Below are 72,089 nucleotides of genomic sequence, written 5' to 3'. Positions count from 1 at the left end.
GCTGTTAGGATTCATCGTCAGTCGACGGGGGATTGAGTTAGACCCATCCAAAATCGAATCCATCCGAGATTTGCCACCGCCAAAGAACAAAACAGAGGTAATGAGTTTGCTGGGTAGACTCAATTACATCAGCAGGTTCATCGCTCAACTCACAGCAACTTGTGAGCCCATATTTCGGCTGCTGAGAAAGGATGTTGCGGTAAGTTGGACGGCAGAGTGTCAAGAGGCTTTCGACCAAATCAAAGGGTATCTGTCTAATCCACCCGTATTGGTCCCGCCTAAGCCAGGGAAGCCCTTGATTCTTTATCTGACGGTCCTGGAAAATTCATTTGGTTGTGTACTAGGGCAACATGATGACACAAGGAAGGAAGGAGCAGGCCATCTACTATCTTAGCAAGAAATTCACAGTATATGAAGTCAAGTACACTCAACTCGAGAAAACATGTTGCGCCCTAACTTGGGTAGCTCAGAAGTTGAAACACTACCTGTCGTCATATACTACTTATCTCATATCCCGTTTGGACCCATTGAAGTATATCTTTCAGAAACCTATGCCCACAGGAAGGTTGGCCAAATGGCAAATTCTGCTCACAGAGTTTGATATTGTCTATGTGACCAGGACAGCCATGAAAGCCCAGGCGCTGGCCGACCATTTGGCAGAGAATCCAGTTGATGAAAAATACGAGCCTTTAAGAACATATTTTCCCGACGAAGAGGTAATGCATACAAATGAGCAGGAGTTACCCGAGGAACCAGGTTGGAAGCTTTTCTTCGATGGAGCTGCAAACGCGAAATGGGTTGGAATAGGATCAGTACTCATTTCTGAAACAGGACGCCATTACCCTGTTACGGCTCAACTACGCTTCTATTGCACCAACAATATGGCTGAGTATGAAGCTTGCATTTTGGGTCTGCGATTGGCTGCGGACATGGATGTCCAAGACGTTTTGGTCTTGGGAGACTCGGACCTCTTGGTACATCAGATTCAGGGTGAATGGGAAACACGGGATCTGAAACTCATACCCTATCGACAATGCTTGCACGATTTGAGCAAGCGATTTCGATCGGTGAAATTCAAACATATCCCGAGAATTCATAACGAGGTAGCGGATGCATTGGCCACCTTAGCATCAATGTTGCACCACCCTGACAAAATGTATGTTGATCCTTTGCACATCCAGGTCCGTGATCAGCACGCTTATTGCAACGCCGTAGAAAAGGAGGCAGATGGCGAGCCCTGGTTTCATGATATCAAGGAATACCTCAGAATGGGGATATATCCGGAACAGGCCACTGGAGACCAAAAAAGAGCCCTTCGGCGTTTGTCGAATGGTTTCTTCCTCAGCGGAGGAGTTTTGTACAAAAGAACCCCGGATTTGGGATTGTTGAGATGTATAGATGCCGGTCAAGCCACGACGGTTATGGCAGAGGTACATGCTGGAGTTTGCGGGCCACATATGAGCGGATATGTATTGGCAAGGAAGATCCTCAGGGCAGGGTATCATTGGCTCACCATGGAACACGACTGTATCACTTTCGTAAGGAAATGCCATCAGTGTCAGATACATGGAGATCTGATTCATTCTCCGCCAACAGAGTTACATACGATGTCAGCACCCTGGCCGTTTGTGGCATGGGGCATGGATGTCATTGGACCTATCGAGCCAGCAGCGTCCAACGGTCATAGGTTCATTTTAGTAACCATTGACTACTTCACCAAATGGGTTGAGGCTAAAACCTTCAAGTCGGTAACTAAAAAGGCGGTGGTGGATTTTGTGCACTCCCATATCATCTGCAGATTTGGGATCCCAAAAGTAATCATCACGGATAACGGTGTGAATCTTAACAGCAGCCTGATGAGAGAGGTATGCCAACAATTCAAGATTACACACCGCAATTCCACCCCATATCGTCCCAAGGCGAATGGAGCGGTCGAAGCAGCCAATAAAAACATCAAGAAGATACTGCGAAAGATGGTGGAAGGATCTAGACAATGGCACGAGAGATTACCCTTTGCTCTGTTGGGTTATCGCACTACCGTCCGGACCTCCATAGGTGCAACTCCTTATTTGTTGGTGTACGGAACTGAGGCCGTAATACCGGCGGAGGTCGAAATTCCGTCCCTCCGGATTGTCGTTGAAGCCGAGATTGATGATGATGAATGGGTCAGAGCTCGATTGGAACAGTTGAGCTTGATAGATGAGAAAAGATTGGCAGCAGTGTGCCATGGTCAGCTGTATCAGAAGAGAATGGCGAGAACATACAATAAGAAGGTACGCCCCAGGAAGTTTGAAGTAGGGCAGCAGGTGTTAAAGAAGATCCTCCCGCATCAGGTCGAGGCAAAAGGCAAGTTCGCCCCAAATTGGCAAGGGCCTTATATTGTGACCAGAGTGTTGTCCAACGGTGCTGTGTGTTTGACAGATATCGAGGGGAGATGTGTCGACATGGCTATCAATTCTGATGCAGTCAAGAGATATTATGCGTAATTTCTTTAATTATGGCAATTATCGGTTCGTTTGTTTGTACTTGGTGCTTATTGGATAATGAAATGACAGAGGCAGTTCTTTCTTCTATCCAAACACTTTTAACCCTTGTTTCCCCCTTTTGAGCCTTAAGTTATTCTTTCATACCCCTCTTTTGGAATCACTAATGGAAAAGATATGAAAGAAAAAGAAAAAAAGAGAAAAAATCATTAAAGGAAAATGAAAAAAAAGGAGAAAGAAAAGAAAAAGAAGATAAAAATCATAAGAAATACAAAACCGTGGGAACTACGTTTGACCTGATTCCTCGAAGAGGATACGTAGGCGCCTCACGGCTCGGTCATAGTGTGCATAATGTCCATAAGTATGCATAATAGGCACAGTGTGCATAACGCACGTAGCTCAACCTAGAGTAAAAATAAAATCCCCCAAGCAAGAAAACTGGGGCAGAGGTTATGTTTTAAAAATTCCAACAAAGGTTAGATTCCAAAAGTTGTAGCAGATCACCCATCAAATTATTTCATTTTGATAGCCTTGCTTTAGCCCCACACCAAAACCAACATCGACGTCCAAAAGACCTCCCGATCAATATCCAAGAGGTGCCAAGTCATGCAAATAAAGCCGAGAATAATACGCCGATCCCCAGCAAAGAAGAGGATCATGAAATTGGAAATGAATTGATAGTCCAAAGGGATCTCCAGAAGAGAGAGTCACATCGACAACACCCCGATTCCTCGATGAAGAAATAAAATGAGAGAGTCTTATCGGTGAAAACCTTCATAGGCACCGAAAGGCGACATAAGATGAGAGATATAAAATGAGAGAGTCTTATCGGTGAAAACCTTCACAGGCACCATAAGGCGCCGGGAGTTGAGAGAAAAGAGAGAGTCTCATTAGTGAAAACCCCTCGAAGGGCACTATGAGGCGACAAGACAGATCAACAAAAGGGTCCACATTCGCAAAGAAATGGACACTCATTTATCCCCAGCAAGTAAGACCATCGGGCAAGTTGATTAATACAAATAGACTGGGTCGGGAATCTATGGTGCACGTCATGATCACGGGGACCAGTCATGTCATCCAGATAAGTTCTTCTGAATTTCTTTTCCCGCCAAGTATTGGTTCAGAAAGATTTTCTCCTTTTCTATCTTTTTATTTCTCTTTCTAAAAATTTGTCTTGAAAAGGATTTTTTAAAGCTTACTACCAGAGACCGAAGAGGGATTCATCCGATGCAGGGTAACCCCAACAGTCCTAAAGGCTAGCCCCAGGCAATGCAATGTTGTGCCCTGCAGTTTTGGAGGAAGTAAACTCCTAAAGGGAGTGTTTCCGGGAGTAAAAGCAGACTCCCACGGCATGTACTGTAAAGAGAAAGCAGAAAAGGGGATAAATTGAAAACCAATCCCCAGCAGGCCGGAAACCCCCAGCAAGCAACTTTGTCCACCAACCAGTTATGGGGGCACAGAGCAAGAAAAGGGAAAGAGAGGAAAAATCATCCACCGGAAAGGCACCTCCTCCCACCATGATTAAAACTAACTAAATCCTTTTGTCTGCTGCAGGAAAGCGAAGGATTGATGATGGCAGCAGGACGCGATGCCAGGGAAATCACCAAAACCGGGGCAGAAAATTTTCTGCCGATTGTCAAAAATTTTCTCGGAAGAACGAGGAAACAATTTTAATACTTTTCAGTTCTAGGTCGCCCACCAGTAAAATGCGGGAATACTTTCAGTTCTAGGTCGCCCACCAGTAAAATGCGGGAATACTTTTCAGCTCTAGGTCGCCCACCAGTAAAATGCGGGAATACTTTTCAGCTCTAGGTCGCCCACCAGTAAAATGCGGGAATATTTTTCAGCTCTAGGTCGCCCACCAGTAAAATGCGGGAATACTTTTCAGTTCTAGGTCGCCCACCAGTAAAATGCGGGAATACTTTCAGTTCTAGGTCGCCCACCAGTAAAATGCGGGAATACTTTTCAGTTCTAGGTCGCCCACCAGTAAAATGCGGGAATACTTTCAGTTCTAGGTCGCCCACCAGTAAAATGCAGGAATACTTTTCAGCTCTAGGTCGCCCACCAGTAAAATGCGGGAATACTTTTCAGCTCTAGGTCGCCCACCAGTAAAATGCGGGAATACTTTTCAGCTCTAGGTCGCCCACCAGTAAAATGCGGGAATACTTTTCAGCTCTAGGTCACCCACCAGTAAAATGCGGGAATACTTTTCAACTCTAGGTCGCCCACCAGTAAAATGCGGGAATACTTTTCAGCTCTAGGTCGCCCACCAGTAAAATGCGGGAATACTTTTCAGCTCTAGGTCGCCCACCAGTAAAATGCGAGAATACTTTTCAGCTCTAGGTCGCCCACCAGTAAAATGCGAGAATACTTTTCAGCTCTAGGTCGCCCACCAGTAAAATACGGGAATACTTTCAGTTCTAGGTCGCCCACCAGTAAAATGCGGGAATACTTTTCAGTTCTAGGTCGCCCACCAGTAAAATGCGGGAATACTTTCAGTTCTAGGTCGCCCACCAGTAAAATGCGGGAATACTTTTCAGCTCTAGGTCGCCCACCAGTAAAATGCGGGAATACTTTCAGTTCTAGGTCGCCCACCAGTAAAATGCGGGAATACTTTCAGTTCTAGGTCGCCCACCAGTAAAATGCGGGAATATTTTTCAGTTCTAGGTCGCCCACCAGTAAAATGCGGGAATACTTTTCAGTTCTAGGTCGCCCACCAGTAAAATGCGGGAATACTTTTCAGTTCTAGGTCGCCCACCAGTAAAATGCGGGAATACTTTTCAGTTCTAGGTCGCCCACCAGTAAAATGCGGGAATACTTTTCAGCTCTAGGTCGCCCACCAGTAAAATGCGGGAATACTTTCAGTTCTAGGTCGCCCACCAGTAAAATGCGGGAATACTTTTCAGCTCTAGGTCGCCCACCAGTAAAATGCGGGAATACTTTCAGTTCTAGGTCGCCCACCAGTATAATGCGGGAATACATTTTCTGTCTCTTCATTTCTATTCTAGGTCGCCCACCAGTATAATGCGGGAATACATTTCTGTCTTTTCATTTCTGTTCTAGGTCGCCCACCAGTATAATGCGGGCATACATTTCATATTTTTGCATTCAGGCACCCACCTGTATAACAAGAGGAATACTTTTGAGTCTTATACTGCAAATCTTGAAATCAGTAACCCACCGGAAGGTAGAAGGTTACAACAGGAATCCCTAGCAGGAAACAATAAAAATCCCCAGCACCGGAAAGCAGAAAGTTGCAACAAGAGGTCCCAACACAAGTTCAAGCGCATGAGTCAAAAGGAAGAAAAGACGCGTCTTGAAAGAAGCGGCCTGTGAACATTAAATTATGCCCAGCATAACAGATCTGATGAAGAGAGCCGTATCCCCAGAGGAACCGCCAAAAAGCTTAATGAAGGAAGTCATGTCCCCAGCGGACCGAACAAAATGATGAAAACTGGTATTCAGAAAAGCAAAGGGCCAGTGTCATCCCCAAATTCACGGAAGAAAAGCACCGGAGGAAACACAAGCCGACAAGAAAGGAAGGCAACAAGAACAAGTTGCAGTCTAGCCTAGCTTCTTGTTTTCTTTTAAGCACGGTGTAACAAAGAGATCGGTAAGCAGTGGTAATAGCATGCAACAACAGTAACATTGCAGTCCCACGGTAGTCCCAGCTACCAAAACTTCCCGAACTACATTGACCTGATTCCTGTTTAGCCCAGGATATGTAGGAAACCTTTGAAGCAAAGGTTCGGTCAAATCTTTTTCAAAATAAAAAAATAAAAAAAAATGCTTCACACGGAGTACTCGGATGGGCAAAAATCGCTCGCTTTATCTTTGCACGAAAACCATTCGTGTCTTCGGGCAAAGAGGGGCAGCTGTAAGCACGTGATTTTTGCCCTATATGAGAATTACTCCCAAAAAATTCAAAAATAAAATAATTTTTCTTGGTGTGCAATTTTTGTGATATTTTGTGTAACTATTTGTATGTTTGTCTATGCATGTTTATTTGTTAAATTAATAAAAAATACAAAAATAGGCATCTTTTGCATTTTTAGCATTTAATGTCCAAATGAATAATTTTATGCTTAATTATTACTTAATTGTGCGTTAATTGTTATTGGAAGTTAATTTGCGCTTTTATAACTTAATTTAGTTCTTAATAATAATTTAAGTACTTTTATAATTTAGTTTTAGAAAAATAAAAGAAGAAAAGAGAACAAAAATACAAAGAAAAATCGGATTGGGCCACTTCTTCAATTTCAAACCACATGCCCAAATAATTGCCCAACTTTCCCCATGACCCGGTCCGTTTCAAACCGGGTCGATCCGGTCCGCTCCATTAACCCAACACCCCTTCTTCATTTTTGTCCAACACAAAACAAAACCGAAAAAATAAAAAATAAAAAGTGAATTATCACTATTAATAGTTTTATTTTTTGTTTTTTTCATATATAAAAAAAATCCGAAAATATTTTATTTTATTTATTATTTTTATTTTAAAAAAAATATATATATAGTAATTTCGGAAATGATTTTAAAAAAATAAAAAATAAAAAAATAAAAAAAAGTAAAAGAATGTAGAAAATTTAAAAAAAGTAAAAAGTTTTAAAAAATTTAAAAGTAAAATAAGGTTGGAATTAAAAAATAAATATAAAGGTATCTGAAAATTTAAAAAATTTAAAGTAATTGAAAGTAGCATTTTTAAAAGAAAAAGAAAAGATAGTGGTTTGTTTTTTAAAGAAAAGTTAAATAAAGTGAGATTCTCTTTTAAAAAAATAAAAAGTGGAATTTTAAATAAGATAAAGTAATTAAAGTTGGAATTTTAAAAATAAAAGTAAATAAAGGTGGGATTTCTTTTTCTAAAAAAATAAAAGCAATTTGTAAGTGGGATTTCTTTTAATTAAAAAAAATAATAAAATAATAAAAAAACAAATCTGAAAATTTCGAAAATTTTGCTATAAATAGAAGAGAAAATTTAGGAAGAAGGGGTGGAAAAAAAAGAGGAAAAACTAGATAGAGAGAAGAAAAAAAGAGGGGGCGGAGTGAGAAGTATACACCCGATATACATTCTGGATACACTGAATATACAGGGGCAGAATTCATTTTGGAGAGTTTTGAAGTTGAAAAAGAATAGTTACTGTTTCATTGCCTCGCTTAAGATCTGAAATAGTCAGAACCTTCCTGCCTTTTACTTCTTCTCTATACTTGGAGTCGTTTATAGTCTCCTGGGTTTTCTACTATTCCTACTGTTACTGGTCTATTCCTGTGTTGCTGGACTGTCGTTGTTGTGCTACATTGTTACTACTGTTGCTGCTTCTCAGCTTCATCTTCTCTTGTTTTCCAATACCAGGTACACGAATGTAATACTAGTTATTGCAAGCTAAAAATGTGGAAGCATGAATACATATGAAGAATCGAATTTTGAAGTTTTAATTTCGCTTTTTCTCTGTTCCTTTTATTGATTGTATTTAGGCTATTTTATGTATTATTGAATAATAATTGGAATAAGAGAAAATAACATAAGTTAGTCTTTAATGAATCGGCTTGGCAAAACGGGTTAATTCACTAGCTATGAAGGTTCTAAGATTATCAACAGTAGGTTAATTGTGAACAAGTACTTAAATTTAGCTAAGGCATGAATTTGAACTAAATTTCGTGAATTAGGTATTAAGGCATGATTTGAGTTCAAACAAAATTAGAAGAACGTTTAAGTCTAATAAACTTTCTATTAAGCTTTAGTAATTATGGTTAAATCCAGTTTCAAATGGTTGTGAATAATTAATTCCAATAGTTTTTTTTTATATATAACAATGCGAGCTTCAATCTAACTATATTTGATTCTTTTGAATATTAGTTGTCAAATTTTTATTTTATTTATAATTTCGAATTTTTTTAGTAAAATTCTTGTTCATCAATATTTGTATTAATATAGCAATTAGTATGCCATGCTTTCTTAAATAAAAAAAAAGGTCGTAATTAATTAGGATTTTCTTTATTTATTTTAGAGACTAATTTTAATAGAAAAGATGTAGTCGCTTTAGGATTTGTCCATTTAAAATAAATGAGATGAGCCTCGCCTAGTAAAATATATAGATTGCGGGGCCCTCACAAATGTATGTGTTAATTACTTAGAACTCGGGATCGGCCGCTTAGCGAACTTCACGGCCTTTTCTCAAAATAACCCTGCGCTAGTCGCTTTAGGCGCGTATTTAATAATGTTATCTCCTTAAACTCGGGTGCACATTTATGTGACCCAAATCCAAATCTCAACGAAATCGAAATGTGTCTCTAATCACGGGTACATTGATTGTGACGTGGTCTGAGATGTATTTCCATGACATTGCAAATTCTTTTTAATAATGAATGAGACGAGCCTCGACAAACAAAAAATGCACAAGCTGCGGGGCCCTCTAAATGTATATATTAAAATACTTAGAATTCGAGGACAGGCCGTTTAGCGAATTTTACGGCCTTCCCCAAAATAACAAGACGCTAGTTGCTTTAGGCGCGCCTTTAATAATTTATTTTCCTTAACTCGGGTGCACATTTATGTGACCCAAATCCAAATCTCAACCGAGTCGAGATATGCCAAACAACTACGGGTGCATTGATGTAACGTGGTTCGAGATATGTTTCCACGACGTTGCAATTCTCGTAAAATAATAACAATAAGTAAGAAAGCGGTAAAAAGATAAAATTTTGCACATAAGTTCATATTTGTATAAAATCAGATAATCAAGCCGAATATAACAGTTGAGCGACCGTGCTAGAACCACGGAACTCGGGAATGCCTAACACCTTCTCCCGGGTTAACAGAATTCCTTATCCGGATTTCTGGTGCGCAGACTGTAATATGGAGTCATTCTTTTCCTCGATTCGGGATTAAAATTGGTGACTTGGGACACCCTAAATCTCCCAAGTGGCGACTCTGAAATAAATAAACGAATCCCGTTTCGATTGTCCTTTAATTGGAAAAAACTCCCTTGTACCCTCGCGGGTATGTAAAAAGGAGGTGTGACAATGTCGATGACTTCACCCGGAACCAGTAGGGGTTCACCATCTTGATCATCCTTGTTGATTTTCTCACAAGAGGGATAGGACTCATCAAAGATTACGTGAATACTTTACTCAACACCCGAGTCCACTTGTTGTATATCTTGTAAGTTTTGCTTTGAGAAAATACCCCAAAAAAGATTCCTTCATTACTCTTGGCATCAAATTTATCAAGCCGATTCTTTTCATTGTTGAGAACATAACATTTGCACCCAAATGTTCTTAGGTGAGTCATCTTGGGTTTCCTTCCATTCAGTAACTCATATGGAGTTTTGTTCAGGAGAGATCTAATCATGCACTTGTTCACCAAGTAGCAGGCAGTGTTGACAGCTTCAACCCAGAAGTTCTTTGCAATCCCACTGTCAATAAGCGTTGTTCTTGCCATTTCCTCAAGAGTTCTATTTTTCCTTTCCACAACTCCATTTTGCCGGGGAGTTCTTGGGGCTGAGAAATTGTGGATAATGCCATTTTCATTATAGAACTTATCAAATCTGGCATTGTCAAATTCTGTTCAATGATCTAATCTAATACATGCTACTCTAGACTCCATCTTCACCTAGATTTTCTTCACAAAGGCCACGAATACCTCAAAGGTTTCATATTTTGTTCTAAGAAACAAAGTCCATGTGAATCTGGAGTAGTCATCCACTATCATAAAGATGTATCTTTTTCCTCCTCTATTTTGCACTCTCATAGGGCCACACAGATCCATATGAAGAAGATCAAGTGGCTTTGAGGTGCTGACATCATTTTTAGACTTAAATGAGGACCTCACATGCTTCCCTCTAGTACAGACATCACACACTTTCTGTTCTTTGAACTTTGACATGGGCAGACCACAGACCAAGTCCTTCTGAATTAGTTTATTCAAAAGAGAGAAGCTTGCGTGCCAGTCTTCTGTGCCAGAGTTCAGCATCATCATCAACAACTTTCAGGCAACTCAGATCATCACTTTGTATAGACTCAAAATCAGCATCATAAATATTCTTGTATCTCTTGGCCACAAGCACCACTTCATCAGTTACCAGATTAGTAACTGTGCATATCTTAGACAAGTGAGTGTAACTCATTTATGATGGAAGTAAATCTTGAATAGATTCATTGTCCTTCATCCTAAAGAGTTCATACTCGATAGTGAGCATATCAATCTTAGATTGCTTTACTTGAGTGGTTCCCTCATGTGTTGTTTGCAAAGCTTCCCATATCTCCTTGGCAGTTTCTCAAGCAGAGATCTTATTGTATTCATCATGTCCTTTTCCACACACCAAAATTTTCTTGGTACGAAAAGTTTTCTCCACAGCTTTCCTATCTATGACAGTATATTCTTTTCTAGTCTTTAGCATCGTTAATGGAAGATCTCCGATGTTCTTCGTTAGGATATAAGGACCATCACATATGACACCCCACAACTCAGAATCTTCATTCATGATAAAATCATGCATTCTTGTCTTCCACCACCCATAGTATTGCCCATTGAAACTGGGTGGTCTATACGTAGATTGATCTTCTTCAAAATTTGGTGGAGCAGCCATAAGGATTCGTCCTAGGTGTTAGCCTGATAGGAGGAACCCGCTCTGATACCAATTGATAGTTTATATGAGTCCATCAAACTATAGAGTACCATGTCCTTTATGAGTTCCCACTGAAAATACTAATAAAACAGTAAGTAAATAAGACAGTGAGTTTTACGTGGAAAAATCCCTGCTCAAGGGGGATAAAAAATCACGACCTACACTGGTAGGATTTCAACTTCACTATGAGCAACTTTTAGATTACAACTTATGCAATCTAGGAATTAAACTCTTAATTCCTCACTAACTCGTAATACACCTATTACAGACCACTTTGCAATACACTTATTACAAAGATTTCAACTCATGACTAACTCTAGTCACGACACAAACACAAAGGGGTTTATGGTTTTACAAAGGGGTTCCTAAGCAACGCTTCTAGCTAAGCAATTTAGGAATTACAATGAAGAACAATTACAAAGTTACAACTCAACTAATGACAACAAAATACTAGATTTAGGAACTGGTCCGCAGTAGCATTAAACTTTGTTCTTAAGGCACTTGAGAATTGAATTCGCTGTCTTAGAAGGCTTGAATGCTTGAAGTGAATTCTCAAGTGTTCAAGTAATATTTTGTTGTAATACTCTTCTTGATACACCTTGAATGACACCACTTGAATGATGTAAGCACTTGGTTGGTCAAAGGACAAGTGACCGCAGAACTGTGCTGCACCGTATGCACTGTTTCTGTGGCAGTCACTTTCCAGCTGTACACAATTGACTTGCGTACTGCTGTCAGGGAAACATAAGGGATCAGGTCCCTGTGTTGGTTCTCTATCTTCTAAGGTTGCAGCAGTTCTCATTAGTTGGAGTCTGTTGATTAACAATGTATACCAAGTGTGTCAGGTTCCCTATCTGGTTCTTAACAGTAAGTTTGTTAGATCATCAAAACATAAGGCTAAGACATTTGAAAACCCATCAAATATAATCCAAAATTAAGCATAGAAACTCAAAGGGTATTTTTGTCAATTCACTTGGACCCTAAGCTCCTCTCTTAGCCGCTACTGTAATAGTAGTAGTAATAATTCAACGGAGAAAACGGAACATAGTTAATTTGATTAACACTTTGATGGAAACTAAACAAACCGAACTACGAATGCCCTTGTTTGAGATATTCAATTTTACAACTTTTGGAACATAAACATATTTCTCTAGGAAGACTCAAATCTCAATAGTGAACAAAAAAGAAAATGATAGAAAATCGGCAGTTATTTTTTGATATTTTATTCTTTTTTTTTTTGTTCAATTGATATTCTATTCTATACTAGTGATGGTTAGCCCGTGCTGCGCACTGACCCAATTTCAGATGGTTGACTCTGTCTTTGCAAATTTAGATATGATTAATAATTTTAAATTTTTGATTATGATCATTAGAAAACTCAAGATAATGTCTATTTTGCTATATTTTTAGTTTCTTTTTGAGAAAGGTATCTTTATGACATTTGTATATAAGTTCAAAAGTTATTCTCTCGTTACCAAACTTAATTATTACCTTTCTAAATGTTAGCTTGTTATTTTAAATTTTAAATTTTAATTTGATTTCTATGTATTCATAAGTTAACATAGTGTAATACATGATATAACAAACATTAATTTTGGGTAATAATAATAATTTCATGATTTTTTCAATATCAAAACTTAAAAACCTATCCGCCCTTTAAAAAAAAAATTACAAACCTTTTCAATATCATTAGAAAGAAAGTGGGAAAACGTTAGAAATCTGTTTTTCAACACTCCGCAAAATCATGAAAAAAGTGGTTCAACATTTATAGTACCAAAAACTTCTTTCTACATTAAATGTTATTTGTATCTTGAACAAAGATAAAAGCAAAGTTTTACTTTGCTCTTCAAAGTCAAAGATGTAAAGTTTGTAGTTCATATGCTTTATGAGTTTATTAACCTGTATTTGTTTTCCAAATTAACCACAGGCAAGACCGGCAATACTGACTTTAAGAATGTAGTTAAGACATAGGTCTAACTTTGAAATCTTTTTACAGATGAGTAAGACAACTTTTAAGCAACCAGCTTAAGTAGAGATGTTGACTCTAAAGTAAAGTTTTACCTATTTAAATATTTTTTAGATGTACTCATTACGTATTAATTTTTCTTATGTAAAAAAATATAATTCTGCAATTATTTTACTCCTTTCACAATTTTATGAGTATATCTTGTCCCATTATATGCACAACTAAAAATCATGACTACAAAAGGTGAATCATTTTCCTGATTTGTAAAAGGGAGTCAACTTCAATGAGGAGTAAATGCTATTCAATGATGGGGTAGCAGTTGGAGTTGGCACTGTGGGTCCCATGTGTCACAATTTTATTTAATATGTTGTACAATAATAATAATAATAATAATAATGTTATAAATATATATTATATTATGGATGTTCATTTAGTACTCCGTTGTAAATAAGCTTCCTGAAAAAGTTTATTCATATGGCACTCCGCCGTAAATATGGTTATCTGTTTAGTACTCTATTGGAAATAGGCTGAAGAAGCTTATCATTTCGGTACTCCGTTATGGATAAATATTACCCCCGGTAAAAGATTATCTATATCGGGTACAATAACAACTTACACAGCAGCTTGCAGTAGCAGCTTACAAGCAACTTACACAACAACTTGCAGTAGCAGCTTACACGGCAGCTTACACAACATCTTGCAGTAGCAGCTTCACAGCAGCTTCCTTTCTTCTATAAATAAAGGAGGTTTCAATTCATTATGTACATGAATTTGAAGTTGAATAATAAATCTCTCTCCATACTTATCTTTGATTTCTTTACTTTAAAGTCTTTATATTATAACAAATAATAATATAAGAAACAAGAACTTCTTTCTTAAACATAGTCATACTATCAGACCCTACACGATTTACGAAAAGATATCACGGAGAAAATCTTGATATTTCTATTAACTCAGTAAAGAGTACAACATTATTATGCACCATACACCACCCTTAAGCATATTGCTTAACTAAAAGCTCAGCTGAGCATCATTTTTACCAAAATACCCTGAATTACCGAAGCTCTCTCTTAGCCACTTCTATAATAGTAGTAATGTAATGGATATATTTATTTGTACAAAGAATATAAAATTCACATTCTTGTAACAAACGAGTGTCACCGATACTCAAAGGTAAGCTTTATAAAGCGGTAGTTAGACTGACCATGATGTACAGGGCTGAGTGTTGGTCTGAAACTCACATATCTAGAAGATGAAAGTAGCTGAAATGAGGATGTTGAGGTGGATGTGCGGGCACACTAGGATGGACAAGATTAGGAATGATGATATTCGGGAGAAGGTGCGCGTGACTCCCATGATGACAAGATGCAGGAAGCGTGGCTCAGATGGTTCGGGCATATACAGAGGAGAAACCAAGATGCTCCGGTAAGAAGGTGTGAGCGGCTAGTTGTGGAGGGCATGAGAAGAGGTAGAGGACGGCCTAAGAAGTATTAGGGAGAGGTGATCAGGCAGGACATAGCGAGGCTTCAGATTTTCGAGGACATAACACTTGATAGGAAGATGTGAAGGTCGAGTATTAGGGTTGTAGGTTAGGAGGTAGTTGGGTCTTGCATTAGTTTGTTCCGTTGCTAGAGTAATCTTGTAGGGTTTTGTCTAGGTAACGGGTGGCAATGCCGTGTCTTTCTATTTTTTTTTAGTGCTGGACCTATTTACTAGTTATCGTTTTTGTTTTGCAGCTTTCTTCTGGATTTTATGTTATTCCTGTTTTTCTTATATTTTCTTATGATTTCTGTGATAATATTAATACTGTTTCCTTTTGTCTTTTATTCTTCTTGAGCCGAGGGTCTTTCGGAAAAAGCTTCTCTATCCCTTCGGATAGGGGTAAGGTCTACGTATATATTACCCCAGACCCCACCGGTAAGATTTTAGCGGGGTGTTGTTGTTGTAGTACTCAACTACCACGTAGGCTCCACTTCCAGCTCAGTTTCAATACACATTTTCAAATTTCCTCTTCATTTTCTTCTTGTACCATAGCTGGTAAGTATAATCGCTTAAGCAATAGGGTACTTACAATAAGCTAGTATGATTTCATACGCTAGATTATATAGAAACCCGAATCTTCCCTCCCTAAGATATTTCCCGGCAACATTTTAAACCCTAATTTTCTAGTTGTATAACATTATTCTCCCCGCAGAGACCTAGGGTTTTTCACCGGAGCAATTTCTACTATAATAATGCCATCCCAACCGTCGCCGGGGAAAATCCACCGGCTAGAACTAGAAAACTTCAAATCCTACAAAGGCTTTCAAACAATCGGTCCATTTTACGACTTCACAGCAATTATAGGCCCAAATGGAGCCGGAAAATCCAACCTAATGGACGCTATCAGTTTCGTCCTCGGCGTTCGCACTGGTCAGCTCCGTGGTGCACAGTTGAAGGACCTTATTTATGCCTTCGATGACCGTGAAAAAGAGCAGAGAGGTCGAAGAGCTTTCGTGAGGCTAGTTTATCAGCTTGCTACTGGTACTGAAATTCAGTTTACTCGAACTATTACTGGTGCTGGTGGTAGTGAGTATCGGATTGATGGTAAAGTTGTCAACTGGGACGAGTATAATGCCAAATTGAAGTCCCTTGATATTCTCGTCAAAGCACGGAATTTTCTCGTCTTTCAGGTTCCCCTTGCATTTTCGTTTCATTTTTCTTGTGCGGGTTATTTATATTACATGTAATTAGTGTTAAAAGTCAAATTTATTACCTATTGGAATGGAACGAGCACAATTAGAGCGGAATATTCATATAGATGACGCCAAGTAGTTTAAGGCATAGTAGTTGAAATGGTTTTATGAATTAATGCTGCAGATATGATATTGAAATATCAGCAAGTAGCCGTTTGTATGGTTTATGAAAAGTTCTGTCAGTCCTGCTTGCAGTTTAGAACAAACTGGGGAAAGAGAAAGATAAGAAATATTATTCCCGCCGTCCAATTTTATATGATGGTATTTGAGTGGGCACATAATTTAAGAAAGAAAGACTTTGAAATTTGTGGTCTAAACAAACAATATGTATTTGTGTGGCTATAAATCATCTCATTAAGAGTAAAATAGTAAGTTTAAAGTTGAATTGTTTATAAATATAGGAAGATGTCATTCTTTTTGGGACAAACTAAAAGGAAAGAGTGTCATATACAATGGGACCGAATGAGTGGTTAATAGTGCAATTGCACCCAAGGGTGTGAGTTAGTTGTCAATTAAGTGATTGAAAACCGTGGATGAGCATAGTTATCCACTACCCGTGGTTGTGGGAGGTTGTGGGAGGTAGTTATTCAGTAGAATATTCAGGTGCCCGCAAGCTGGCGGGGGCGGGCACCACTGTTATTAACAATTGAAATATTACGGGAATTTTGTGTATATTTTATGGACTGGAATTCAATATGACCCTGATGGGGTTACTTCTTTGTGTTCTGTGTTTCTTAAGGGGTGTTGAATATTTAATTGTGTGTTGCTTACGTCCTCTTTGGGGTTTGGATGCTTTTTTAGTAAATTAATTTCCGTAATAAAAGGAATTTTTCAGAAACCATCCATTTCCGAGTATAAACTGCAATGGTTATCGAGAGGATACTCAGAATGACATGGATTAGCACATAGAAGAACAAGCAACATTATACCTCTAAAGTATTTATATAATTTAAGAAGCATGTTTTATGGCTCGTCTAAGTTTCCCAGCAACTATTTTTAGGCTTACTAGTTGCTAAAGGAATATTATTTTGAAAATAAAAGATTAGGATCTTTCAATTTAAAATGCTTATTTTTTTCTGGATTTAGTTAAAGAAAAAGTCAGTTTCTACCTTGTATGTAAATAGACGTCTCTTCTCATGATGACTTTTGATGCAGGGCGATGTCGAGTCAGTTGCCTCTAAAAATCCAAGAGAACTTACTAATCTTCTTGAGCAAATATCTGGATCTGAAGAGTTTAAGAGACGGTATGAAGAATTGGAAGAAGAAAAGGCAAGAGCTGAGGAGAAGAAGGCATTGGCTTACCAGAAAAAGAAGACTGTAAATATGGAGCGGAAGCAGAAAAAGGAACAGAAAGAGGAAGCTGAGAAGCATCTTCGGTTACAAGAACAACTGGTATCAGTTTTAATATATATGTTTTGGCTGCAGCATCTTTTGTTTTTATCCAACTGTAAGACTACGCTTCTGGTTTTCTTGATAGATTCCTATATGCTTTTAAGTCATGCCCCTGATGATTTTGCTTTTCCTGAATATTTGTTCTTCAATAATGCTTTTTCATATGTTTTTGGTTGGTTCATGAATTGTCTTTGAATTTACCCTTTTTCCTATGAGATTAAGCATAGCCTCTTTTTCTCAAAACTAGTTAGTCTATTATTTTTCTGCATAAAAGTTGGGGTAATATTTAAAATGAGAACTCGATATGTCTTTTTCCCCTATGAGCTGCCATTATACATACTTCCGTTGGTATAATTTTCCTGTTATAATAAGGTGAGAGTTTTATCTTCTTACACATCCTTGTCTGTTTTACTTTCTATTAGTAAAAGGGAAATCGGGCCTCAAAATTTTGAATTTTTGGGGATATACATACATGCGTAAATACATATATGTATTTGTGTGTGTGTGTATATACGTATGTATACACGTGTGTATATGTATATGATAAATTAGGGAGGTACCATATCTGGTGGAATAGTCAAGGTGCGCAAAGCTGGTTCGGACCCCACTATCATTAAAAAATGAAAAAAGGCCAAATATACCCCTCTACTTCCAAATATTGTTTAAACCTACCCTCCGTTTCACTATCTCGTTGTCTGAGCCCCTAGTGTTATAGGATATACTATGGATCAAATTTGCTCTTATTTTTGACGGAGGGGCACATGGCAGCGTAAAAGATCCACCCCCAATTTAATCTACCTGGATCCATACTAACCCGTCCGGAACCCGACCAACCCCCAACAAGAGAACTATTCATCTAGAAATGAATCTAAGCTGGCACTTGTGCTATAAGCCCTTCTAATTGTTCTGGTTCTTGGCATGAGTTGCGCACAAGATTGAGACCTATGTAAATTCAAGAATTGGGGACCAAAAGGAGCAGTGATTTAGTTCAATCTTCCGATGCAATATTGAATCAATGTTTTTGATAAAGTGGTAAGCTCCAATATAGTAATCCAAAGCTAATCTTAGCAGCAAAGTTCTGTGAACCCAAAACTTTCGAACCAAGCACCAGCAACATTTTCTACTATGAAGTTAAGCTTGAATCCACTTAATACAATGATACCCAGCTGAATTTCTTTAACAAACATTCAGTGCTTTGAAAATTTTAGGTCCAACATTCAGTAACCAACAGACCCGAAAATCCTCAAACCCAAAAATTCTCAACAATGTCCTTCGTGGTTCTTCATGAACCATCTTTGAAAATTCAGACAGATCCATCCTAAAACTCCTCCAAACTTCCTCAAATATGATATTTGAGCTCCGTAGAATATACCCAATATTTTAGAATACCCAATCCAAACAAAACAACTATTTCGAAAACCCGAAATTCAAGTTCGAAGCTCCAACTTCTTTAATGGAGTTTTTGTTTTTCAAACCTGCCACCTTCAAGCAATGGGTAACCACGATTTTGGAGCATAAAGATTTTTTTTCATTTTGAAACTTCTTCTTTCTTCAATTAGTAATTTTCGAGCTTCGTTACACACCCAAGCTCAGATTTCACGAACACCATGTTTTAATTTCAAACCTAAACCAGTCACAACAGTAAACTGAAGCAACTGGATGCGGTGGTGCCAGAATGGGACGAGCGGCAGCGGCGTTCACTTCAAAAGGGCGGCGAAAACAAGGGAAAGGAGAAGAGTCCATAAGGGGTGGGTTTCTTAATAAGGATTTGGGTCAGGTTACGGGCGGGTTAGTATGAATCTGGGTAGATTAAATTGAGGATGTCTTATAGTAAGGAGCTGCCACGTGGCCCTCCTTAAAAAATAAGGTTAAATCTGATCCATAGTATAACGATAGGGGATCAGACAGCCAGATAATGAAACAAAGGGTAAATTTAAACAATATTTAAAAGTAGAGGGTATATTTGGCCTTGTTTCGTTAAAAAAAAGAATGCATATGATAAATTAGGAATATTTTTATGAAAAGTATTTATAGGGACGTATTCTGTCTTCCCTTTTCCAGTAGCTATTCAGGAGAAAATGTACTTGTTTGATAGAAGTTGGTGGACAAAGTTTAATTGATGTTTTGGTGTTTCTGATTTCCTTCCACATTACCAAGTTCTCAAGATTTATCTAATTTGCCGATCCTTAAATCACTGTTCCACATAGGTATTCCATGCCTTGCACTTCTTTTGATTATTCAAACATGTCATTTTATTGAAAGAACCAAGTTGGTGCCAAAAGTTGCATTGCTTCCAGTACTTGCCTTGAGCTTCTAAAAAGTCTATCCAGCTATCTACACAGAAAAGTGTACTATTATCTTAACACCAACACCACCAACAACAACAACCCAATATAATCCCACTAGTGGGGTCTGGGGAGAGTAATAGGTATGCAGACCTTACCCCTACCCCGAGGGGCAAAGAGGCTGTTTCCAGGAGACCCTCGGCTCAAGAAAGCGACAAGAGACGATATATTAGTACTATCCATAGATTCATAATAAAATAACATAAAACAAAATAAAATAACATACCATAACATAAAATAAAAATAACAACAGTATAAAAAATATAGGAAGTACGAAAAAATGGAAGATATAATAATATTCAGCAGATAAAGCCCTACATCACTAATTGACCAGTAGCATCCTAAGACTAACTCCTAACTGGTTAGTCTCACTTTAGTGCGCTGTAGAAATACTCACACCTTCCCCCTAGCCTACAACCTTAATGCTCGACCTCCACAATTCCCTGTCAAGGGCCATGTCCTCAGTAATCCTAAGTCGCGTCATATCCTGCCTGATCACCTCTCCCCAATATTTCTTAGGTCTACCTCTAACTCTCCTCGTGCCGACCACAGCCAGTCGTTCACACCTCCTCACCGGTGCCTCAGTGCTCCTCCTCTGAATGTGCCCAAACCATCTGAGTCTTGCTTCCCGCATCTTGTCCTCCATGGGGCCACACCCACCTTCTCTCGAATATCTTCATTCCTAATCTTATCCATCCTTGTATGCCCGCACATCCACCTCAACCTCCTCATCTCTGCTACTTTCATCTTCTGGATGTGTGAGTTCTTAACCGACCAACACTCGGTTCCATACAACATGGCAGGCCTAACCACTGCTTTATAAAACTTACCTTTTAGTAACGTTGGCACTTTCTTGTCGCACAGGACTCCCGATGCTAACCTCCACTTCATCCACCCCACCCCTATACGGTGTGTGACATCCTCGTCGATCTCCCCGATCCCCTGAATAACTGACCCAAGGTACTTGAAACTATTCCTCTTAGGGATGACTCGAGAGTCAAGCCTCACTTCCACTCCCGCTTCCGTCGGTTCAGCCCCAAATTTGCACTCGAGGTATTCCGTCTTCGTCCTGCTCAACCTGAAGCCTTTAGACTCAAAGGCCTGTCTCCAAACCTCTAGCCTCTCGTTGACACCGCCTCGTGTCTCATCGATTAGAACTATGTCATCAGCAAATAGCATGCACCATGGCACATCTCCTTGAATATGATGAGTTAGTGCATCCATCACCAGGGCAAATAGGAAAGGGCTGAACGCAGACCCTTGGTGTAACCCCGTAACAACCGGAAAATGCTCGGAGTCGCCTCCTACTGTCCTAACCTGAGTCTTAGCTCCATCATACATGTCTTTAATCACCCTAATGTAGGCTGCCGAGACCCCTTTAACCTCTAAGCAGCTACATAAGACCTCCCTAGGAACCCTGTCGTACGCTTTCTCTAGATCAATAAACACCACGTGGAGATCCTTCTTCTTATCCCTGTATTGTTCCACCATCCTCCTCATAAGGTGGATAGCTTCTGTGGTAGATCGCCCCGGCATGAACCCAAACTGGTTGTCTGAAATAGACACCATCTTTCGCACTCTCATTTCTTCCACTCTCTCCCAGACTTTCATGGTATGACTCAGTAATTTGATACCCCTGTAGCAACTACAGCTTTGGATATCGCCTTTGTTTTTATACAACGGAACCATTGTACTCCACCTCCACTCTTCAGGCATCCTATTAGTTTTGAATATAACATTAAACAACCCAGTAAGCCATTCCAAGCCTGCTCTACCCAAACACCTTCAAAGTTCAACCGGAATTTCGTCTGGCCCGGTCGCTCTGCCCCTTCTCATCTTATGCATTGCCTCCATGACCTCATCGACCTCAATGTCCCTACAATAACTTAATTCATGGGGACTGTCGGCATTCCTCAATTCACCTAGTACAATATCTTGATCCCCTTCTTCATTTAGAAGTTTATGAAAGTAGTTCTGCCATCTCCTCTTAATCTGGTCATCCCCCATCAAAACTTTGCCGTCATCATCTCTTATGCACCTCACTTGGTCCAGATCCCGAGCCGTCCTCTCTCTCACCTTAGCGATTCGGAATAACTTCTTCTCCCCGCCTTTGTTCCCTAGTTCCAAAAATAACTTCTTAACACCAAAAATACATAAAAAACACAAGGGAGCTCTTGATCTTCCATGTCTTGTACCTTTTCAGTTAGCATGCTGCTACCTGTACTGATAAAAGGCAATCTACTCTGTATGTTAACCTGCAGAGCTGTATTTGCTGATGTCTCTGATTTCCTTCTTTTGTTTTATGCACCACATGTAGTAAATGATCTGTGTATTTACCTTCTTACTTTTCTGGTCAGCTTGCTACCCGGTGATCGGAATGCCATCATCTATCTTGCTACTTATGCCCCCCCCCCCACACACACACACAAAAAAAAAAAAAGCAAAGTTAAAAAAAAATGATCTACTTTGCGCTATCTGTTATTCTGTGCTGGCTTTTCCAAACGGTAAGTCACAGTCCTGCTTCTGTTGTCTTTATTGCAGAAATCTTTGAAGCAAGAATACTTTCTATGGCAATTATTTAACATAGAAAAGGATGTCACAAAGGCCAATGAGGAACTTGACGCTGAAGAAGCAGTTGTCAAAGAAATTGTGGAGAAGCTGGGGGAATATGAAAGTGCATCTAGCAGCCAGAAGAAAGAACTAAGTGGATATATGAAAGAGATTGCAATGTACGAAAGGAAGATTACTGATAGAAAGAACAAACTTGACAAGAATGTAATTTCTTCAACCTTATTAATCTTGCTTTTATAATTGTTATTATGCCTGATGTTAATGCCTTGTCATGTGTGCCTGGGAGTTGAAGCTTCAAGTTACATTTCAAGTTTTTGTGCATGATACCCTGCATAACTTAATGTCACATGGACCAGATTTACTGCTATTAAATCTTCGAAATTATGATATTCATCACTTGTGTTTTGGGGGTAGAGTTATTGAAAAAGGGAAAGGATGCAAGCTGATCACCAATCTTGGACTGGGTTTTGAAGTATAGGTTCCCATATAGCACTCATTTTCAAATTTGACCATGGGATGGACTCTGTAGGATTTTGGCGGGGGGGGGGGGGGGTTCACTTCACCTCTAATCTTCCAAGAATATAATCTTGATGCCATCACACACCTTAGAGCTGGTAATTCTTCAAGAGATGTTCTATCTTGTTTTACCCACATTTAGATAGCCAAGATAGCCAAAACTGGAGAGTGCAAAATAAGCCACAGCCTATTGGGCTTTAATTGCTAAGCGAGATTAAATTATGAGTTTTAGTGAAGAAAGGAACTAATGAAGAAAAAAAAATGTAATGCAAGGAAAAATAGCTATTAACACAAACAAGACTATATGGACCAAAGAATTGGAATAACTATAATTAAACAAAATATGAAGTAAAAATCATATCAATCAAGTTTATAACCCTTTACATTTTTGACTTAGATGATAGGATGTAGCTTTATGTTCTTTTGAGCTAGTCTGTTTATGCTAAATTTTTCTGTTTCTTATACCTAATCATTAAAGATTCAGTCATAACGTTTTTTAGCAGTTAATGTAGATCATTATACTGACTATTTATTGTCTAATACTATCTTCTTAAAGATAGAGCCAAGGCCAAAGCTCACAACTTGGATTTAACTGAGCTTAAGGGCTCAAGGGTGCCTAAAATGAGCCTTTAACAACATTTCCCACATCATGTATTTCCCTTTCTTTGACTCAGTCTATGCATGCACTGACTTCATAAAGTATTACCATATTGTGTTAAGATTAATGAATTGCCTAAACTCCAAATAGATTAACCGATACACAGACTCTAGATTCTAGGGTTGATGCTTATTTGTTGCATAATTTAGTGCTAACATGAAGGATGATGACAAATCCAATTAATTTTCTAGTTATCAGAATGTATAAACTTAAAGGATAATGAGAACAGTGGAAACCGTCTATGTTGGTGATGGCTAAAATGATTGTATATTTGTATGTCAATTTGGTGTTTCCATTGATTTCCAGGTGAACTGTGGTCCTGTATCCATTATGGAGCATCATAAGCAGTTTGTATGTGGTATTCTTGTGAGAAATAAGGACATGAGAGAAAATATTATTAGAATCTGTCAAGATAGCTCATATGCCGAGTCCTTTTTATATGTTTTCCTGATGTAGGACGCTAATATTAGGTATAATATTATCCACCTTAAGTGTGTATGTAAAATATATAACACTCCCTTTCAAGCCGGTGCATACAAGTCGGTTGTACCGAGCTTGTTACAAATGTAACTTATTCGAGGATCACTAAGGAGCTTGGTGAAAACATCTGCAAGTTGATTGGTTTTACAAATTCAACCGACTCTCGATATGTTTAGTCCTCTCATGAAAAACCCATTTTGATGCAATATGAAGAGCAACTTGACTATCACATACGAGTTCCATCCAAGCCAGTTCAGAAGTTGCCACAAATATTGTTTGATATTTTGCTTCTGCACTAAATTGAGCAACCGTGTGTTGTTTCATGCTCTTTCAAGACATCAAATTCCCTCCAACCAGGTCAAATTATCTAGATGTGAAACATCTATTAGAAGGTAGTCTTTCCCAATCTGCGTTTGTGTATTAACAATCTGCTTATGACCTCAATCCTCAAAGAATAATCCTTTCCCTAAGGTTGTTTTAATATATTGAAAATAAGGTCAACCACATCCCAATGACTGTCACATAGAGAGCCCGTAAATTGACTTACATTATTCACCAGAGAGGCAATGCCAGGTCGAGTTACTATGCAGTAATTCAACTTAACAACCAATCTACTATACCTTGCAGGATCAGTAAGGGGCTCCCTTGATTTTACAAAAGCTTAGCATTTGGAGTATGAATGGGTCTACAACCTGTCATTCTTGACTCCTCAAGAATGTATAAAGTCTACTTCCATTGTGAGATGACGATACCTTTTGAATTGAATGACCTTAATGCTAAAAAAACTACTTCAATTTGCCCAGATTTTTAGTCCAGAAGTGTTGAAAAAAGGGGCGCTTCAATTTAATGATACCATCCTGGTCATTATCACTGTAACTATATCATCAACATAGACCACCAAGTAAATGAACAAATATGGAGCAGAATGTCGTTAGAAAATAAAATGACGAGTTTCACTAAAAGTTATGCCAAACTCTAGAATAATCATGCTGAACTGACCAAACCATGCTCAAGGAAACTGTTTCAGATCACATGATCAGTGCAACCAACATACAAGACCACTAGTATCTCCCTGAGCAACAAAACCAAGTGTTATATTCTTCATCCTCAAGATTTTCTTGGAGATAATTATTCTTAATGTCTAAAGAGGCAATGGTGAATATTTGCCATGGATTGATAAGTATTTGCCTAAATATTTTTGTTTTCCTTATAAACAAAGGAGGCCAATGGCGAACATTTGCCATGGATTGAAAAATATAGCGTATGCAATATTAGCCACAAAAAGAGAAAGTATAACTGTAATCAAGTCCAAATAATTGAGTATATCTGGCAACAAGATGCACCTTTAGTCGAACAATTTTACCATCTGGACCAATTTTGACTGCATAAATGCTCTGAGAATCTATAATATATATACGTGGAGGTAGAGTGACACGCTCCAAGGTACCACCAACATGCAGAACAATTATCTCCTCAATGATATCTTGTTGCCATCCCGAATGAGAGATGGCTTCCTTTTTATATCCACACTGTACAATGTACGTAATCATGTTTTCTGGATGTACAACACTAACACCAAGTATAACTATATACAAGTTAACTATGTACATTAACTATCTAACAATTCTATTCAGTTGCATCACTAACATTAACAGATGTTGCTCTAGATAAGCATTTAGAAGATTATACGGGTTTCAACATTTTGAAGGAGTTCTATTCATTGGCTTCCTGAGTGACTTGTTTTGGTCTCACAACTACATCGCTTTATCAAACATGTATGCTTATGTATTTGATTATTATTCTATTTTAGTTTTGTGTGGCTACTATAAAGCTTGAAAAAAGGACAGTGTGATGTACCCTACTGAGTGAGCTCGTTAGAAGTAGCCAAGGTATCTGATCTTTTCTCTATGATAGAAAGAAATGGATCCAAATTATCATTTAGTAGATGTACACTTGTTTCACAATTACTCTGTCTTCCCTATCATTGTGAACTATACATATTTCTAGGTAGTTGATGATATGGTTACCTAATGGTTTATGTTTTCCGTCCATAGCAACCTGAAGTTGTAAAGTTGAAGGAAGAGATGAATCGGATTGCTTCAAAAATAAAAAATACGACTAAAGACCTTGATAAGAAGAGAGAAGAAAAAAGAAGGCATGCGGATGAGGTGAAGAAACTTCAGAGTGACTTGAGGGACATTACTAAGCAGCTTGATGAAGTGCGTCAGAAAAGTCAAGAAGCAGGCGGAAAACTTCAGTTAGCTGACAGTCAGTTAGAGACATATCACCAAATGTAAGTCCTTTGATCATTGAAAAATTCTTATTTACGTGTACAAGTGCGAGTAACTGTAGTTGTTCAAAGTTGATCTGGTGCTTTTTTCTGGTTTTGAAAAAAATCTTTGGGTAAAATAGTTTGAGCATCTAGGCAGGAATTATCTTTCCAGTTCTCTTATTATCATCCTTTATTTTCCCACTCTATTTCTTATTATAGTTGGAAATTACAGCATCCCACGTTCTGTCAAATATGGAAAAAATCTGCTCTTGTAGTTGTCTGAAGTTGGTCACACCTACAACACTCTACCATGTTTGTATCACCTTTATTTTAAATATTCTTGGATTGTGCATCACCTTTATTTTGAATGACTAACTAAAGTTAACAAATGTAGTAACTGAAACTCAGATGACAAGTAGATGATGGTTGCTTTTGTATCAGTTGAATACAATTTCTCCAAGAACCACTTTTACATGCATATGCTCTTTATGGCCTTTGTGAGCATGTTTGCACCCAAAGTTCCAGTCCGTTGCATCTCTATTCCTCGGTGCCTATTGAGGGTTGGACAAGATATTATAACATGTATGCAGAGGTCATTTCCTATTTGCTTTGGTTGTTTATTAGATGGGCTATCATGGGTTCAGTTTTTTTTTTGCTTTCTCTGTCTGTCTCTCTCTCCCCGTTTCTCTTTCCCTCTCCCTGTTTCTCTTTCCCTCTCTTTGTGGCTGCCCTGGTAGAGGATAAGAGGAGGATGGCATCAAATGCTATGCTTTATCAATTATTATTTCATTAGAAACACAAATGTTTTTTTCCTTTACACATGCTTGCTATGTTGCTATCATTGTTGATCTTTTAGTTTGTCGTTTCTGAATAGATTTGTACATCCATAAAATGAGTAAAGGACAATGGTTTCATTTGATGAAGCGATATGAATTTGATTTTACAGTAAAGAGGAGGCTGGCATGAAAACTGCGAAATTAAGGGATGAGAAGGAGGTTTTAGATAGGCAGCAGCGTGCTGACATTGATGCTGAGAAGAATTTGGAAGAAAATCTTCAGCAATTGGAAAATCGGAAGCATGAGCTGGAGTCTCAGGAGAAACAGATGCAAACTAGGCTGAAGAAAATTCTTGATGCAGTTAAGAAGCATGATGAAGAACTGAAACGGGTGAATGAAGAACAGCGTGAGATGAAAAATAATCTTAGACGGTCCAAGTTAGTCAGATGGAGATTTAACATATACTGCTGAATGACATGATTTCTTCTTAATTTATATGCTTGTACACGTTACATATGCAAGTGCATATAATGGCCATTTGCATTTACTTATATTTATGTACATAATGTGGAATCTCTTCTTTCCACAGAGACAAATATGACAATTTGAGGAAGCGAATGGATGAAGTAGAAGATCAACTTCGTGAACTGAAGGCTGAGAGACATGAAACTGAGAGGGATGCCAAATTTTCTCAAGCAGTTGAAACTCTGAAGCGTTTATTTCCTGGTGTTCATGGTCGGATGACTGATCTCTGCAGGCCAACACAAAAGAAGTATAACCTTGCTGTAACTGTTGCAATGGGCAGATTTATGGATGCAGTAGTAGTTGAGAACGAACAAACAGGAAAAGAATGCATCAAGGTTCGTATAATAACTCTATCTAGCATGGCAGCGACGTGTCTAATGCATAGTAGCTCAGAGTGCTAAGTCTGTTTTCTTTTTCCACAATTTAATATGGATCTTGCTTGTGTTCCCCCCTATGTGTTTGTTTTTTAGAATATGCGGATTTCCTAGTTTGGCTCTGTCAACTTGGATGATGGATTGGTTATATTGAATCTGCTGTTTTGGGTATTGTTGACCTATAAATTAAGACTTTCGGAGATGTAGAAATGCTAATAGTATAGATGGTTAAATTTTTGATTATGAATAAACTCTATAGAAGGGGATCCAATGTCTATCAGGCCTTTTTCACGATTCTCTACTTAATTGTTTTCTTCTTTTCAGTAATTGGTTGAAACATATAGACGTTTCCCATAGTTGTTCCTGGTCTTTTGGAGGGGAATAGGTCTTTTCTTTTCTTTTGGTTGATAACTAGAAACTTTCACCAATAGCACCCAGGCGTAAGATATTCCCTATCGTGAATGTCACTCAGGCATAGTCATCTGTCAAGTTGGAAATGACATCCTAGCTTGTTCCAGTGACTCAGTTTTGCAATTTCAAAGTAGCTTCTATCTTCATTCATTGTATGATGTGTGATTACAGGATTGTCGAGAACGTGGTCATCAATAGGTGCTGATTAGTTTGCAGTTTCTGTTTTGAAGAATTTTTTGAAATAATAACTTAATGCAGGGACCACTAGTATCGTGCATAAGCTATAGTTGAAATTTTATGTGTTACTGCAAAAACTATTTTGATCAGAAATCGTTATTGTTAGGGTTTTGAGCTTGAGTTTGTGATAGTACTAGATTTCTTGTTTTATTCGACTGTGTCTATAGGTTTAAATTTAGGCTACAATTTACTTGGAAATAGGGCTAATTGTGTCATCAAGGGAACAGTACAGAGGAGATTAGCATAACCCATGCTAAAGGATGATAAACACAAATCAAGAAATGGTTGTTATCAAGAGAGAATGTGGGTTTAACAGGTCTTGTTTTCTTGATTTTATTAATGGGATCTTGATGTGATGTGACATTATTTCCTGCCTCAGCCTTTGGAATGCTTGTGCAGTTTTGAATACGTTTTTGAGAAATCCATAATTCATCAAAGAAAGTTGTGTGATCTGATGGAAACATATTGCTACATTGTGGTTCTGCATCAAAATAAGGACAGAGGTGCAATAGTTATGTGTGCTTCTTTAGTGTCCTCTGGATGAAATGGTTCATAAGTTGGTTTGAATCCTGAGATGCTTCCGTGTGCTAGGGAATTCTATTAGTGCTTGCATGATGGGTTGCCATGCATTTGGTCCAAGGTGAGAAACAAGTTTATGCATTTGCTGGAATGCTGATCTGCAGTTCTCCTCTCAATCCTCTGCATCTCTTGTCGATGGACTTGTCTCTATTTTCAATACTTTCCTCTTCTCTTCATAGGGACTGCCATGTATATGGTTTCTTTTATTAGAGAAAAAGGTTAGAATTTTTTTTTCCGTAGTAGAGTCGTGTAATTCTCTGCAATGTTATTTTATGAGGTAGAAAGGCTAAGTTTGCTATGTAATGCTCAGTGATCATGCTTTTTCACTTCCAAGTAGATGAAGCTTCACTGACTCTTGTTTTAATTTAGTTTGGATAACTTCTAATTTTGCAAAATAACAAATTGGTCATTGCAATAACTATTCTCTGCGGGCTTCATTTGTGTAGTATTTGAAAGAACAAAGGCTTCCTCCTCAGACATTTATACCTCTTCAGTCAGTCCGTGTAAAGCCAATAATAGAGAGGCTGCGTACCTTGGGTGGAACTGCAAAGCTCGCTTTTGATGTCATACAGTATCCTGTCTTGCCATGCTAATCAATGTATCTAATATTTTGATTATCTATGACTCTTCACCTATGAACAACTAATTGCAAAACCCTAGCAGATGCTATTAGTTTTGTTCTTAACAGTAAACAGATTTGATCCCTCATTGGAGAAAGCTATTTTGTTTGCTGTTGGTAATACCCTTGTCTGTGATGACCTAACTGAAGCTAAGCATCTTAGCTGGAGCGGGGAAAGATTTAAAGGTAAGTTCTACGCTGTTAACAAACACAAAAGGCACTTCCCTCGTTTCCATCTACTGGTTACTTTGGATTAAAGTAGAAAAGGTATGCTCTTCTTGTACTTACAAAGAATGTATGAGTTTCTTGTAGTTGTGACTGTTGATGGGATTCTGTTGACAAAGTCTGGTACAATGACTGGTGGTACTAGTGGTGGCATGGAAGCGCGTTCGCATAAATGGGATGATAAAAAAATTGAAGGTTTGTGGAATTCATTATCTATGTTACTTTGGTTGGTTGCATGGTTCTGAACTTTTCGTTTTGTAGGGCTTAAGAAGAAAAAGGAAGGTCTTGAATCGGAATTTGAGAAGCTTGGATCGATAAGGGAGATGCAGCTAAAGGAGTCTGAAGCATCCGGAAAAATCAGTGGACTTGAGAAAAAGATTCACTATGCGGAAATCGAGAAGGTCATTGCTTATCTATTCATACAAATTTGTGAACAGAATCTCCATCCTTTTAGTTCTTAAAGAAACTTAAGGCAACCGCAATTTAATTGGATCAATCTTCCAATTAAGACACTTGGATCTTCTTATCTGACAACCTAAAAATAAAGCTCATCTCTAAATGCTAGGATTTTAAGAGAATTCCTGAAAGTTACTGGTGATGTCATGTCGATATTTTTGGGGGTGAATCGAAGGTGATTTCATACCTTAACATATATACTCCCTCCGTTTCAATTTATATAAACCTATTTCCTTTTTAGTCCGCACCAAAAAGAATGACCCTTTCTATATTTGGAAACAATTTGCCTTTATGCAATGATTTATAGCCACACAAAATATATATGCCTTATTTTATACCATAAGTTCAAAAATCTTCTTTTTTTTCTTAAGCCCTGAGCCCAGTCAAATAGGTTCACGTAAATTGAAATGGAGGGAGTTTAAAAACTTGAGATTTGTTTTTTAAAAATATATTTTTGATTGCTAATGTATTATGTCATTAAGTTGGTAAATCAGATGTTCCAAGAACCGAAGGGATTTAGTTGACTGCAGATAATTTTGGAAAAATTGGTTTATTTAATTGTTCAGAGTTGAAGGACAAATTGTTCTTTGGCTCATTACCTAGTTTGCTAGTGTCTTACTCTCTTTTTGCATTGCTTTGATTCACGTATCCTTTAGTTTAATGACCGAGGAAAACCTTCACTTCAGGTGAAATAAGAAATTTAATCATTTTGATATAGAGTCAACTTCTGTTTGATGTGGAGTCCACTGCATAATTTAAGTCCTAGATTTTCCTACCTTTCACTCCTTTCTCTTGGAACCAACTTCTGTACTGTAGGGGGTGGGACAAAATGTTGAGAGTGAGCTAGAGATTACCGGAGGAGGCAAAAACCTCAGTAGCTCCTAGGATTGTAAGTTTTCCATCCATGATTCCCAGGGTTTTTCCATAATGTGTTTTGTCTCTGACTCTCTGTTGTGCTGTGATTTTAACCTTGACTTCCAAGGTGTGCACCCATTTCATTGACCACTAGGCCTAGGGGTGTGCATAGTGTGGTAAATACTGAATTACCATACCGAAATTTTTGACTTTGGCATTATGGTATTTTGTTTCAATTTTTTTGGTATTTATTACTCCCTCCGTTCCAATTTATGTGAACCTGTTTGACTGGATATGGAGTTCAAGAAAAAATGAAGACTTTTGGAATTTGTGGTCCTAAACAAGTCAAAAAGGTGCCCCGAGTATTTGTGTGGTTATAAAAGCTTCTCATTAAGGGTAGAATTGTAAGTTTAAGCTAAATTGTTTCCAAATTTAGAAATGGGTCATTCTTTTTGGAACGGACCAAAAAGGAAATAGGTTCACATAAACTGGAACAGAGGGAGTATAACATACTGAAATACTGAACCCCTTACCAAAATGTTTAATTAGATATACAATCCATTATATTATATTATTATATAGCTAGTATTAATTTAACCAGTTCAAATATAAACTACTAAAAGGCCCAAAATCCTAAAATCCATTGGGCTCAAAGCTTCTTGTCATTACTATTATGTATAAACTAAATACTTAATTACATGTAGTCATATACAATACCGATTACTCAAACTTGAGTGTCATTTCTGGCCACGTCTAGATAATTTTAGTTCATTTCAAGCATGAGAGCCCACCACTATCGAAGTCATAATTCTCCACTGTATGTAAGTCGAGTCGAATAAACCGTAGTTACTGACTTACCGTACCGCACAAACCGAAACTGAAGTTAAAAAATACCGAACTTACGAACTAATTCGCTATGGTTATGGTAGAACATTTTTGAAAACCAAAAACCAAAATTACGGAACCGAAGTTTTAAAAGCCATACCATACCATACTAGGCCTAGGCCACACCCTTGGGTGCTACTTTGCCTCGTACGTAATGGTTTTATTCTTTTGTGTAGTTACCAAATTCTCCTATTTTGCTGGAAGGTGAATATAGTCCTACTTTCTTCCATTCAACTTCTTCAAATACTCTTTGTATACTTAATCAGAAAATTAAAATGAATATAAATAAAACTAAGAAAGATTAAAATAAATAATTAGAAATAAAGCTTGAAGGGACAACAAAAACCTTTTCATCTATTTTCTAATTTTATTTATATCTTTTCGTTTTTATTCTCCATCATTGTTACGTAGGGATATAGTTTAAAGTAGCGGAGTGACGTGAGAGAATTGAATAGTGCATTTAATAAGGTAGTCTTTTATGATAATTAAAAGAATTTTACCGAGCCATCTGCTCTACCCCCGGTGGGCAGGATTATCTTAGCACCCTGTGCTTGTGGGTTGGACTCGCCAGGTGAATTAATCGAGATACGTGTAAGTTGGCCTCTACACCATTATAAAGAAAGGTATTGTGATGAAGAACAATAAGAAATAGGTGCAGATTATGAGAGGATAGGAGCTCAGTCCTAATAAATGCAATAAAGCTGAGAAAGTCTAACAGATTGTCTGTGTCATATACATTTATAGCAATTTACCTCAGAAGAGAAAAGATACAAGCATATACATGAAGCTTTTTGACACGTTCTGCTCCTCGAAAATCAGAAGAAAGATTGTATAGGCAAACTTTGACTGAAATACCCCATTTCTCGGATGCTTCCACTTTAAGGAATCAAAGACTCCTTAGTTTCCTCCCTTTCTTGTCCGTTTAATATCTAGGTCATCCTTTGAACCTCCGAATTTTCACAATTTGTTTTGAAAGTTAATGGCCATAGTTTTGTGATATATAGAAGTCTAGGCTATAGTTTCATCAATTCAATGCAAGAGCTAAATTTATTTGGGAATAGGGCTGTAAGTGGATGGGTTGTGCTAAATTTTGCTGGGTCAGAAGGGTTGAATCAACAAAGCACAAATGATTTGGGTCATAATCCCTCGAAAGTTTGCTTGTGTCAAGATGAGCTGGTCAATTTGGGCTAAATAATGGGGTCATAGCCCAAAGTCCAAACTACCCAACTCAAACCAACTTTTATCTTTGTGTTTGTTTTCTTATAATTTGTTTAAGTTTCAAATAAAACTAATACTCCCTCTATCCCAATTTACGAGGCACTTTTCGCTTCTCTAGATTTAAACTATGTGAACTTTGACCAACATTGAAATGTAATTATTCATCATACTGACATGAGAAGATTTGCAATTTATAGTACTTTTCGCATAATTTTTGAATATCTAACTTTTAATTTTAAAATATTGAGTTGATCAAATTGACTCTAAAGAAGTGAAAAGTGCCATATATATGGGACGGAGGGAGTAAAACTTTTTCTCTTTATTTGTGATAGGTTATTTTGAAAGTCTTTTTATGGGTCAAAAAGCTTCGTTGATTAAATAATATTCGCCTTTGATAACATTGGCCCCTACTGGTAATCCTAGATAAGCTGTGGAGAAAGAGCCCACACTGCACCCTAGAAGATTAGCAGGAGTTTGACTATTCTCAACTCCATTTACAGGGAAAACAGCCTCGTTGATTAAGTAATATTCAGCCCTGTTATTGCTTCAAAGAACCAAAACGACCCTTAAGAAGATCAGTTGCATCTCATTAGCTTCATAGAAATTAATCATTTTATCTACTTGCCTTGTTGGGTTTTTCTCTTTCTCTATATATGCATCTTGTAATACTGTTTGAGTTGTTGCTTGCAGAAAAGTATTGAAGACAAGCTTCTAAATTTGGAGCGTGAAAAGGGTGCTATTGCTAATGAGATTGGACAAATCCAGCCTGAACTTGAGGAGGTATTACGCTTCTTGTGTTTATGATCTGATTCTGGTGTTCATTTATAACTTGGTGCACAATTTGGGTTTCTGCAGTTGAAAAGAAACATTGATACGAGGGCACGCGAGATCTTATTACGAGAGAAAAGGATCAATGACATTGTTGACAGAATATATAAGAAATTTAGCGAATCTGTTGGGGTGAAGAACATACGGGAGTATGAAGAAAACCAGCTCAAAGCTGTTCAACAAATGGCTGAAGAAAGACTTAACTTGCATAACCAACAGTCAAAGCTAAAATCTCAGTACGTGTGCCTGCTGATTTAAGCATTCATTGTGCCATCATAAAAGCTAAAATAAGTTGATGATGTACTGAAACTGTTAGCTATCTGAGACTCAGATAATCTAGTCTTTCATTTTTTTGAGAATGGTAAATCAATTTTCATATTTCTGTACGCCCTCCTTGACAAAATGAATTTCCAACATTATTTCTTGGATCATCACAAAGTATTTTCCACCTTTTCTTGAATTTGAAAATTATGCTGCTTATTGTGCTTGCCTCTATCAATGTCGTTTAACATCCAGAATGTCACATCTTCCTTAATTTCAAAGTTCAAAATTTGCACTGGCTTTTTTCTTCTTCTTCTCTATTTAGAAAGTAAGTTGTGGTTCTCTCCTATTTCCACATTTTGCATTAAGAATACAGATTTGAACTTCCATATTACTTTAGGAAGTGCTACGAGTAAAACCAGGATGTCTAGATTCTGGCGAAGAAAATTATTAGCCATCTTTTTACAGTAAGTGTTTTGGGAGCCATTGGTTGACTAGCAATTACATCCTATCTTTCTTCTTCAACATGGTCTGCTGAATGTTAGCTGGACAAACAGATCTGGTAATCTTAATTTCCATTTGGAATGGTGATCTAGATAACAGTGGACATGATTTCAAGTCCAGACAAGTGGACATGATTTGAAGTCCAGACATCTCGCTCTCGCTGTTGATGATTTTGTTGTTTTATATCTTTTAATTGGTAATTAATACCCTTAAGCATTTCTAAAGGGTGTGGTTCCTTGATGCTTGTAGCATTTTCTGTTGTGCTTAAGCTTAACATAATGCTTGTAGCAATGGAATCTCAAGTTGTGTGCAATTCTCTTATTCCTCGAGACACTTTCACTTGGAGTATTATGCTTAGAGCTGCATTCTGAGCAAAGTTTTGGGATCTGATGAGTAGTCGTGGGTCTTTGTGAAAAGAAACCGTTAAGCTAGATTGTCAAAGTCTAGAAAAGATCAACAAGAACTGATAACCTAGAATTCATTGTGATTTTTGTTGGATATGCAGTCTGTTCCTTTGTAGGCAGTAGGATGAGATGGTAGGCGTCAATGTATAGAGGAATACGATCATATATCAATGTTATGCAGGGGGGTGGCATTAAAAATGATATCCACTGAAAAGGTCTCCTTTTTGCATAGAGGGACTTAGATGGCAATCTAAAGTCTAAATAACCCTTTTCCTGTTTAACGAATGGTGTTTGCTGCTTTCCTGTTTTATTTCTGAGCCTCGCCTCACTGAGGTGCTGCGATTTTAAGAGATCGAGGATAAGAAGTATGAGTTGTCCTTGCATCTCTCGAGTTGCCAACTCCGAAACACATAGAAATGTTTTTTCTTTGTTGTTTAGAAGTTAGAAGTTAATAATTAGAGTTTGTTTAGATTTTGAAAGTTATATACTCTTTATTTCAATGACTTAACTAACTTCTTCTGTGCTAGAGATGTTTACATAATTCTGCTACTCTAACCTTATATTACCTTCTTCTAATACACTGGTTTTGCCATCACATGCAGAGTTATTTTCTAGACTCTTTTGATTTAAAAAATTTTCAAGTTTGATTTCTGCTGTGTCAATTCAACTGACCTTTTTCTTGTAAAACATTATGTTCTCTAGTTTTTGCATAGTTTGAGTCCCTAGCACTCCCTGACTTTCATTATGTGACAGGTTGGAATATGAGCAGAAGCGGGATATGAATTCACGTATTGTGAAACTGGAATCAACTCTTGGTAACTTTAGGAAGCAATTGGAAGAGATTGAGGGCAAGCAGGTGGCGCAGAAGTCAGCCATGGAGAAAGCAACTGAAGAGATTGAGGGTTACAATGAAGAAGTGTCCGGTAAGTTTTTTCAGTATTATTTTTGAGTTTAAGTTGTGCCAACTTTTCAGGTTGGTCGGACCAGATGTCAGCTTTCATTTCATGAATAGAAATTCAATGTAAAAAATGTCTTCCCTACTCAGAGAGCTAGATCAGGGATAACATGCATTCTTGACTTGGAGAATTGTTCGTGTTAATGAGATGTTAATTTTTTATATGGATAAGTGTAGGCTTTTGGTGATAGGAAGTTAGCAATAACATAAGTGAGATGTTAATTTTCTGATTCAGTGTAACATTATTTTTATACAGGACTAATTAAGTAATTTTTAAACCATTTTTCAAATTGAATAGTGAATCATTTTTGAGTTACTGAATATGGGGTGTTAGCATGCTGTCTCTAACAAAAGCTATTAGTTTACAGTGTCAAACATTTTCCAGGATGTTGTACCGCTTTCAGTCCTTCACCTTCTGGTACAGCTTTGGATAAGGCCTTTGGGGGCCTTTGTTTTTTTTTTTTCCTTTTTTATTTGGGGGGTGGGGGTGCATTTCCTGGCAGAGAGGTTCCCTCTTCATTTATCGTCTCTCTCCCTTCATTTCTTTGCCGTATTTTGTTCTGTTTAGTGCTTTTTCTAGTAATATCATTCAACTGAAAGCACTCCACTTGTTTTGTTTTCTCGGACTATAGAATCAATTGAAAAAGACAAGAAATCTTCTCTTCTTTTCTACAGATTTGAGGTCTAAAGCTGAAGTGTGCGAAAAGCATCTGCAGGATTGGCAGAAAAAGATTTCTGCTGAGACAACAAGCATCAGCAAACATAACCGTCAAATTAGGTCAAAGGTTTGTTGCTTAATGATGATTTTTTCAAATAGTTCTTTATCAAAGGAGCATGGGGAAATCCTGAGCCGCCATTCACAACTTGATTTTATAGAAATAGAGATAGTATTAGTAAAGAATTGGAGGATATGATTTGCTTTCCGTCTTATTTTGCAGGAGGCACAGATTGAGCAGCTGAATTCAAGAAAACAAGAGATACTGGACACATGTGAATTGGAGCAGATACCCCTTCCCACTATCTCTGATCCAATGGATACTGGAGAGTCGATGCCGGGCCCTGTTTTTGATTTCAGTAATCTGAGTAAAACTTATCAGCAGAAAAGGAAACCGGCTGAACGGGAGAAGCTTGAGGTGGAATTTACACAAAAAATGGCTGCGTTGACGTCAGAGATTGAAAGGACAGCTCCAAATCTGAAGGCCCTTGATCAATATAAAGATCTATTGAAAAAGGAAGAAGATGTCACGAAGGAGTTTGAAGTGGCCAAAAATGAAGAAAAGAAAGTAGCTGATGAGTATAATAGAGTGAAAGAGGCCAGGTATCTAACTATTATCATGATACTTTTAGGTGAAGCAGGTAATAATCAAGTTCTAAGTGGTCAACTTGGTCAGACGATGACAGGATAGCGTTATGTTAAACTGGAAAACGGTACCCTTGAAAGTTGTTTTTAATCTGTGGAGGCTTATTTATCATTGTTCGCCTTTGATTGAATGCAAGCTTTATAACGGAGAAAAGTGTTAACGAGATGTTTCAGGATTTCTGTTTTATTGTACCCCTTGTCCACTCAACAGATCTCTATTTATTAGCTCAATAATGGCATGAATGCAGCTACTTTGAATGGTCATTTAAGGGAACTGTGGAAACAGGCATGCGTGAGGCAGTAAAGAAAACCTCAAAGAAGGATATGATGACCCCTTTATTGTTTATAAACATTTTGAAACTCTTGAAACATGTTCTTGATTGCACCTTTCTGGTTATATTCTTGATCATTATGATAGGCACATTATATATTGTGCTGCTGTTCGAGGTTCCCTTTTCGTTTTCCCTTATTCAGCTCTTGGCTTATGCATTGCTTTAATGAGATGTAGGATAATTCCGTTATATGCTCACCCTGCTAGGATAATTAGCAGAAGTATCTGTTAGCCTTCTTTGTACAGCGTTATAATTTCTTGATCTGAACTCTGAAGTCTGCATATTCTGCCTGCAGGTATGAATTGTTTATGAAAGCTTTCAATCATATATCTGGCAATATTGACAAGATATACAAGCAACTGACAAAGAGCAACACTCATCCCCTTGGTGGGACAGCCTATCTCAACTTGGATAATGAAGATGAGCCATTTTTACATGGCATTAAGTTTACTGCTATGCCCCCAACGAAGCGTTTTCGGGATATGGAGCAGCTCTCAGGCGGAGAGAAAACTGTTGCAGCACTTGCCTTGCTTTTCGCAATCCACAGGTAACTTTGTGCCTAATTAGTGATTCATTGTAGTAATGGAAATTAGGATTACTTTTATATATAAAAATTTCTGACTTTTGTGCTGCACTATCTTATCAAATATTCTGCTGTTTGGGGGGTTGGCTATTTCTGTTAATGGAGTATGTACACGTAACCAACCATATTACTTCTATTTTATGTGCATAAATATGTCATCGTGAGCACATTGTATAATGCTGTCAAAAGATGCAGTCTGTATTCAGTGAATTTTATTGCATTCATTCTATTTCCTTATGAGAGTCTTGGCTTTGCCAAGACCATGTTTTCATTGCTATTACCGTGTAATTTCAGTTTTAGGCCTTCTCCATTCTTTATATTGGATGAAGTTGATGCTGCATTGGATAATTTGAATGTTGCCAAAGTTGCTGGATTTATCCGATCAAAGTCATGTGGAGGAGCTAGGCTTAATCAGGATCCCGAGGAAGGATGTGGCTTCCAAAGCATTGTCATCTCTCTCAAAGACAGCTTTTATGACAAAGCCGAAGCTTTGGTTGGTGTTTACAGGGATTCGGACTTGGGGTGAGCTTTTGCGTACTATCTCTCTTATCTCCTACCCGTCTCCCTTTCAACCTTCTTGGATTTTGATGTGGCATGCTTTCTTTTTTATTCTTTCAGTTGCTCGAGGACATTGACATTTGATTTGACCAAGTATCGGGAATCATGAAAGGCCAATTAGCTGCTGTTTGAGATTTACTCACCGTATGATTTCTTTCCAGATTGTATATAGGTGCTATTTGTCGTTGTAAAGCATTTAGGAATAATCGTACGGACATCTGGGAAAATTGGTTCACTACTAGTTTCCTCGGTCTTTTTGAAATTGATTCAGTTTAGTGCTTTAGTATGAGTTAGTTCGTCATGTTAAAGTACTGATGTTGGTGTTAGTGATGTGTGGCTTATTTCGGTTTTCACCAGATGTGAAAAGACCTGCATATGGTGCTCCATGGCGAATGAGTATGCTTGAAGGGGTGGGGTCTCTATAATATCTCTTATGTAGACTTCAGAAAGTGTTCATGCTTTAAATTGCGGACACCGGTGGTCACAGAAGTCTCTTATTATTGTTATTTATTTTGGCAATATAGTGAAGCTTGTGGCATTAGATTAGAATTTATCCAGAAATAAACTAAATTTCTAGGAAAGGAATAAATCCTTGCTATGAAAAATGAAGAAATGTTTCATGCCACATGCTTGACTATATTTATCGGAACTAAATGGAGGTCATTGAAGCGCCGGATTTTGCGAAAAGATTCATTGTACATGTTTACCTAAAAAGTCTCGTCAATCAATTCTTCGTCAAAATATTGCATATATTATCCAAACGAGGAAAAGATAGATGCTATGATTCCCTTTTTTAAGTAGGTCTATAGTCTCAAAAGGTTTACTTTTAGAAAACAGCTAGGACATCTTCTAAATTTAATTGAATTGTTGTTTACGTCGAACAAGAATAATAATGATGGAGGACTTCCTCTGTCTCATTTTATCCGTGTGGTTTCTAAAAATAATTGTTTCAAATTATTTATCATTTTAAAAGTTTAAGAGTAAATTAATTATTTGTTTTCAACTCTACCCTTAATATTAATTATTTTTGAAGACTAAAAATACTTTAATTATGAGTAAGTACTAAATGAAGAGAGATTATATCTTAAAATATAAATAAAGATAAAATAATCAAAAATCTTTCCATATTAATTTTTTTTTAAAAGCGAGAAACATTATAGATAATTTAAGATGGAGGGAGTGCATGGGTTGTGGCCCCTTTGGACACAACTATTTATAACACCAAGAAGTCAACTACTGGCGTTGTTGATAAAATAAAGGGATACTAACGTGCTTGTGACTAAATTTTAAGCTAATACGAATTACAACTTATCACGACTCTATTTATATTATTAAATTTTATTTTGTGACTCAAATATTTATAAAACATATATGTTGGTGTTGATTGTTCATCTTTATAGGTTAAGAGTGATAATTTTAAATGCCAGTGTTAAATTATAAATGTGTAAAATGGTATCTACGTTCTATTTAACAATAACCTTTCTTATCGTTTAATTTCTATAGTATACTTAATTAATATTTCTGAAATATGAAACGTTTGCATATTTATTACTTTGCACGTATATACTGAAACATAGACTCTCAAGAAAGAAAGAAAAAAGATCCAAAATCACCCTTCCTCGTCTCTCCTCCAAAAAGTCAAATTAATATGGACGGGATTCTTTTGGAATATCAGACCTTTAAACCAAAATAAAAAAGAAAAAAGAAAAAAGAAAAAAGAAAAAAAAATATCTAGAGGGTCATCAAACATTTAATATTTGGATGGCGCCCTCAGCTCCAATAATACTAACGGTTGAAGCAATAGTTTTTGACATTATTTTTGAACAACAACAACATATTCACATCCTCTGGTTTTGGTTCCATAAACCAGAGGGAGAAAAGACGCTTTAATTAATTTGCTATGGCCTGAGCTGTAAAAAATCCAATAATAATAATCTTGAAGAATGCGGGAGGAAGCTGTTGTGCCTGTGGATATAATTGATGATATGAGCAGTGAAAATGATGATATTGATGATGAACAACAACATATCTCTGATCAGCCTGCAGGCCAATTAGCTTGTCCTCTTGACCTGAAATCTTCAAGAATAAACGCTTTGCTTAGATTACGATGTAGGGTTGAAGACGCCATTCTTGGTGGTTACATTTACGGCAAAAATAAACACAAGTCGCTCTCTTCCAGATTATGTATTACAGAAGATTTGAGGGACATTTCTTTATGGGGTGTTCCTTTATTGCCAAGTAAAGGGAACCCTAGCACGGATATTGTTTTGATGAATTTCTTGAGAGCCAAGGATTACAGCGTTTACGACGCGTTCAAGATGCTGCGAAAGACGTTGAGATGGAGGAGAGATTTTAGGGTTGCTGATATTCTTGAGGAGAAATTTAGTCCTGAGCTTGAGAGTTTGTGGTACACAAATGGTAAGGACAAAGAAGGCAGGCTTTTGTGTTATAATGTGTTTAGGAATATAAAGAATAAAGAATTGGAAGAGGAAATTTGGGGTAGGCATCATCACCACCAAGAATGTCTTAGGTGGAGAGTACATATTATGGAGAAAGCAATTCAACAACTTGATTTTAAACAAGGAGGGGTTAATTCCATTCTTCAGATTATTGATTTGGGAAATTCACCAGGAAATTCATGGAAAGAGGTTCGTTGGATTAATAGGAAAATGATGAGCTTGGTTCATGATCATTATCCTGGAATCATCTACAAGAATGTAAGTGGAGTAATTTATTTGTTCTATTGAATAGGATTAAATTAATGAAATGAGAATTTGCATGGAAACTAAAATTTGTGATCATAATTAATATTGCAGATATTCATTAATGTTCCTGTTTGGTTTTCAACGGTCCATGCACTTAACTTGAGAATGATCACACAAAGAAGCAAGAACACGTTCATATTTGTGAAGCCATCAAAAGTTACAGAGACCCTTCTCAAGTAATTAATTAGTGAAAATTCTTTTAATTTGCCCTAAGATTTGTGTTTTTGTTGTCTTGAATTAATTTTCTTGTGTCATGTGTGTAGGTATATTAGCCCGGAAAACTTATTGGCTCATTATGGTGGACTCAAAACAGAGAATGATGTTGAGTTTTCAACTGATGACAAAGTTCTAGAGATAAGCCTCAAACCATGCTCTATTGGCCTCATTAAAATACCTGTCAAAGAGGTACGCAGTATTTGCGCCAATGCGTAGTTTTCATTATGTGATTTCATTTCAATTTATGTCCATGTCATGTATAGGCACATGAAGCCTACCGAACTCAATGTTTTGGACACAGAATACACATATATAATCATTAAAATTCAACAAATATTATATTCTAAATCCACATTTACAAAAGTACGATAAGAATATTAATGGTCATTTTGTTTACAATTTTAGTTATTCTAGATTATAGTGCAAGAATTGTTTCAATTGTTAATGTAGTAAATAATTATACAAAGATTGCTATATAAGAATTTTTTAATTAAGGCACTTTTGTCTTTAGTACTCTTATTTATGCGTTGCTAATATGCGTATGCTTATTTCATTTTTTATCCTATGTAAAATATAATTATAAACATTGCATAACTTAGTGCATTTCAATACTAGTAATCAAATGATGTACTTATTAGTTATACCGGATTGTACTAGTTATGCAGGATTTTATACTGGATCTAAGCAATATACAGTCAGACCTCTCTATAACAGCATCGCCATATAACAACTATTTACTATAAAGGCCAAATTTTTATAGAATCAATTTTCATGCTATGTCATAATATATGTTCTCTATAACAATACTTAGCTATAACAGTAAAATAAAATCCGGAACAAATGAGGCCGCTATAGAGAGATTTGACTATATAAGTAATACGGAATTTTCTACGGAAACAATTCTTATACTTCCAACCCGACCACCTCAAGATTAACCATCAAATATAAATCCATGCAAGCATATATTGTCTCAAGAGATGAACACTGATCTCAATTCCTTGTCTCTTGCCATAATGTCTTATGAATTATAGGTTGAAGTGACCATAACATGGGATATGATGGTGGTGGGAAATGAAGTTACTTACAGAGAAGAATTCATACCAGATGATGATTGCTCATACGGAGTTTTGCTTCAAGAAGAGAAGAAAATGGTGGACAGTGTACGCAATTCCTTTCATATTAGAGAAGAAGGGAAGATTGTGATCACTATTGATAATCCTACGTACAAGAAGAAAACAGCATTCTACAGATACAAGACTAAACCTAGTGTACCCATTTATATGTACCTAAAGTAACTCACTCTTTTCCTATTTAATTACTACTTCTTTTTTTTAAGTTTCTATACTCCGATTTTCTTATACTATATGTTAACATGGATTTCATTCCATTTGTAAAAGAGAAATCTTTAATAAACAAAGAAAGAAATCGTTTACATATATCCAACCTTGTGTAGTGTTACGTTTTTTTCTCCAAAAGTCTTAGACTCGTACAGTTGTATTAGTCACAGGCTGATTTGTTTGGAAGGAAGAATGTTGTGCTTATGCTTATGCCTGTACGTATGTTTACCCGGAAAATGGTAATTACAATTATATTTGATTTTGTGGTTCCAAAAATACGTGATCTATTTTAACACTAGTTGTTAGGCAATAAATGCTAAGTGTAAGTATAGAAAATAAGAAATGCAAACTAATAGGGTCACAAGGCTAGGTCTCGAGCTGGCTGGAGCAGAGCCTCGAGGTCTAGATGGGGCCAATAGTAATGAACAATTGATGAAGAATTAATGACAACGCGGGCCTCAAAGACGGCCTTTTGTGATTAATAGCGAGCAATAAATGAAGAACAATAAATGAACAATGAATGAATAAGCAATAAATGTGAAGAACAATTGTGTTAGCAAAGAGCAGAGAATGTTGTATTGTATTCAATATGTTATGTAAAAATCCGAATTCGCTTACAAGATGACAAATGTCCCCTTTATATATGAGGGGGAATCCCAACATAGTACAAGTTTAATAATAACGAGGAAATGCTACTGGTACAGCTGTATAATGACTTAGTACGGATTAGTACTATTCTTTGCAGACCTGGTCAGCTCTAACCACGTGTATTTGGGAATTTTCCCACCTCTCCATGACGATCATCGATTGTACTGCTCCGAGGTCGACCACAGTGAGCCCTTCGATATGCTCCCTCGAGGGACACACCTCGCGCTCTGCTTCGGGCTTAGTAGCCCCAGAATCGAATTCCACAATTTTGGCCATATACAACGTACTATCGGTTTTTTTTTTAATTTAAAAATTGGAATAGTTGAGAGCACATTGTACTAAGATGTTCGCACGTTTATGTTGGTGTTTTCTCCCATCTGAAATAAGATTAGAGCTGTTTCCTTTATGAACTTCAATACGAGCTTACGAGTGCGAAATTGATCAAAAACGTTGAAGACAATGAATACAGTAGGTAGAGATCAGGGTACACTTTTGGTTATCTGTTAGTATCCAATTCGTGGAACTATGTACTCTCTCCATTTCATTTTATGTATCATTATTTTTTTTGCCCCAGACTCCACCCGTTGGGATCAAATTGAATTTTTTGTTGTTGTTGTTGTTGTTATTGTTGTTGTTGTTGTTGTTGTTGTTGTTGTTGTTGTTGTTGTTGTTGTTGTTGTTTATCATTATTTTTTTGGAAGAATGACATATTTTTATATCTGAAAATAATTGAACTTTAAATTTTCGAATTTTCCTTTAATGACATGCTTTTATATATAGTAGCCACATATATCTCAGTAACAGTGGACATTCCAGCAGTTCGGGTTGAATATGAACATTTCGGTTTATATTTTTTCGATTTTTGAATTGAAGAAATTACAATCCAAATAAAATCATGCTGGACTGTATTTTGTTTAGTTCTGTGACAGATTAATTAGATTGAATATTTCGGATTTTTGATTTGAGCTGATAAGTTGAGCTTCTTCGTCTTTCTTACAAAAAAAAAAAAAAGGTACATCCAAGTAAATTGCCTTAATAATTCCACATTCCTACCATAAAAAGTATTTACGCAAGCAGTGAAACCATTATTAAAGAAACACAACAGAAGCATTAATAAACAACTTAACAAATCAAACATAGTAAGGCCATGCCAAATTACATAGTAACGCGACTTCAGCCTTTAGTGTTCATAAATGCATAAAACGAAAACTGGCTTGCGTGAGAATGAAAAAAAATCTTATATTTGATTTAGTATGGCATTTGATATTGAACTTAGAATTTGGATATATCATTAGGGGTACTGAACTTATTAGGGCATTTGATATTGAACTTAGTAATTGCATGAAAAATGGGTGTTTAATGGTTAGGGCTAAATATATAGTATGTAAATTTTGAATTTTGAGATATCTAAAAAGGAAAATTATCAGCTATGTCCATTTATAGGTAGCTCATTACAAAAATTGGCCAATTGATAAAATATTACTAATATTAGTCAAATTAGCCAATTATTTATTTGTAGCAAAAAATTATCAAATTTTTGCTTTGTTTTGAGTTGGTGTTATTAGAATAGATTGGGCATAACTTAAGGAGCTTGAATATCAGTTTTGGTATGATTTGGTGAATTTTTGAGGTGGTTAGAATTGAAAATTCGGTAAAAACTGAACATGAAAAAATGATATGTGTATCACACTGTGTATCATTTGTGTATCATATTTGTATCTATTGTGTATCACATGTATTTCCATGTATACATGTGTGTAAGATACATGCGTGATACATGTTTGATACATGTGTCGCAGAAGACTTTTTTGAACTTGATTTAATTACGAATTTTGATACAAAACCAGTCCAAATCATCTCAAATCTTCCTCAAATTTTGTATATTGACTTATCTATATATTTACAATGAATTTCAACTATACCCATTGAAAAAGTTTCTTTTTTGTTTAGATTTTTGGAATATTATATATATTTTTTGTATTTCATCATCTTATTTGCTACCTCATCCATAAAATTTCCTTTCCGTCTTGTATCTAGTGTTGCTAATCACGTTTAAAAATATGGAAGGTGATTTTTGCATGTGATTCTTTGAGAGAAAGAACCCCATTATTTGGTTTTTCAATTTTTATTGGCTAGTTTTGGTAATTAATGGCTAGAGGTTGGTAAGTTGAGATTTATTTGAGACATTTGTGTAAGTTTCCCATCTAAAAATCCGAAGTCCCAGATTCAAAATTTAATCTGAAATCCAAATTTTAAAAAATTAAATTCAAAATCCAAATCTATAATCCGAAAATTAAAAAATTTCAGATTTGTCCAAACTATGCTCACCGCTAAATCTCATACCATGTTTTATACTATAATTTTTTTTTTTAAAAAAATTCTTTCTTCTTAAATTCTAATCTTTATCAAAATATGGCAAATAAATTAAAATAGATGGTTAGTAACGACAAATTAATAAATGGCACACCAAATGAAGGGCATTTGGCAACCGTAACTTTCTCGTACAGCCTTATGCTCTCCAAACTATTCACACAGTTAATTCTTCTCCTCTCTTGAATCAAAGCCAGCCTACTTTCCATATCTATTCTACTTAATCAAATCCTCAATCCATGGAAGAATCATCGGAAACTGAACTCACGGAACAAGAAAAGGACCAACTAAATCATAGCATCGACAAATCTAAGGAAGCTATTAGGGGTGTCAATGTTTCGGTTCGGCCGGTTATTTTATAAAATTTGTACCATACCAATTTTTCGGTTATTCTATTATGTATAACCAAAATTAGATTTTTCGAAACCGTCTCAATCATGTCGGTTTCTCTTCAGTATCGGTACGGTTCGGTTAATTTTCGGTATTTTTTTAATATCATGTAAAATTCACCAGTAGAAGTAGAATTGCAATAACATACGTTCTTTTATAGGACTTAGTAAAACTCTCTAAATATTTTAACTGTTTAAAGGGTGATGAATTAAAAAAAAAAAGATGGCTAGAGTATAGATCCATCAACTATTCTACATCAGCGTAAAAGAAATCAAACAAAGGCAAAGAAAATATTAATCACACGAGTTGAAAGATATACTAAGCTGGGACACAAGAATAAAGTCTATAGAAGATTAAATATTCAAAAAGATAAATCTAAATTATATGAAAGGAAACATATTTAATACATTGTAGTTTGCTATTCATAATCGCCAGAATACTTTGTGTCTTGCTAATAAAGATACTTGAAATAACTTAGTTTAAGTAGAAGTAGCATAATAGGTTTTAGGAATTAGTATTTTGAGTTTAATTACTTATTGACTTGTAATAGTTTTCATAATTCCAAGGCTCAAAGAAAATTTAATGCATTATTTTTTTTAAACTTACTAAATAAATATATTTTCTACATGTAAAATTTATTCGGTACGGTTCGGTATTTTTTCGGTTTATTTTTATAAAATAAAAAACCTACCCTAATTATCGGTGTGGTTATATATTTATATAAAAACCTACGGTTTCTTAAAAAGAAACCTAAAAATCGGTTCGGTTCGGTACGGTTCGGTCGGTTTAGTCGGTTTTCGAATATCCATTGACACCCCTAGAAGCTATAGATAAAGATACAAAAAATAGCACTCAACCTCTCAACCCACTCAAAAGCAAAGTAAGTTTTCGTGACACACTTTCCCCACCCCCTCCTCCTCCAATCAACACCAGCCTAGAAGCCGATTTTTTGAAAAAACTTATCATAGATGATAAAAACTCAAACTCCTCTAATCATCCTTTTTTATCCCAATTTCCTCAAATGATAAGCTAAGACTTTATAGCCCGTGACATCAAGCCATTATCATCAAACTCTTAGAAAAAAAAATGTCCTATACAAATCTCAAACTTAAACTAAACTCATTATGGCAATTAGATGAAATCCTTCAATTAATAGATTTAGGTTACGAATATTATCTAATCAAATTCCAGAATATTGAAAACTGTAATAAAATACTCCAAAATGGACCTTGGTTCATAGGATCCCAATATCTCACTGTACGTCAATGGGAACCCAAATTCAATCTAGCCTTAGCTCACACAAACTATGCCACTGTGTGGATCCGTCTACAGAAATTACCCAGTGAATACTACGATATGCAAAATCCTCAAAAAAATAACTGCTTTTATAGGAACACTCATAAAAATTGACACATGCACAGTTCATACATCCAGAGGCCGTTATACCAGACTTTGTATCTTAGCATTACTAGGTAAAACCCTCCCATCCGAAATTCTCCTTGGTACACACATTCAACCAATATACTAAGAAGACTCAACTATAATCTATACCAAATGTGGATGCTTAGGGCATAACCTCCATTATTGTCCAAAATTTTCAACTCCCTCCACTTCGAAACAACAAAAAAAAACCCAAACGCATCCTCCAGTGAAGATGGCCAAAATAGCCAATGGAAAACTGTTAACTATACAAAGAATTACTAACCCTAAAGACAGACAATCTACCCAAACCACCTTCCATAACCAATACCACCCTCAACAACCAAACCTCCATAACAAAAATTCTATGGACCCACTCACCCCACATGACTCCACAAAACCAACCAATAACACCACACTACGAAATCAATTTGAACTACCAATTCATATCCCTACACCGGACCCACCCCATACAAAAAATAATATCACACATGACAACCCTATACCACCTATAACACAATCAATCAACCCTACCTCTAACACGTCCAAACCATCATTATCACCCCCCATCCCTCCCAAATTCCCAACACCTACGCCTACAATAAACCTATGAGAGGAAAATAATCATTTTAGATCACCTCCTCTAATTCGTAAAATAATGTCCAAACGCTTACTTCTAAAACATAATACCAACAAAAAACTATCTAGGATAGTCAATTATAATGACCCCTACTCTCAACTCCCAAAATCAAACATGCACATGCATGACCACAGCTCACAAAAGGCCAAAGAAAACCTAAATACAACTACATTACTACAAAAAATCATATTTCCTACTACAACACCTAAACCCCAAATTACACAAACTATACCTCAATCATCATCTCAACTATCACACACCTCTGCCTCACCATCATTTCATCCCAACGAAATCCATCCAATAGTACTCCTAAACCTTCAACTTCATTACCACATGGTAAGCCATTGTATGTAAACTTGCCAATTCCCTCAACTAATAACAATGGCCTCTACCCACAACCAATCATTGAAAAATCTACCCACCTCAACCCCAAAGGCTTCTTCAAATACCCCCTAATAAATAAAGCCACTACCATAACTCCAGAACCAACTCCTACTACTCACTGCACTACCAATAACCACCATGTATTGTTCAAACAACCATAGAAATCATCACCATCAATACCGGCACCGTAGATACATCAACAATGTCCAGATCAATCACCACCACCACCACTTCCTCTCCCCTCTCCTTCACCCCCTCCCCACTTAATCATTCAGCACCAACCAAACCATGCACAACAGAGGCCATCACGATACCCTGGATTCTCACTTATACACCACCATCCAATTATTCCTCCACAACAAATGCCACCACTACACCAGTTTTCACCGATAGACCTGCAACTACTACACAATCATGTCACACTCCTTTTGGAAACATCAGAAGATATGGCCTTCACAGTACAAGAGGGAACTCCAAACCAAGCATAAAAAGACCAAGTCTTGAACTTGATCCATCAACAAGATACCATCCTTTGGCAAATGCAAGAGATCATCAATCATTATCAACAATGGCAAGCACAAGCACTCCATCACCCCACCTTCTTGAATACACACCCACAGACCAACTCCTCGCCATGGTTATTCCATCAACATCTAGTAGCAACTGCTCAACCTCCAATGTCAATACAGATGCAAAACCAAGGGATCGCTAACCACATTACCAACTCTCCACCTGCTTCTCCATAGCAGGAGAATCAACATCAAGTAGAAGAAGGCAACGACCTGCCGGAGACCTTCATAGAATCAACGATTTTGAACGACTTCCTGATGATCTCCATGTCAGAAAATACAGAAAAAATACCTCATTTTCATCCCTCCAAACATCCATCAAACTTCCTTGAACATACGCGTAGACCCCTTATCCTTGGAAGAGAAGTATGTGATTCTCATGATTCCAACCCTTCAAGACAATCTGTTACCAGATGCTCTTACATTCTCTGGCACCGGAAAGGAGCACCCACATCATGAAGATTTAATGAAGAATTCTGCCGGAACCTCAGATTCTTGCTCACGTGGAATAATCCTTCCATTCTATACCTTACAGAAACAAGGACAACAGACCACACTGATCTCCTCATGGAATTCAACTACACTGATTTAATCCAAGTTGCACACAAGGTCATTTAGGAGGAATTGTACTTTTATGGCGAGCCCATGACTTGGTGGTCAAACCCAGTGGCAGTCACAAGCCAAGAGATCCATGCTTCTGTCGATGTCAATGATCCACGAACCCAACACCCAACAACTTAGCCATTTTGATGCCATTGTTACCACTACTGTCAGGATTCTGTATTTTGAAGACCCCCCCTTTTTTTGCCTTCGTTTATGTTTTTTGTTTTGTATATGTCTTTTACTTGCATGCATTTAGATTTTGATGTAACTAGTAGTAGCAACTTATTTTCAATCACCCCTTGTAATTCTCCTACTTAACTTATAAATGCAATCCTCCGTTTGAGGAAAAAAAAAAACTTTCTCGTACAGCCACGCAGTGGGCACAAAGCAAACTATTCCGTAGCTTTTTCTAAAGGATGCGGTGTGCTGTGTCACATTCATTCAGAGAAATTTGTCTAATGCCTTCAAAATAGAATGAAAAATAAACAAGTACAGTATTGTATTAGCATCATTATCATAAATTTGGAGCAGTGTACATATTCTTTATTTAGAGTTTTTTCTTCCTCTTGAGTGCAGTGGCGAAGCCAGGAAATTCAATAAGGGTGTTCAAATTCAAATTTTGAACACCCTTTACCATTGGGCGATGCAAGGGCGTTCAAAATCTATTTTCTAATCAATAATAAGTAATAATGTATCTTATTCGGCGAAGGGTGTTTAGTTGACCATTCTTGGGCCAACATAACTTCGCCCTGCTTGAGTGAGGTAATTAATTAGGTTATGATCTTATAATTCAGAATATTTAGGTAACTTTACACCAAATTAGGTCCATCAGAATTTAACAATAGTGCAATGTTAGGCATCACAAACTGACACCTCTAAATTGGCACCTTTAATAATCCTTGCTGTAGTATGTTGAATCCCATATCGTAAAGCCAATAATACAAACAAGCAATTGAATTCGCATACGTCCACGTCATATTTTTCCCAAGAAGGGAAAATGAAGCATCAAAAACTAATTACAGTAACATTTAATCAAACAAAAAAGGAAAAAGAAAAAGAACATAAAAACTAACACAAGTCAGTTTGCATGTAGTTTGATTCCTTCGAACAACCATTGCAATGTGTCGTTCTTGGGCAGAAAAGAAGACAGCTTCACCATGCAAAAGAAAACAGAGTTCAATGCCACACGGTCTTCGTACTTGTTCCCCTCAAACACTATAAGAAGGAGGCCTCAGTTTCCCCAAATCTCATCCCATCTTTGTAGTTAACAAATCAATCCTAATTAGCCATGGCGGTCACCACTAAACTCATTTTAGCCATACTCCTCTCTGCTTTTCTCTTGTCTGCAACAAATGCAGTTAGAGATTATCAGGGTCAGCAAGCTGGTCAGCGGGGTGAGAGAGGCACTCGTCTCACTGAAGCGCAACAATGCCGTTTAACAAGGCTCACTGCTAGCCAGCCCACTAACCGAATTGAGTCAGAGGGCGGCGTCACTGAGCTGTGGGACGAGAACGAGGAGCAATTCCAGTGCGCTGGAGTTGCTCCCATGAGGAGTGTCATCCGCCGCAACTCCCTTTCTCTGCCTAATTTCCATCCCATGCCGCGCTTGGTTTACATTGAGCGTGGCCAGGGATTGATTGGCATTACTTACCCTGGCTGTGCTGAGACTTTCCAGTCTCAGTCCCAGTCCTTCCAGGCTGGCCGAGAGCCAAGGGAAGAGAGGGGCCAAGGCCGCAGAAGTGACCAACACCAGAAGGTCCACCGCATTCGCCAAGGAGATGTCGTGGCACTTCCCGCTGGCGCTGCTCATTGGTGCTATAATGATGGCGAGGAAGAGCTTGTCGCCGTCTCTATCAACGACCTCAACCACCGGTCGAACCAGCTTGATCAAAACTTGAGGGTAAAATTCATTAGTTTCTACAATTTGATGACTTTTTGTTCATGCAATTTCATAATTGGTTGGCTATGTCTTTGGACTGCAGGCATTCTACTTGGCTGGTGGAGTACCAGAAAGTGGAAGGCAACAAACCCAAGCAGGTCAAAGACTACAGAGCAGGCAGAGGTTCCAGAACATTTTCCGTGCTTTCGACACAGAACTGATGGCTGAGGCCTTCAACATCCCAGCCGAGATTGTAAGGAGGATGCAAGAAGAGCAGAGCGAACGCGGACTAATTGTAAATGTGAGGGAAGAAATGAGAATAATTAGGCCCGACGAAGAAGAAGGAGAATTCGAAGAAGAACAAGGGCGATCACGACGAGGACAGCAATGGTGGGAGGAAGCAACCGGAAATGGCTTGGAAGAAAACATTTGCACAATGAAAATCCGCACCAACGTTGAACATCGAACACAAGCTGACATCTTCTCAAGGCAAGCCGGAAAAATTAACCATGTCAATCGCCAAAAACTTCCCATCCTTAAATACATGGACATGAGTGCCTCTAGAGGCACCCTCTATCCGGTAAATCTTTGTTTAATTTTCTCAAGTTGATTAAACTGAAAAAACCTCTATTAGTAATTGATTAAAATTTGGTGGATGCAGAATGCATTGTTGACCCCACATTGGTCAGTGAACGGCCACTGCGTGGTATACGTGCAAAGAGGAGAGGCACAAGTGCAAGTAGTAGACCACAGCGGACAACAAGTGATGAACGACAGAGTAAACCAGGGAGAAATGTTTGTGGTTCCTCAATACTTCGCCTCAACAGTGAGAGCAGGACAGAATGGATTGGAATTTGTGGTGTGGAGGACAAGCAGTGAACCAATGAACAGCCAACTAGCAGGTTACACATCAGTGATCAGAGCCATGCCTATTGAGGTCCTCACCAACGCCTACCAGATTTCTCCGAATGAGGCACAACGCTTGAAGACGAACAGGGGTGGAGAGAGCTTTCTCCTATCTCCCCAGCGAAGGTCCTTTTAAAATGGCTTCTATGTCTATTATCTAGGCATGTGTACTAAGTAGTAAATCGACTTGGCAGACAGAATTACCATGACTTCAAAAGGTGTCTAATATAACTCGATCCAAAGTTTGGCCAGTTACAATGAAACTAGAATGCAACGTGAATTTGCTTTTAAGACCCCATAAAAGATACCCATAATTTTCTCTCAACTGAAAGCGATGCGAGAAAGATGTCAAAAAGTTAATCATTTATTTGCAAAACTTTGTTTCAAAATTATTGAATTTTTTTACAAAATCATAATAAACCCAACTCATTCGACTATAATCATCGGTGAACAACAAAAAATATCAACTTTCACCTAAAAATTCAACACTCATTGGACCACACCTTTTTGGGACTCATCAAGTACTTTAAACAGTTACCTCGTTCCAGACAAATGGTTTGAGACACCACTGTCCATGAACCACACTCCATTAAGGCCATCATTGATAGGAGATTGGGTCATGAATAACTTACTCCCCTCTTCAACTTCCTTTGTGAAATTTGCTTGCTTTTGTTCATCCCTATGCTTGGTCCAACAATTAGCTTCTATGTGGCCCAACTTCTTCAATATCGATAAAACACTTCTCAATCTATAAAAGTTTCTAACACACGCTAATTATAAAATTAATTTTTTTAATCTTGCCTAAAGTGCAAAAAAAAATAAAAAATTATACTTAAATAATTGGATGTACAATTAGGGAAATATTAATAATTTTAATATCATTAATTATTAAAAGTAGGTATCAATAATTACTAGTTAAGTAAAAAAAAAAGAAAAAAAAAAGGAGTCACGTGACAAGCCTAAAGCCCATAAAGGGCTCTTAGCAGGCAAAAGGCGTAAAAGCCTTAGGAAAACAGAAGTGAACATTCTGTTTGCTCAAGAAATAGAGGCAGCAAAATTATTCATGCAGACAACGAAAATTCTAGGATTCTTTACAAATCACTAATTCTTGAACTCAGGTATATAAAATTCTCTATTGTCAATTATCCTAAAGTAGTGGTAGGTAAGAATTGAATAGTTAATTCCCTTCTTTCTCTGTATCAACATTAAATTCTATTTTTAGGTGTGAAACATTGAAATTATTAAAATGCATTGGACTGGGGCCTACATGTTGACTTGAGGAGTTTTGAGGTGAGTTGATATAACCCTTTACTAAAGTGGTTTGACTCACAAAAGCACGCATATAAGGTGTTTGATGAACTGCTTAAAAGAGTTAATATGTACATAATTGGAGTGAGTTTGAAATCAAAACTATTAGATGCTATATCGACTTGTTCTTTTGTAATATAAGGATTTTGCAATTGTGAATTTTTATTCATTCTTGCAATAAAAACATTAAACCTTATGGAATTATAAAATTGCATTTGTCTGTATTTCTTGTTTGTGTTCTGCTTTTCAAGTATTAATTTGATTGTCAGGTTCCTTTATGACAAATATCCTATTAAAAGGTAAGGTAAAAGTTCTTTGAAGTAGAATAAGAATGTCTAGCTATATAGCAATACTATTCAAGAATCTAACATTAAATAACGTTTCCATGTTGCTTTCCCTTTTGCTTTAAACTTCATGGAGATAGTTGATTGTTCTGCCAAATGTGACTGTCTCATGGTATTGTGGAATGTGAATGATGTTTTATACTTCAATACCACACAAGAGGGGATGGGGTAATTTGTGTGGTATCCAATTTTTCGCGTGCACAAATTATAGAAGGACCTGCTTCTTCTACGTGTTCCTTACACTACAATTGCGGAATAATAAATGCAGAAAGTAAAGAACACAAGTATTTTTACGTGGGAAATACCCTGCTCAAAAGGTGAAGAAACCACGACCTACTACCCAGTATGATTTTCTCCAAATACTTCACTACAACTCTGAGCTAGCAACAAAGTTTACCAACTCTTGCAAACCTAAGGATTAACTCTAACCCTTATAGCAACCAGCCATAGGCTGTTGCGAGTGCTTCAAGTTAACTCTAACTTGAACAATACAACTCGAGTTTAAAACCTCTTGCAAATCTAAGAATTAACTCTAACCCTTATAGCAACCAGCCACAGCCTGTTGCGACTGATTTAAGTTAACTCTAACTTGAACGATACAACTCAAGTACCTAGTACAATTTGCTTCTAATAAATCCGAAAGGTACAACTCAAAACACATACTACACTTTGAACTAGAAATAAAGAAATACACATGAAACTCTTTATGGAGCTGGTTCTACAATCCGGTTCGTGTAGCTTAAGGATCGCACTCTTAAATTTCACAGGAATTGCTCACAAAATGCCTTGCTATTTTGCTCCCAATTCGTGATTAACTTCAGTATGTTTGCATCACCTTTAAAAGAGAACATAACCGATACATATAGAGTTAGTAAATAAAGATTAACTAGAGTTCTAATGCTTTACTCTTCCTTGGTGGAAGAGTTCTAGTCAACTTCAACTTCTAACTCTTCCCTTATCTTGGATAGAGTTCTCTTCAAGTAAGGAGTCCTGCTCCTTATCAAAGATGCAACCTTTTCGTCCAGGGAAAATATAACCACTTATACTTATCCCTTACACGTGCAAGCCTTTTGCTTGATCTGTCCGTCACCTGTATACACTATCCATGGACCTGGTTCATCAATGTATTCCTTTGTCAATCATCAAAACCAAAACTACTCAGGTCAACAAATTTTCCCTTTTGATGATGACAAACTATGTTCTTTTCAAAAGCATGTAACCTATTTTAGCTCAGCTCAACATCAAGTACAATGTCAGAACACTTTCCATTTAAAGTCACAAACCATCAATGACCAGGTTCATTAGGTTATAAACATCACAGTCCAAAGCAAAAGCACTCTTTAGCTTTCCCCTTTTGGCATCATCGAAAAGTTGCATAATTAAGTTAAGTAACCAGATTTTAACAGATATCACTCATGGCCACTGGAGCTACCTTAAATGCAATTATGGATTCAATTTCTCTTTTTCAATATAAGGATATTAGCCATCTTAGAAATATCAACAAATAATTAGAGCAAAAACAGTGAATTTCATTGATTGATAAGATCCTACCACAAGGCATAAGAAGAAATAAAAACATAGAACCATGAGAAAAAATAGAGAAATCTCACTTGGGTCACTGGTTACAACTGGGCTAGGAAGAATTTAGGACTGGGAAGGATCGGGTTCTTGGTTCTTTGCTTGAAGCAGTTTTAGCATATTTTGAAGAATACCATCATTCTTCTCCTTTTACTTTGCAAGCTCACACTTGAGATAGTCTTTCTCAGCCTCTACTTCAGCTAACCTAGTCTTCAATCATTCAATCTCAACATCCTTAACCATTTTCTTTCACTATTTGAGCCTTCTTGCTCCTTTTGGTAGACCTAGTTCTTTTAGACATAATTGAACTCTATTTCTCGAGAATTCTTTTGAGACGTCTTTCTTTTTTTGGAACTAGGTGTGGGTACTTCCACATCCTCATATTCATCTTCAAGAACCAGGTTCTTCTCCTCAATCTGGACTACTCCGCTTGGCTTACCAACCCTTTTTTTTCAAGCGACTTTCTTGGCATTCTCAGGTAAGGCCCTTTTTACATTGGCCTCACTCTGCTTCTTCTAGCTCTTTATAGTTCTTTCTCTCGTGGGAGGAGTTGCTACATGGATAGAAGGATCACTCTTTCTCTTAGTGCCACCCATGTAATTTCCTGTAGTCTTTCCAACTTTGTTCTTCTTCTTCTTCTTTTGATTGTAATTATCTGTCACCTTTTGCAGCAGATCAGGACTCTTGTCTATTTTAGCAAAAGAAGAAACATGTTTATTAAATCGTTTCCTTAACCTAGCCAGCCCATCTGCTGTACTTCTATAACCAAAACCATCCTATCTCCTGTGATTCTATCCCCATACTTTCATTCATAGTCTCATCATTATCACTAATCTCTTTACTTAATACAATCATTGCTCCAACTTCTTCAGCCAAACCAACAAGAGGGGGTGAAAGAGATCCAACCACTCTTTCTTCTCCCTTTCACCTCACATCTACTTCAACACCCTCACTCTTGTTATTTTTCTTTTTCATTTTTACCACCAATTTTTTTAGACTCACCAGTTTCTACTCCAGCAATCGTACCAACCGACACAAACCTATTTTCAAGATTCTCAGCAATTTTAGAAGCAATATCAGAAATTTTTAACCCAGAAGTTACCTGCTCAATTTCAGATGAAATTGGTTCTTCCCCCTCAGTTGTATACTTGAAGGACTCATAAGATTTTTAGGGTTTTTCTGCTTGACTGTCTTGTAGCATCTCACTCAATTTCTTAGCTTGTTCTCTACTGGCCACTGTGTTGCGTGCAATCATTTTGATATGCTTTTTCTTGGGGGTTTGGATGGTTGAGGAAGGGTTTTCAGTATTTTTGGGATTCTCATGGGTATTTGCCATTTGATCAGTTCAGAAACTTAAGAGAAATAGATAGAGTTTTGAGGTTTTGGAGATTTTGATCTTTCGAAAAATGTTGAGACAAGAGGGTAAGGTCATATTAATTTAAAGAGGGAAATGTTGAGTGTATAACGATACCTTTTGAAGTCTAGAAGTCTAATCACATTGGAAGTTTCAGTTTGAAAAGACGTTTGACTCTTCCCCAAATATTTCTGCAATTATGGCGCGTGGGACTCTTGATGAAACTGGTTCGTTTGTAACTAACTGGTTCAAAATTAGTTTGGAATAAAGTGGGACTCTATTCAGTTCATGATCCATATGCAATTATTTCAAATTATGCGGAGTGTAGAATACATACTTTATAAGCTCGATGAACCAGGTTCTTCACTAAAAGTTTCTTGCATAAGACTGATTTTTTCCAAGAAAATAAAGATAATATCATTAGACATCTGTGAGATATTTTAGCACATGGAACAAGAGTATACTAATAAAAGTATGAGACTGAGACATATCTAATCTAATTATTCACAAAATTCACAAATTATCTAACCAATCATTGAGTTAGAACTGGTTTCTTTTAGGTGATCTTAATCATCCCTAATTCAGACCTGTTCCTTTCAAAGTGATCCCTACTCAAAGATTTTGTGAAGATATCAGCAGTTTCCTTATCAGTAGCACAAAATTCCACAGTAATCAGCACCTCTCAAAATTATCCCTTTGAAAATGATGCCCAACATCTATGTGTTTTGTGATCAACCGGGTTCTTGGTCATACTAATTGCACTAGTATTATCACAAAAAATGTGGATAAAACCAACATCAATTCTAAAGTTCATTAATTGCTGTTTGATCCACAACAATTGAGCACAACATAAGGAGGCAACAACATACTCAACTTCAGCAGTAGGTAAATGTAACACCCCAAAAAAATCTCGAAGTACTTAAGCCCTATTAATAAAGTTGACGTGCGCTAATTATATTATTTTGTCTGCAGACGAGGACTAGTAATATGATGGATATCAATTGGATATGATAATAAGTGTACGAGTCATATTATAAGTGATTTGGGGTCTAAGGAGAGGCCTAAGTCCAAGCCAAGTTGAAAAATTTCATTATAGATAAAAGTTTCAAATGAGCACGCACAAGACCAAATTTTGGACGAGCATATCTACATATATATAAGGAGTTATGTGATGAAAAACCTATCAAATTAAATATCTTCGAGTCTAGTTTCTAATGCTTCAAACAGTTCATCATTTGAACACTCATACAAGACGTTATGACCAAATTACCAAAACCTGATAGAATTTTACAATATCGTGGTGCCTCACGCAGCGCCCGGCACAACACGCCTGTGGGAAATTCCAGAACATTCCGAAATTTCATTTTCAGACACATTTTGCACAGCTGCCTCGCACCCCGTGGCGCTCCACACGCCGTGGATGTACAAAAATGGGTTTTTAAGACCCGAACCCCATTTCATTTAACTCGATTGGGGTTCATTTTTGGGGGAAATTCTGGTGCTTTTAGAGAGAAGGGAGAGCAATTCTAGAGAGAGGAAGAAGCTCAAGTACCTTGTTCATCAAAATATCTTGTCCAAGCCTTGAAATCCAACAAGAAATCCCTCAAGTTCTTCATTAAAGAGGTAAGGTTTTACACCATGGTCTTCAATTTTGTTTTTTGGGTAATTGTAGAGCAAGAATTCATGTGAAAACTTGAGATAAGTCACTTGTGGTAATTGTTAGTCAATAATATGAGATTATCATCGAATATCCCGACTAGATTACTTATTTTTGGGGTTAAATTCAAAGGTTTGAGCCTTGAGATTTTAAAATTTGATTGAGGATTTGGAAGTCGAATTGATGTTGGAATTTGGTAAAATTTTTATGGTTGGACTCGTGGTTGGATGAATGTTCATATTTTGTAACTTTTATCGGATTCCGTGACGTGGGCCTCACTGACGATTTTTGAGTTAATTTCGAATTTTTTTGGAAAATTAGTATTTTCAAATGGAATTAATTCCTATAATATGTATTGAATGAATCAAATTAATTGTGAATAGGTTCAAGGCATTCGAAGGCCGATTTGCGAGGAAAAGGCATAGCGAAGTAAAGAATTACACGGTTTGCGATAAGTAATTCTTCTAAACTTAGTGCTGAGGGTATGAAACCCCAAATTACGTGTTATATTATTGGTATTGAGGTGACGCACATGCTAGGTGACGGGCATGTGAGTGTGAGCACATAATTTTTGCCCTATATGAATTACTCCCATAAATTCAAGAAAATAAAATTTTCCCCATTATTTGCAATTTTATAGATTTTTTGTAGAAATTTTATTAATTATTTGCATTTTTGTGCATTTTTAATTTCCATTAAAAATCAAAAATACCAAAATATTATGCATCACATTTAGGATTTATTTTTACATTTTTAGGTTAATTAGTAAATTAGTTGCTTTATTAAAAAATAAAAATCACAAAATTGGCTTACTTTTGCATCCTTAGCCTTTTAAGTTTAAAATTGTAATTTCCTTTTAATTTAGGAGTAATTAAATTTTGTAAATATTATAGTAGATAATCAGCTTAATTTTTCCAAGATAATTATTTTTAGGGGTTTTAATTTAGGTTTTAATTAATTGAAAAGGAAAAGAAAACAATTATAAAAGGAAATAAAAGAGAAGGAAAATTGAGAATTTGATTTAAAGATCCGAAATTGGGCTAGTTCAATGAAAAACCTAAACCAATCCTTCTACCCGCCCAGGCCCAATCCCTAACCCGGTCCAGCCCCAACCCCAAGCCAAACGACGCCGTTCCATCGTCTCCCTATCCTGGTCGTTGATCCTATGTGATCTAACGGGCCGGAACTGATTACCCAACCCATATAAAAATATCTGAAACAAGCCCTACCCCCTAATCGACCCCCTCAATTCATCTTCTCACTCAGTTCCTCTCTATGAATCTTAGATCCGCCGCCCTAAAATTCCACCATCCCAGCCGCCGGCGCCTCCTTAAAACTCCACAAAATAGCCCCAAATTCCTCCTCCACAATCCCCACACCCCGTTGAATATGAATCCAACACAAATTCCCCCGAAATCCCCACCCTTTTCTTCAAATCCCAAATCTGACGCCAAATTCGAAAACCCTAGTTTTGTTCCCTGTCCAGAATTTAAGCGTGTTGGTTTGATAATGAGTCAAAACTCATGCCAATCGATCGTTCTTCCTAAGAATAATCGATTGTCATTAATTTCGATTCGTTTCAAAAGCTCACCGTGTTTCGACAAACTCCGTCAAAAAGATGCCTTTCACCAAGTCACTCATCTGTCTCCGGTGACTTTAGTATGTGCTTTCCCTTTGATTGCATGTTCATTTCTTCTCCTTTCATTTTAGTTGGATTTTCGTTTAACCTAGATCGTTTTGAAAATATAATTGTGGTTAATTGCATTAAAGTCGTTTTGTTCGCTATTTATTCGTTGCTTGACTCATTTGTTTAGTTTCATCCGGTTTAGTTTATAGGATTTGAATTATTGCAAAAAATTGATCAAGTATTTTCTGGTTTAAATTACTTGTGTTCTCTGTGACCCGATTCTTTCTTCCTCCTGCCTTTTCTTTTCGTTTGACCTTAGTCAGCCTGGGTCACCATTTGAGCTTCAATGCTCATTTTTGATGGTCTGAAGTTTCAGTTTGGGCTGTTAGTATACAAGCCCATGGGTTTGAGCTGGGTTTTGGGTTAATTTGACCCAGGTTTGCATTTTGAATGTAAAAACAAGGCTGTCAGGGGGTGTTTTGGGTATTTGAGTGTAGGGAATCATTTTCTGTTAGGAGGAAGCTTCTAGAGCATAAATTTAGAGCTGGTTTGTTAAAAGATAAGGGAGGGTCAGATATATTGAAGGGTTAAAAGGGGTAAAACAACCAAGAATTCAAGGGGTAAAAGGGGAAATGGTTAGCTAGGCTAGGGCTGCCTTAGACATGCCTATATAAAGACCTCTTTCCCCTCATTATAGGCAGCCATTCATACTCTAAAAAAACAAAAAAGGGTCTGCAACATTTCGACTGAAATTAGTTTTGGAATTGCATCTTTGGCTTTACTATTAGCACTGACTTAAAGACTTCAAAGAATTTTGATTCATTCTTGGGTTTAAAATGATTTAAACAAGCTGGATACTGCTGCATTGATTTGCTGACCTACTGCTTTTGTTGAAATCCTCACTCTTTTGCTTTGTTTTGACTTCCAGGTATTCTTTGGCTCTTGAATAACATGTGAAGTGCAAATGTGAAGTGATGTAATTAAATTGGAGATTCAATGACCAATGCTAGTATTTTTACTGAATAATGGCCTTTTTTCTTTTAGAATTTATCCATGTTCTGTATTAACTTAGCTTTATCATATGTATTCATACATGTCATGATGTTACATATCATCTTAAGGTTGGATTTGAGGTTATTAGTCTGTCATGTTGAATTTGGCTACAGGAAGAACATCTCCTGTACGGGTGTTGTTTAAATATGTTTGGTTTAAGGGCTATTTCAGACTAGGGTAGTATATATATAAATTGAGGAAGTGGACTTTGCTAGTTTGATTTGTGATTTACTGGATTTTGAGAATGCTTCTAGCCATTATGATTAAGTATTTGTAAAGTTAGTTTATTCTGTGTTTGTTTTGTACAAGTAAGACTCAGTTGAAGTTTTTTTCTCCCTTTAATTAACATGTCACCATGCCCAATTCAATAAGCAATGTTCCAATGGCCTATATTATTGAGTTCAGTATGTTGATCTCCAATTAGCATTGTGTGTGTGCCTTCAGTTTAGAATTGGGCCAGATGGGTTATCCTATATAATATGAGGCCCAAATGGATCGAACTCGATTTCCCATTGAACTTGGGCCCAATTTTAGGCCCAAGAGTCTTCAGCCTTGGCCCTTTCTTTTTTGTGTCTTGTGCCTTAAAGAATTAGTTCATAATATAGAGCTTGTTGTATTGCTGGGTTTGTTCTTGGCCTAATTTCACCGCTAGAAAGTTTGGCTCTTTGGTTAAATGGTGGGCTCAACTCTGGGCCCAATCTTGTGTGCTGCCTGCAAATCATCAACGAGCCTGTTGTAGGCTCGGTTTTCTTTTTTTGAAATAAGCAAAGGTCTGTTGGTTGGTCTCAATGCACATTTGCGATCAGTAGGCTTAAATTGAATCTTGCGTTAGATTAATTCATTTTATTTGTAACGCAATTCTCCTCTTTAAAAACAGAGTGAGGCGTAACATGTAATTATACCACCATGACCCTCACAAAGGTTGCATTATTTATTAAGAATGAATATTCGTAGAAATGACCTTTAGGCACTTTTAAAATAATATTGTGATTATGTATACGTTCGCGTAACATAATTACGGTTCTAAAAACCAATTCGGAGTATGCGTTCGCGCAACTTCGATCAAACCTTCTTAATAATAAAATTGGTTTTCATAGGCTACTAATTTAATTTAGTTTACATAGTCCGAGGTGTGCCATCCACGATTTAATCAAACATGGCCCTCATATTAATTTTCATAACTTAGATATAGCAATGACAAATGTTCGTAGAGTTGCTTTAGGCCCGTTTAATATATCATCGTGATTGCGTACACGTTCGCGTGATATAATTACGATTCTAAAAATAAAATTGGAGTATGCGTTCGCGCAACTTTGGCCAAACTTTTCTTAATATTAATAAAACATTATCAATTGTGGACACGTTCGCGTGACATGATTTTTGACGCACCAAACAAACGGGTACACGTACGCGTGACCTGTTTAAAGATAATTTCTTAAGTAAAAGAGGCGAACGTACATAGGTTCTAAAATCAGTAATTAAACAATTTAATAAGCCAAGTATGATCAAAGCGACCATGCTAGAGCAACAAAACTCGGAAATGCCTAACACCTTCTCCCGGGTTAACAAAATTTCTTACCCGGATTTCTGTGTTTCGCAAATATTAATACAGAGTCAAATTTTCTCGATTCGAAATTTTAAATCGGTGACTTGGGACACCATAAATTATCCCAAGTGACGACTCTGAATTTAATTGGAATAATCTCGTTTCGATTGTCACTTAAATTGGAAAAAACTCCCTTATACCCTTCTCGGGTGTAGTAAAAAGGAGGTGTAAAAACTCTGGCGATTCTGCTAGGGACAAGAACCTAGAACTTCTAGTTCAGGGTTCAAGAATTCGAGCTTGTTTTATGATTTTTACTTGGCTTTATTTATTGTTCATCTTACTATATTATGTGTACCTTTTGTGCTAAATGCTATCTGTTTACTGCTTTAATATTGTTTGAATTATATATAATTGTTTTCTTATGCCACCCCTCTGAGTCTTTTAAAAATGGTGCACACGTTCGCGTGACCCACTTTTTCTATAGAAATTATACCAAATAGAACGAGGCTGGGCCAACAACAAGGCCAGGTAGACTTTAGTGCTCCCTGTACGTTGCCCCCTCTTCGGCTCCAGTTGTCCGCTCGGGTAAGTCAGGTCTAGAACACAACCCCAAGATTTAAACCTAGAAAAACAAAGCCTCATGCTGGATCCCTAGTAGGAATGTTTGTTTGCATCATGTGCATTTGACTTAGGGGACCCAACACAGGGGTTGGGTCCGTCTAGGACAGGGGTATCCAAAATAATAGACCAACCTGATGCATCCTATGTGCTACATGTTGTATTTTTTCAAGGGTAAAAGAGTCATTTGGCGGACCAATGATAATTGAGGGCAAATGAAAAAAGAAAAAAAAGAGAAAAAGAGATGGTGAAGTGTGAGGATAAAGCGAGTAGGGACCAATTATGTTTTCTGTCACATTTTGTAAAGAAAAAAAGAGCTTGAAAATTCAAAAAAAGATTTTGCCTTTTTCATCATTTTCCGTAAATCAGAAAATCAAAAAAAGGGAAAAGAAAATCCAAAAAGAATTTACGTGTTTCATCATTTTTCTAAAAAAAGAGACAAAAAAACTTATTTTTCTATAAATTAGTTATTTTTTTAATTCTCGCTCGTATCCAATCTGCCCGAACTATGCATGCCTGATTCTCGTGTTTTGGGGCGTGATACGTAGGCAACCCACATATGATCCGGTCTTCCTAGTAAATCTTAGGTTCTTGTCTTTGCGGGGTCTTAGCCAAAATCTTGCACTTCTAGCCACCTTTTGGCTACATAAGCCATTTTGCAAAAATAGCCTCAACCATGTCTTGCATGTATCTAATAGGGAGTGTTATTGTCTCACATAGTATTGGTTAAAGTTTTCTCATACAGGTGTGAATCTACTTACCGAAGTTTGAGCATGATAGACATCCCAGGACCATCCAGTCAAGATCTCTCATTTAGGAGTTGCTTAAGGAATTTTTTTTTTATTTTTATGTTTTGAGTCTGTTTTTTTATGTCGTCTTTTACCTTCTAGTTTGGCTGAATACATACAGAGACACTTAAAGTTGACACGATTTTTTATTTAGACACCTAAACTCAAGGGTGTTCCTATTGAGCACTTATACTACTCGAAACTTATTTCAATTAAGCACTTTTTGCTTACTTGGCACATAAAGTGAGTTTCACCCGATATAGGCGCGTGAAGACCCCAAAAACATTTTTTTTATTTTTTTTCTTTTTATTTCCTTCTTCTCCTCCCTCAAAAACAAAACAGATCTGGTAGCTAGCATTGATAGGAAGAACCCATCGTACCTACAACAATCAAGATTCAAAATCAAAAAAGTCTGATACTAATAAAAGATGAATCTTAATGGGAAAAAAGAAGTAAAAGATTAGAAGCGTGACCACTTAAAATCAACACCTGCCATTGAAGAAAAAGAAAAGGCGAGGTTTCTTTAGAGGATGGTGCAGACAGAACTGGTGAACTGAAGAAGAAGAAGAAGCAACAGTAACAACACTACTATTCTTATTAGGTGGCGTTTGGCAGGCTTAATTTTTATAGAAAAAATAATTGTGCATGTATTGTTTTCTCCAAAATATAGGAACCGTCATTTTTATTCTAATGGGATTGGAAAAAGAAACAGAGCAAAGCAGAGGAAGAAGAAGAGAGTAAAACTGAAATGATTCCGCGTTCTTCATTTCAAATTGAAACATCATTAGTGGGGTCTTTAAAAAGCTTGAAGGTTTAAAATGAGTTACTTGATTTGATGAAAGTTTGGCAAATTAATATTGGGGTTGTCTTCGGGTCGTCATGGGGAATCTTTAGCTGAAGTTATAATAAATTTGGAGGAGTTTCTCTAAAAAATTTGAATTAAAATCGTGCTTGGAACAAGAACACACATGAAAATAGTGAAGAATACACATGAACATATAGCAAAAATGCTGAGTTAAGTAGTGTTTTTAGGCTTTGTCCTTTTTTTTTACTCAAAATAATATGTCCTTTTTTTATCCATCATTCGCCACATCAGTAGCGAGTGCATTGCACAAACGTTGTAAGTTTGGCTGATTGTCAAAGAAGTGCTTAATTGGAATAAATTTCGGATAGTATAAGTGCTCAATAGGAACACCCTTAAGTTCAGGTGTCTAAGTGAAAAATCGTGCCAACTTTAAGTGTCTCCGTATGTATTTAGACTTCTCGTTTTGTACAGTAATGTCGAGTCTTTTGTTATTGTATTTCCTATTTTGTATTTGAAAAAAAAGATGTGTTATAAATCAAAAATCAAAGAAAAAAGAGATTTTGCGTTTTTATATTCCGTTAGAAGTTTTCTTTAGAATACTGATTCTAGGAATTAAAAAAAAAATTCATTTGAGGTGGTTTTTCCTTTAGGCAATCAATATCTAGAACTTAAAATAAAAATCGTTTTTATATTTCCTTTAGTATATTAGGAATAAAAATTCGAAAAAAGAGAATTTTCTTTTAGTACCTCTTTAAAGAGTTTTCTTTAAGGTATTAATTTCAAAAATACAAAATTTTTTTTGAGGTTCTTTTTTAGGAAACTAATGAAAAATGAAAAAAAAAAGTTCTTTTATTTCCGCTAGAACTTTAGGATACTGTACATAGAAGAGAAAAAATACGTACTTTATATGTTGTTTATCTTTAGAGTTTTTTTCCTTAGGTAATCAAAAATTGAAATCCAAAATATCTTTTTATCTTGTTCATTTCTCGTTTCGAAGTTTTTTTAGGGATATCAAATGAAAATTTAAAATATTTTTTTTCTTCCTAAAAAAAGAATCAATTTTTTTTATTCTAAGGGTTTTTCCTTAATAATTTCTCATAGAGTATTTGTTTCAAAAAGAAAAAAATATATGCTCGTTTAAGCTTGAGTTTAGAATAGGTTATAGAACATTCAGTCTAGAAAATTCAAAAAAAAGAAGATTTGCTTCTTTTATTTCTCTTTTCTCATCAGAGTAGTCATTAAGGTAAAAAAAAGAAAAAAAGAGAACGTTAGTTTATTTAGTCTATTCTCGATTTTTCCGAACTACGCAAAGATCTGATTCATGCGACGTCATGATACATACGCAACCTACATATGGTTCGATCGAATTATTTTTTTTATTATTAAAAGAAAAAAAGAAAAAGGAAAAAAAGAAAAAAAAAGAGATGAAATTATGGGGTGTGAGAAATGAGAGGAAAGAAAAGAGTGATAATTAGAAAAAAAAGGAAGGAAAATGAGCAAGCAAGTGCTAGAAAAGCAAAGAAAAGAGAGGATTGAAATGAACAAATTGGGATGATGCCAAGTGACCTTGTGACCCTCGAAGTCATTCTAGAACCGTTAATTGTTGCTAGGTGCATTACACGCAATGTGATATTTTTGGCTGTTAAATGACCTAATGCTAACAAGATGTCCCTATTTTGTTCCTTTTGTTATCTTCATTGAGCAGAAGAGTGGTTGGTTTGTGATTTTTTTTAGGTAACTCATCCATACAACACAAGGTCAAAGATCAAGGTAGCCATGGCTAGCAAAGACGTGGACACAGGGGTTATTGATCCGTCTAAGGGAATTGTTGAATCAGAATCTGAGTTGAAAGAAGAGGTCTTAAGGTTGAAAGGACAGATGGCCGAAATATACCAAGCCTGGATTAGTGGGCGTCCTCCACCATCAGTTCCCACTAACTACATTGAAAGCCTTGTCACCATTCTGCCACTGTCACAAGTCCAGGATATCTCCCCACAACCTTTTCACACTCCACCCCCTAGAACCACCTCATATCCCGCTCCTTTGACCACTCATGTTTTTGTAGCTAATCCACCTGCTACCTTTCCTCGATCCTCTAGCGAGACTGTGTTCAAAATCCCCGATGCCCAACACTGTGCTCCAGAACCAACTTTCAAGGTCTCGGGTCCATACTCTTACGCTCCTCATTTTGAGCCTCCCGGCGAGGCTGCAAAACCTGCTAAGACAGTGGAGCAAGATGAGATATCCGGAAAGTTGAAAGAGTTTAAGATGCCAAAGTTTAATTTGTATGACGGACGTGGAGATCCCATGGCCCATCTGAAGGGTTATTGCAGCAAAATGAGAAGTGTTGGCGGGAAAGATGAGTTGTTGAAGGCATATTTCAGTGAGAGCCTAACTGGGGCAGCTTTGGAATGGCATACTCGTCAAGATGTCGGTAAGTGGCATACATGGGATGACATGACTCAAGATTTTGTGCGACACTTTCAGTACAATATAGACATTGTCCCAGACCGCTCCTCCCTTCATTGCGACATGATTACACCTATTCCTCTAAATTATATAGACCCGCGTGCGAGAAGCTTTGACCCTGCTAAAAGGTGTGAATACCATTCCAATGCCCAGGGGCACAATGTTGAAGATTGTCGTGCTTTGGAAAAGGGAAATAGAAATAATGATTCAAGAAGGAATAATTGTGGTCCAAGGAAGCAATACCCCAAGTGTCACACATAATCCTCTACAGGTACATGACAATGCACAAATTGTTGGGATGTTTTGCAATGACGAAGGTTTGGTCAAAGGATCCAATGAGACACTTGGTGAAGACAATATAATTGAAGTTGGTGAAGGTCCCAGTGATATTGATGTGGAACTCAGTGGCTAAGATGTCGAGCTTGGTAATTGGAAAGACGCTCCATCTCTTGGCTAACCGGGGAGGAGTCTTGGTGGTTTATTTTGTTGTCATTTCTGTTGTCCGGCTTATTTTCAGGGTTGTAATCCGGAAATTGTCTTGTGACTCAAACCCTTATATCCTTTTATTTTGCCTAGTTCATTTATTCGTAGTACCCTTTTTAGCGTTATTTAGGTTTTTCCAGGGTCGTAACCCCAATGTGTTTGTTTGTCTCGTTGTTCAAACCCTTTCACTGTCTGTCTAATGCAATTTTCTGCTTTATGTTATTTCTAGTCATTTTTTGTTTAGTTCTCTTCTCCTTTTTATAGTTCTTTCCATGCTGGCCCTTGTGACATGACATGCACGCATAATTCTAGGCCTTGTCTTAAAAGTTAGTTTAATCATGAAGCAATGAAATAATTTTGAAGATGATAGAGACTCTTGAGGGCAATAAGTACAGATTTGGACATTTTGAGATCATTTGAAGCCCAAACTGTGTGAAACTGGGTAGATAATTTGGGAAGTTAATAGGATGATAAGGATTCGTTAAAGGAAAGTGCATCCCAAACAATTTGAAGCGAGCAGTTTTGAGTTCACGTGCACCTCAACTTACAAGATAAAGTCAAGGGTGTTTGCTCCAAGCAGACGGAGGGTATCCATTATGAAGAGAAAATAACCCAACAAGAGTTCGTACTTGACATGGCACTAAAAAAGTGGAAGGCTTATTAGTGATATCAATGCCGAAGCTGCAAAAGAAATATTGTGCAAGATCTTCTTTTCATTCTCAAGTTGCATGTGCTATACTTTGTATTCTTAGAGATTGGGAGACCCTCTTTCAGCTATCCAAACACTTTATACCCTTTGGTACCCCTTTTGAGCATGTATTGATTTCTTTGACCTCCCCTCTTTTGGAATCAAGTTAGAGTCATACGAAAAAAAAAAGTTCATGACCCCATAGGTTTTTTTAGAGAGTTCATTCCGGCGGGAAAAGTCAAAAAAAAAAGAAGAGAAAAATAGAGATAAAGAAAAATAAAAGAAGGAAAAAAAAGAGGAAAAGAAAAAAAGAAGGAAAAAAAAGAAAAAAAGAAAAAGGCAAATAGTAGCAAAAAGTAGTTGTGTGAACTATGTTTGACCTGATTCTTGTCACCACAAGATACGTAGGCAGCCTTACAGTTCGGTCATACCAAATAAAATATTTCATAATCCCACAAAGTCGAAAGTGGGGCAGTCTTTCTTAGAAATTCCATCTCAAAAAGAAAAAAAGAGAGTCAAATTCCCTTGTTTCAGAATTAGGGCAAAGTTTTTAAAATGGATTCCAAAAGTTGTAAATAAATTAACCCTATTATCTTAGTTATTTTGAGCCTTTGTGATATTCTTCCTTTCTAACCCTATCCAAAAGCCACATTACAGTCCAAAGACCTCCCGAATAATCTTTGAGAGTGCTGAGTTTATACATGCCAAGGGTATATGATGTTTTTACCATGGTTAATGCCTTGTCATCTGCAGAATCAGAGGAAATAAGAAGAAAAGTACAAAATGAGAGAGTCTTATTAGTGAAAACCTTCACAAGCACCATAAGGCGATGGTGAGTTGAGAGAAAGAACAAAATGAGAGAGGCTTGATGGTAAAAACCCTTCGGGCACTATAAGTCGAATAAGGATCGTGAATCAGAGTGGATAATCGGAGCATTGAACCCCAGTTTCACGTTTTAGGGGTATAACAAAAGTTTAACATCAAACTTGCTTGACAGATTAGGCCACTTAATCCAAAGATGGATGTCACGGTCATTAGAGTTGGTATCCACATCTAATAAGTTTATACTTTGTAGTTTCCTTGTTAAGAATCATCTCTTTCCATTGTCCTTTACTCTGTTCCTTTTGTCTTGTTTACTTCCTCTTCCTGAGTCTGTTTGGTCAGAACAAGTGAGAAATGACTTCAAAATTTGCCACCAGCTTTCCAATTGCACAAAACGGGATCTGGCTAGCACATCAAAGCGGCATAAGTCAGGAAAGAAAAACATGCTCACTAAGTTGGTAACAATCAACGTGCTTTGGGATTCATGTGAAATACAAAGGTTTGGTATATGTCAATTCATGAACAATGCAACATATAGAGGATGTTGGGTGAATGGATCAAAGGTATTTTCTGTGATAAGGTTGACAGAGAAAGTGGTTAACCAATAACAAGCAAGGTCTTCCAAGCGGAAATCAAAGTTATCGTGGAAAGTGAAGGAGTAATAGACCTCAAGGCCACGACCAGTGCTTTAAGTCAGGAAAGAACAACATGCGCACTGAGTGGGTGGCAATTGACATGCTTTGGGATTCATGTGAAACATAAAGGTTCATTATATGTCAATGCATGAGCACAATGTAACAGATGAATGGTATTGGGTTTGAACGGATCAGAGGTATTTTCCGTGATAAGGGTGACAGAGAAAGTGGTTAGTCAATAAAAAGCAAGATCTTTCTAGTTAAAATCAAAGTTATCATGGGAAGTGAAGGAGCAATCGCTCTTAAAATCAAGGCCACAAACCAGCCACCATATCTATAAACTCATAAGTTTTCTTTGTTTGAAACATGGACGAAAATTGTGTCCAAATCAAAGCTTAGAAGTTTGAATTTTTTTCAAGTGTCGTGCCCAAATTTTATCAGCACAAAGGCAGTTTGAGAAGGGGAAAGAAAAATTTGTTCGATCTGCAGGAACCCTCCATGAGGAAAGGCATGGTTCAGGGGTAAGGAATTTTGTTCGTTCTGCAGAGATCCTCTAGGAAGAAAGCATTGCTCAAGTAAGTTCATTCTCGGCTTTTCAGGACCCTCCTGGATAATGGTATTTAGTCTTAAGTGTTCAGGACCCTCCTGGATAATGGGATGTAGTTTTAAGTTGTCAGGACCTTCCTAGATAATGGGATTTAATTTTAAGTTTTAGGACCCTCATAGATAATGAGATTTAGCGTACTTTTTACCGTTAGGAAATAGAATTTAGCTTTCAAGTTTTCACTCTTAAGATAAGATTTGATATGTAGATAATGTAAATACGCATAATGCTTTGTGTAGACTTGTGAAACCATATGTTGGGCTTAATTACTTGCAAGTTTTGCTAGTGACCATTTTATAGGGGAAAATTGATCGGAAATTTCCATTGGAATCCACGATGATTTAAACTCCCCATAAACCCTTACATTCGAGGACGAATGTTCCTAAGGGGGGGAGGGTGTTACAACCCATATCCACATGTGTTAGTTCATGCCATATATTAGTTAACATAAATCCAAGAAGGAATTATCTTTGAGATGATAAGAAGTCAATCCTATTGGTCTTAAGTGATACAAGAGTGTATAAGGGTGATTAACCAGTATTAGAAGTTAAACGAATCAAGGATGTTGTAACTCGAATTTTCAGGTAATCTAGCGGT

At 37.0% G+C, this 72,089-nt stretch overlaps 3 protein-coding genes, 1 long non-coding RNA gene and 1 other non-coding gene across 5 annotated transcripts; all 5 read left to right on the top strand.

Moving 5' to 3' along the window:
• The first annotated feature begins 15,055 nt into the window (after positions 1–15,055).
• LOC104217828 (structural maintenance of chromosomes protein 1) lies at positions 15,056–39,340 on the top strand. Its single transcript, XM_009768159.2, has 18 exons — positions 15,056–15,745; positions 16,964–17,200; positions 22,087–22,320; positions 25,825–26,063; positions 26,989–27,255; positions 27,408–27,678; positions 29,391–29,515; positions 29,640–29,749; positions 29,876–29,983; positions 30,050–30,189; positions 33,893–33,982; positions 34,058–34,266; positions 35,953–36,122; positions 36,830–36,939; positions 37,093–37,472; positions 38,142–38,393; positions 38,724–38,951; positions 39,048–39,340. The coding sequence occupies exons 1-18, from the start codon at positions 15,308–15,310 to the stop codon at positions 39,094–39,096; spliced, it is 3,657 nt and encodes a 1,218-aa protein (XP_009766461.1). The 5' UTR covers positions 15,056–15,307; the 3' UTR covers positions 39,097–39,340.
• LOC138878831 (U6 spliceosomal RNA) lies at positions 28,557–28,661 on the top strand. The gene has a single exon (XR_011402605.1). It is a non-coding gene; the product is annotated as a U6 spliceosomal RNA (small nuclear RNA).
• A 1,497-nt stretch (positions 39,341–40,837) lies between the features above and the next one.
• LOC104217829 (patellin-4-like) lies at positions 40,838–43,401 on the top strand. The gene is made up of 4 exons (XM_009768160.2): positions 40,838–41,704; positions 41,804–41,928; positions 42,016–42,157; positions 43,000–43,401. Exons 1-4 carry the CDS (start codon positions 40,931–40,933, stop codon positions 43,261–43,263), a joined length of 1,305 nt encoding a protein of 434 aa, XP_009766462.1. The 5' UTR covers positions 40,838–40,930; the 3' UTR covers positions 43,264–43,401.
• Positions 43,402–51,483: 8,082 nt separating this feature from the next.
• On the top strand, positions 51,484–53,366 carry LOC104217830 (11S globulin seed storage protein 2-like). The gene is made up of 3 exons (XM_009768161.2): positions 51,484–52,228; positions 52,311–52,787; positions 52,869–53,366. The coding sequence occupies exons 1-3, from the start codon at positions 51,617–51,619 to the stop codon at positions 53,247–53,249; spliced, it is 1,470 nt and encodes a 489-aa protein (XP_009766463.1). The 5' UTR covers positions 51,484–51,616; the 3' UTR covers positions 53,250–53,366.
• Positions 53,367–54,127: 761 nt separating this feature from the next.
• Positions 54,128–62,088, top strand: LOC104217831 (uncharacterized). The gene is made up of 3 exons (XR_708854.2): positions 54,128–54,231; positions 54,336–54,403; positions 61,910–62,088. It is a non-coding gene; the product is annotated as an uncharacterized lncRNA (long non-coding RNA).
• The last annotated feature ends 10,001 nt before the right edge of the window (positions 62,089–72,089 follow it).

Source organism: Nicotiana sylvestris, chromosome 9, assembly GCF_000393655.2.
Source record: "Nicotiana sylvestris chromosome 9, ASM39365v2, whole genome shotgun sequence".
NCBI classification, from domain to species: domain Eukaryota; kingdom Viridiplantae; phylum Streptophyta; class Magnoliopsida; order Solanales; family Solanaceae; genus Nicotiana; species Nicotiana sylvestris.
Note: the sequence above shows the minus strand (reverse complement) of the source record. Positions and strands in the feature narration are given on the sequence as shown.

Excerpts from the sequence above, each read along its gene's own strand:
- LOC104217829 (XM_009768160.2), top strand. The coding sequence starts at position 40,931 with ATGCGGGAGGAAGCTGTTGTGCCTGTGGATATAATTGATGATATGAGC. Across the intron at positions 41,929-42,015 it reads GTTACAGAGACCCTTCTCAA|GTATATTAGCCCGGAAAACT; the intron begins GTAATTAATTAG and ends TCATGTGTGTAG. Across the intron at positions 42,158-42,999 it reads TTAAAATACCTGTCAAAGAG|GTTGAAGTGACCATAACATG; the intron begins GTACGCAGTATT and ends TATGAATTATAG.
- LOC104217830 (XM_009768161.2), top strand. The coding sequence starts at position 51,617 with ATGGCGGTCACCACTAAACTCATTTTAGCCATACTCCTCTCTGCTTTT. Across the intron at positions 52,229-52,310 it reads AGCTTGATCAAAACTTGAGG|GCATTCTACTTGGCTGGTGG; the intron begins GTAAAATTCATT and ends TTTGGACTGCAG. Across the intron at positions 52,788-52,868 it reads CTAGAGGCACCCTCTATCCG|AATGCATTGTTGACCCCACA; the intron begins GTAAATCTTTGT and ends TGGTGGATGCAG.
- LOC104217828 (XM_009768159.2), top strand. The coding sequence starts at position 15,308 with ATGCCATCCCAACCGTCGCCGGGGAAAATCCACCGGCTAGAACTAGAA. Across the intron at positions 17,201-22,086 it reads TTCGGTTACAAGAACAACTG|AAATCTTTGAAGCAAGAATA; the intron begins GTATCAGTTTTA and ends TCTTTATTGCAG. Across the intron at positions 26,064-26,988 it reads TTAGAGACATATCACCAAAT|TAAAGAGGAGGCTGGCATGA; the intron begins GTAAGTCCTTTG and ends TTGATTTTACAG.